The sequence below is a fragment of the Heptranchias perlo genome, chromosome 35, assembly GCF_035084215.1.
Source record: "Heptranchias perlo isolate sHepPer1 chromosome 35, sHepPer1.hap1, whole genome shotgun sequence".
Lineage (NCBI taxonomy): Eukaryota > Metazoa > Chordata > Chondrichthyes > Hexanchiformes > Hexanchidae > Heptranchias > Heptranchias perlo.
In genome coordinates, this window is record NC_090359.1 from 20,355,231 (window position 1) to 20,424,287 (window position 69,057).

Genomic DNA, 69,057 nt, shown 5'->3' on the forward strand with positions numbered 1-69,057 from the left:
AGTTGCATATCTGTACCCCGCGATCCCTCTGTTTCGCTACCCCATTTAGACTCCTGTTTTCCAAGCAGTAAGTGGCCTCTTTATTCCTCCTACCAAAACTCACTTTTATTGAATTTCATTTGCCATTTACACGCCCGTTCTGCAAGCACACGCCCGCTAAGAACAGCAAGTGTGACGCCGCCAGTGAATTCGAAGCCACTTGCTGCGGACGACAGGCGGAGAGGGGAGGCCGCGCTGTCCCTTTAAGCAGCAACGTTCCGCCGAAGGCAAAAAGGGACGGTGCTGCGGTCGTCCACGGCTCCCCTGAAGGACAACCCACCGGAGAGGGGCAGGGGGTGGCGGAGGCGGGGGGGGGGGGGAAAAAGACCCTGGCCCCACACAGTGACCAGGTGGAGAAGCTGACAGGCGGGGGTGGGTGGCTGCCGCTCTGCTGCCACCCTGTGGCCTTGCCAGCGAACAGCAGGCGTCTGTCGATATCCGACGTCGTGGGAGATGGGGTGGAAGGGGAGTTGAGGGGAGGGCGGGGGAGCTTGTAAGGATTTTAGGCGTCTGCCCTCTTGAAAGCGGAGGCTCATATCGGAGGACAACTCCGACTCCCCCCCTCACCACCTCCGTCCAAGGGATCATCCTTCGCGCCAGCCGAGACAGCAAGAGTTTCGACAAGCTATTCAACCAAGGGGAGCATCGCAGTCCAGCCAGATCTTGTTCCGGCCCCACACACACACACACACACACAAAGAACACACGTGCACCCGGGGGTCACTGGATAGGAATCAGGAGCTCACTTGCACCCACCCAACACCCTCCCCCTAATCGTTCTTCCCCACCACCCTGCTCCCAGGGCGAGCTCAGCTAACTCGACACGGCCCAGGGGAATCGAATCTGGGCCTTTTGGGTACGTACGGGCCGCCACAAGAAGAACAACAGCCGTGGCTCAGCGGGCAGCACTCCCGCCTTGGAGTCAGAAGGTCGCGGGTTCGAGCCCCACCTCCAGAGTCTTGAGCACAAAATCCAGGCCGACAACTCCCGGTGCAGTACCGAGGGAGCGCTGCACTGTCGGAAGGTACCGTCTTACAGAGGAGACGTTAAACCGAGGTCCCGTCTGCCCCCTCTCTCAGGTGGACGTGAAAGATTCCCACGGCCACCGTTTCGAGGAAAGGCAGGGGAGCTGTCCTGGGGCTGATATTATCCGGTCATTATCACATTGCTGTTTGTGGGATCTTGCTGTGCGCAAATTGGCTGCAGTGACGACACTTCAGAAGTACTTCATTGGCTGTGAAGCATTTTGGGATGTAGCGGAAGGCGCTATATAAATGAAAGACTTGTTATTTTCTTGTCGGGGGGGGGGCTGTAGGTGAGTGGGGGACAGGCAGATATCGCTGGGCGGGGGGGACCAGTATCCGAGCAACATTTGCTGCCTTCAGGTTAGGTGCGAGAGTTTGTTGGGGGCTGAAAAACGACGCAGGACAGAACTTTTCTGGGAGGGTGAATATTCTTAACACAAACAAACCGCAGCACAAATGCTTCACCGTCAATAGATAAAACACTGCAATCCTGCCCGCCCGATCCAGGTCCATGTAAAAATACAGTGATCAGGTACAAAAAACAATCAAAAAGAACATTAGCTTTCATATCGAGAGGGCTGGAATATAAAGGGAAGTTTTGCTACAGCTGTACAAACCCCTGGTCAGACCACATCTGGAGCACTGTGTACAGTTCTGGGCACCGCACTGTAGAATGGAATATTGGCCTTGGAGAGAGTGCAGTGCAGATTCACCAGAATGATACCAGGGCTCCAAGGGTTAAATTAGGAGGAGAGATTATACAAACGAGGCTTGTATTCCCCGGAATATGGAAGGTTAAGGAGTGATTTGATTGAGGCTTTTAGGATTTTGAAAGGAATTGATTGGGTGGATGGAGAGAAACTTTTTCCCACTGGTGGGGGGAGTCTAGGACAAGGGGACATAATCTTAAAATCAGAGCCAGGCCATTCAGGAGAGAAGTCGGGAAACACTTCTTCACACAAAGGATGGTAGACGTGTGGAACTCTCTCCCACAGAAAGCAGTAGATGCCAGCTCAATTAATAATTTAAAATCTGGGATCGATAGATTTTTGCTAGCCAAGGGAATTAAGGGATATGGAACCAAGGTGGGTAAATGCAGTTAGGTCGAGATCCGCCATGATCTCACTGAATGGCGGAACAGACCGAGGGGCTGAATGGCCTCCCCCTTATATAGGGGTCTTGCCAGCAGGTTACGGGTCTGAGCGCTCAGTGGGAGTCCTGCAGAGAGCATGTGCGCAGCTCACGCCCAGCGATGGCATTTAACCCTCTCACAACCGCTGGTTTCCGATGGCACACGGCCCTCTCTGCCACCTCCGCCCATCCTCAGCTCTTCGGCTGCCGAAGCCCTCGCCCACACCTTCGTCACTTCCCTCGCACTCAATTGCTCCAAAAAACGCACTAAGTCCCCCCCCTCGTCCATCACCCCTCCCTTCACTCCATCCCACACTAAGCCAACCCCCCCCCCTCCTCCCATCAACTCCAACTACGCCTCACCCTCACCGACCTGCACCCCAACATATCGAATTTACAATCCTTATCTGAGGATTGGCCTCACCCCAACCCATCTCTGCAATCTCCCCTAACGCTATATGCCCCCCTGCCCTCCGCAGGCTCGGGGTGGGTGGGGAAGAGAAAGGGGAGGGGTTTGAGGAGTCCTAGCCTCCTGTGCGGCCCCCCAACTCCCCAGTCCTCTTCGTCCCACCATTGGCGGCTGAGCCTTTACCCACCTCAGCCCAATCTCTGGACTCCCTCCCTCTCCCTCTCAAAACCCCTCCGCCCCTCTCCATCTCTATCCCTTCAAAACCCATTTCAAAAACCCAGCTTCCGGTTCCACTCCCCCCCCCTCCCCCATAAAAACAGAATCGCTTCCTCATTTATTTCTATTTTGTGAAACAACGAGGGTTTTTTTATCTTTAATAGGCACTGTTTAAATGTCAGCCGTTGCCATGGGACTGTGTGTGATGCACCCGGCAGCCACCAGAAGGCACCACGTCACCAGGCTCTTCTATAAAATGGGGAAAAATAAATAAATATCAATAATTTATATTAAAGAACTTAAAGAAATAGGAGCAGGAGTAGGCCATTCGGCCCCTCGAGCCTGCTCTGCCGTTCAGTAAGATCATGGCTGATCTTCGACCTCAACTCCACTTTCCCGCCCGATCCCCATATCCCTCGATTCCCTTAGAGTCCAAAAATCTATCGATCTCAATTTTGAATATATTCAACGACTGAGCATCCACAGCCCTCTGGGGTAGAGAATTCCAAAGATTCACAACCCTCTGAGTGAAGAAATTCCTCCTCATCTCAGTCTTAAATGGCCGACCCCTTATCCTGAGACTATGACCCCTAGTTCTAGACTCTCCAGCCAGGGGAAACAGCCTCTCAGCGTCTACCCTGTCAAGCCCCCTCAGAATCTTATCTGTTTCGATGAGATCACCTCTCATTCTTCTAAACTCCAGAGAGTATTGGCCCATTCTACTCAATCTCTCCTCATAGGACAACCCTCTCATCCCAGGAATCATCTAGTGAATCTTCGTTGCACCGCCTCTAAGGCAAGTATATCCTTCCTTAGATAAGGAGACCAAAACTGTAAATTATTAAATATATGTTTATTTATTTAGAGACTCAGTTGTCTATATTTCATTTATTTCTATATGTTTTATATATATCTACTAATGGGGTGCCGTAAGGATCAGTGCTTGGGCCTCAGCTATTGACAATCTATATCAATGACTTAGATGAAGGGACCGAGTGTAATGTATCCAAGTTTGCTGACGATACAAAGCTAGGTGGGAAAGTAAGCTGTAAGGAGGGCACAGAGAGGCTGCAAAGGGATATAGACAGGTTAAGCGAGTGGGCAAGAAGGTGGCAGATGGAGTATAATGTGGGAAACATGAGGTTATTCACTTTGGTACGAAGAATAGAAAAGCAGAATATTTTTTAAAAGGTGAGAGACTAAGAAATGTTGGTTTTCAGAGAGATTTGGGTGTCCTCGTACAAGAAACACAGAGAGTTAACATGCAGGTACAGCAAGCAGTTAGGAAAGCAAATGGTATGTTGGCCTTTATTGCAAGGGGGTTAGAGTACAAGAGTAAGGAAGTCTTGCTGCAATTATATAGGGCTCTGGTGAGACCACACCTGGAGTACACACATAACTTATCATATAAATGAATAGATAAATCATATCAAAATGTAAATAAAATATAAGAATAATCAAATATAATAAGTAAAAATACATTTTATATTATTTCTATAGACTGTTAAGACAAAAATTATATATAAATCTTAAATATTGAAAATACATAATGCTTAATATTTAAATATTCATATATGATTAAGCATAAACATATGAAATTATATAGAAATGATTAACATTTATAAATAAAATGGTTAAATCATAATATTTTTTATATATAAATATATATTAAGTGAAGGACCTGAGGTTTACAATTCCTGTCACTAACGTGGATTTAAACCTGCAGCTCCTTTGAGCAGAGGGCAAGAGAGGGAGAGGGAAGGGGTAGGGTGGGCAGCCTTGCAGGTTACAAACCTCACTGCAATAAAACTGGCCAAGTCTATTCCCCGGGTACACTCCCCCCGTTTTGCCTTCCCTTCCAGGCGATCTCCCGTCTGCTCCCGAGGGCACTGACTCTCACTGGGGGGGGGGGGGGGGGGTAGGGGTTCCACAGACGCCAGCTGCCTTTGCGCACATGTAAAACTAAACAGTAGGCAATTCGACTGTGAAAGGCATCACAGTTTCCCTCTCAACATGCACTTTTCCAGCTTTGGAGGGGTGGTGGTCACTGGATATCAAGCTGGATGGGAACCCTGGCTGATTCCCTCCCCTCCCCTCAACACAGGGACACTGAGGCCGACTGTAGCCCCTGCTATCACTGGCCCAGTTGAGATCAGCAAACACCCCAGACCAGGAATTAATATCATCCTGGTCACAGTGACTCATGACCTCAACAGGTGGCCCCGTCACTGCCCCACCTCCCTCGGGACAATCATCCTCGTGCAAAGTTAAGTGATAAGCCTCTTGAGAGGGAGTTAAGTCAGGGCTTCAGTCAGTGGGAGGTTTGAAACGACTCAGAGCAGTGAGAGATCGAACATCAGGCTCGACACACACACACACAGCTCTCACTCAGTGATTTGGACAGTCAGCGGGGAACAGTGAATCACCCCCACAGTCAACTGAGAGAGGGGTGGGCCGGGGAAAGGAGGAACAGAGAGAGAGAGAGGAGAGAGAGAGAAAAAAAGAGAGAAAAGAGGGGGGAGAGAGAAAAGAGGGGGGGAGAGAAAAGAGGGGGGAGAGAGAGAGAGAAAAAAGAGGGGGGAGAGAGAGAGAGAGAGAAAAAAGAGGGGGGAGAGAGAGAGAGAGAGAAAAAAGAGGGGGGAGAGAGAGAGAGAGAGAAAAAAGAGGGGGGAGAGAGAGAGAGAGAGAAAAAAGAGGGGGGAGAGAGAAAGAGAGAGAGAAAAAAGAGGGGGGAGAGAGAGAGAAAAAAGAGGGGGGAGAGAGAGAGAGAGAGAGAAAAAAGAGGGGGGAGAGAGAGAGAGAGAGAGAAAAAAGAGGGGGGAGAGAGAGAGAGCGAGAAAAAAGAGGGGGGAGAGAGAGCGAGAAAGGAAAGAGAGCGAGAACGGAGAGCGAGCGAGAACGGAGAGCGAGCGAGAACGGAGAGCGAGCGAGAACGGAGAGCGAGCGAGAACGGAGAGCGAGCGAGAACGGAGAGCGAGCGAGAACGGAGAGCGAGCGAGAACGGAGAGCGAGCGAGAACGGAGAGCGAGCGAGAACAGAGAGAGAAAGAGAACACAGAGAGAGAAAGAGAACACAGAGAGAGAAAGAGAACACAGAGAGAGAAAGAGAACAGAGAGAGAGAAAGAGAACAGAGAGAGAGACAGAGAACAGAGAGAGAAGAGAGAGAACAGAGAGAGAAGAGAGAGAACAGAGAGAGAGAGAGAGAGAGAACAGAGAGAGAGAGAGAACAGAGAGAGAGAGAGAGAGAACAGAGAGAGAGAGAGAGAACAGAGAGAGAGAACAGAGAGAGAGAACAGAGAGAGAGAACAGAGAGAGAGAGAGAACAGAGAGAAAGAGGAGAGAGAAAGAGGAGAGAGAGAGAGGAGAGAGAGAGAGAGAAAGAGGAGAGGGAGAGAGAGAGAAAGAGAAAGAGGAGAGGGAGAGAGAGAAAGAAAGAGAGGGAGAGAAAGAGGAGAGGGAAAGAGGAGAGGGAAAGAGGAGAGGGAAAGAGGAGAGGGAAAGAGGAGAGGAGGGAGAGAGAAAGAGGAGAGGGAGAGAGAGAAAGAGGAGAGGGAGAGAGAGAAAGAGGAGGGAGAGAGAGAGAAAGAGGAGGGAGAGAGAGAGAAAGAGGAGGGAGAGAGAGAGAAAGAGGAGGGAGAGAGAGAGAAAGAGGAGGGAGAGAGAGAGAAAGAGGAGGGAGAGAGAGAGAAAGGAGGGAGAGAGAGAGAAAGAGGAGGGAGAGAGAGAGAAAGAGGAGGGAGAGAGAGAGAAAGAGGAGGGAGAGAGAGAGAAAGAGGAGGGAGAGAGAGAGAAAGAGGAGGGAGAGAGAGAGAAAGAGGAGGGAGAGAGAGAGAGAAAGAGGAGGGAGAGAGAGAGAAAGAGGAGGGAGAGAGAGAGAAAGAGGAGGGAGAGAGAGAGAAAGAGGAGGGAGAGAGAGAGAAAGAGGAGGGAGAGAGAGAGAAAGAGGAGGGAGAGAGAGAGAAAGAGGAGGGAGAGAGAGAGAAAGAGGAGGGAGAGAGAGAGAAAGAGGAGGGAGAGAGAGAGAAAGAGGAGGGAGAGAGAGAAAGAGGAGGGAGAGAGAGAAAGAGGAGGGAGAGAGAGAAAGAGGAGGGAGAGAGAGAAAGAGGAGGGAGAGAGAGAAAGAGGAGAGGGAGAGAGAGAGAAAGAGGAGGGAGAGAGAGAGAAAGAGGAGGGAGAGAGAGAGAAAGAGGAGGGAGAGGGAGAGAAAGAGGAGGGAGAGAGAGAGAAAGAGGAGAGAGAGAGAGAAAGAAAGAGGAGAGGGAGAGAGAGAAAGAAAGAGGAGAGGGAGAGAGAGAAAGAAAGAGGAGAGGGAGGGAAAGAGGAGAGGGAAAGAGGAGAGGGAAAGAGGAGAGGGAAAGAGGAGAGGGAAAGAGGAGAGGGAAAGAGGAGAGGGAGAGAGAGAAAGAGGAGAGGGAGAGAGAGAAAGAGGAGAGGGAGAGAGAGAAAGAGGAGAGGGAGAGAGAGAAAGAGGAGAGGGAGAGAGAGAAAGAGGAGAGGGAGAGAGAGAAAGAGGAGAGGGAGAGAGAGAGAAAGAGGAGAGGGAGAGAGAGAAAGAGGAGAGGGAGAGAGAGAAAGAGGAGAGGGAGAGAGAGAAAGAGGAGGGAGAGAGAGAAAGAGGAGGGAGAGAGAGAAAGAGGAGGGAGAGAGAGAAAGAGGAGGAGAGAGAGAAAGAAAGAGGAGGGAGAGAGAGAGAAAGAGGAGGGAGAGAGAGAGAAAGAGGAGGGAGAGAGAGAGAAAGAGGAGAGGGAGAGAGAGAAAGAGGAGAGGTGAGGGAAGGAGAAAAAGGGGGGAGGGAGAAAAAATATACAAGGAAGTGAAAGAGAGAAAAAAAGAGGGAAGAGAGAAAAACAAGTAAAAGAGGGGAGGGAGGACAGAATTAAAAATCAAGGTACAGTTTAGCAACACACAGACAGATACACAGGAACAGGAGGAGGCCATTCAGCCCCTCGAGCCTGCTCGGCCATGCAATCAGATCCTGGCTGATCTGTCTCTCCTCAGTCAGTGATTGACGTTAAACAGGAACAGTACAGGCGGAACTGGAACCGAACCCACGCGAAGCAGGAATCCAGGAACTTCCTGTCAGACTCAGAGTGAAGCGCAGTAACCCCCGACCCTGAGGGACTGACCCCTGACCCCCCGACCCCGAGGGACTGCCCCTTTAAGAGGTGAGGAGAGAAACTTGGAGCCAAGAAATGGGCAGACATTTACACTTGGAGTAAAGTTAACAACTTGAAAACTCAAAGCCCTGGAGCACAACACACCGGAGCGGAGAATTGTATTCACCTGCCCCTCCCCCTCCACACCCCCTCCCCCTCCTCCACTCCCTCCCCTCCCCCTCCCACACCCCCCCAACTCCCAAAGGCACCGACTCTTGCTGGGATTATAGTTCCACAGCAGCCAGTAAGTGGACATTCGCCACACTGAGAGCCCAGTGACGGGCTGGCCGATCGACCAGGAGGGGCATCACCGCCAAGCCCAATCCTGCCCTCGGCCGACATCCAAATGGAAAAGGAGGAGGAGGAGGAGGAACCCCGGCTGATTCCCAACCCTCCCGCCCCACCCAGGGCCGCTGCGGCTAATTGTAGCCCCCCCCCTCCCTCTCTCCCCTCCCACTTTCCGGTCCCTGTTTCTCCCCTCCGAGCCGCGATTTCTGACTGGGTGGCGTTCCGTGGTGTGCGAGGTAAGACAGACTGCCTCTCCCTCAGCTGACTCACTCCAACCTCCTCCGTACTTCAAATTAAACAAAAAAAAAAACCCTCACAACACAAATCAGAACAGAACTTTCTGGAATCTGGTTCCATTTTCAGCACGGTTATTCCAGAAAGCTCCTGCCCCAGAAGTAACCAAATAAGGGAAGGGGGGGGGGAAAGACGTCTCCCCCTTCTACTCAAGAGAAGCATTTCTTCTTAAAAAAAACAATTCACACTCTGGATTTCTTTCCTGAAAGTGCCGCCTCTCGTGGTGGGGGGGGTGGTTACAAGGCCGCAGGCTGCCCTCCGGTCCCTCGCCCAGCTGTTCATGAGTCAGCCCATACCGAGGGTGTGGACAGGGTATTCAAACAAGGGGAGCGTCACAGCCAAACCTGATCCCTCTACACTGTCCCATCAAACACTCCCAGGGCAGGTACAGGGTTAGATACAGAGTAAAGCTCCCTCTACTCTGTCCCATCAAACACTCCCAGGGCAGGTACAGGGTTAGATACAGAGTAAAGTTCCCTCTACACTGTCCCATTAATATGCTTCAGCCCCAAACTCAGTACAGTGCCCCCACGGTACCAGTGAGATACTCCCCACTTCCCACCATTCTGTGACCTCTCCCAGTGAGCAGACAATTGACAGTACTTAACCATCGCCTCGTTCCTGCAGCGTTCCTTTCTGACCCTAGATAAGCGTCACGGCCCTACATTAGTTACACTGAAGGACTTGGCTTCTTGTCTAATCCTGGAGCCTCTCCTTAATCCCCTGGTATAGGCCCGGTGCCCAGCCGCAGGACTGAACGTAATGTCCCTGGGCTTGGATACTGTACTTCACTCTCAGTCTCCACTGCCAAGGATAAGAATGCAGCCAAGCCCCACAGCCAGAGGCCTTCTCATAGGAGGCTACCCCCTCCTAAATTTCACCCCCTCCCGTCCCCATCCTCTCCTGAAGGCACCAACTCTCTCCATCAACCACAGCTTGCATTTATATAGCGCCTGTAACATCCCCAAGGAGCTTCACAGGAGCGATCATCAAGCAAAATTTGACTCCGAGCCACATAAGGAGAAATTAGGACAGGTGACCAAAAGCTCGGTCAAAGAGGTAGGTTTTAAGGAGCGTCTTAAAGGAGGAGAGAGAGAGGCGGAGAGGTTTAGGGAGGGAATTCCAGAGCTTAGGGCCCAGACAGCTGAAGGCACGGCCGCCAATGATTAAAATCGGGGGACGCGCAAGAGGCCAGAATTGGAGGAGCGCAGAGATCTCGGAGGGTTGTGGAGCTGGAGGAGGTTACAGAGATAGGGAGGGGGCCGAAGCCGTGGAGGGATCTGAAAACACGGGCGAGGATTTTAAAATCGAGGTTGCTCCCTCTCGCTGGGGAACAGGTCCCACAAACTCCAGCCGCCCTCTGGTACCTTCCCCCAAGTGGCCCGTGAGCCTAGGTTGTGGGCTAGAGATGGGCAGGGAGGTGGGGGGGGGGCAGGGGAAGGGGCTGGCTGTGACTCCCCCCACAGCCGAATATCCCGCTGACACTCGCAAGATGGCCGCATGGAAGAGACTGGGGAGGGGAGCGTGTAAATGGGTTGGGAGGGACGTGTGTGTGTGTGTGTGTGTGTGTGTGTGCGCGCGCGCGTGCACGCACACACACACAACATGCCAATCACCCGTGGCATTGCTCACAGTTAGAGCATACGCATGAATTGTATCCAGACTCTCGCTGGGTTAGGGGTTCCATAGTCGCCCCCTACCAACTGACCACCCTTCACGTGGGAGATGGCTATTCGACTGCCGAAAACCTCACAGCCGAGGCCCAAACCCAACGGCCATGCATTTACACCCACTCTCTGGCGAGGGCGCTGAATGGTGATCAAGGCCAAGAACCTCAAGCTGATTGTCTTTCCCCCACCCCTAACCTTAACCCCAACCCCCCCCCCCCCCCCACTCTCCTTACCCCCAGGGGCGTACAGGTAATTAAAGCAGCCCCTACTGCTGAGCTAACTCGCCACAGAGCAGGGGAGGGTCGATCCTGGGAACTTCCTGGTCTGTACAAGCCCAGCGCCAGATTTTTAATTAAATATTCTAAAACTCTCATTTAGATACAAAGGCAACAACCCGATTTTGCTTTAAATTACATTTTGATGTACGATTTAAAAATTGAAACGCAAAGAGCAAGGGGGACAGAGGGAGTGGGGATAATCGGCAGTCCAGGACTTGAGCTCATAATCATAGAATCATACAGCACTGTAGGAGGCCACTCGGCCCATCATGCCTGGACTAACTGAATGGCAGAACATTTATAGTAAACCTTTATAAAACACCGGTTCGGCCACAACTGGAGTATTGTGTCCAGTTCTGGGCACCGCACTTTAGGAAAGATGTGAAGGCCTCAGAGAGGGTGCAGAGGAGATTTACTAGAATGATTCCAGGGATGAGGGACTTTACGTGGACAGACTGGAGAAGCTGGGGTTGTTCTCCTTGGAGCAGAGGAGATTTGATAGAGGTATTCAAAATCATGAAGGGTTTAGACAGAGTAGATAGAGAGAAACTGTTCCCATTGGCGGAAGGGTCAAGAGGGCATAGATTTAAGGTGATTGGCAAAATAGCCAAAGGTAACATGAGGAAAAACTTTTTAACACAGCGAGTGGTTAGGATCTGGAATGCACTGCCCGAGGGGGCGGTGGAGGCAGATTCAATCATGGCCTTCAAAAGGGAACTGGATAAGCACTCGAAAAGAAAAAAAATTCGCAGGGCTGCGGGGAAAGGATTGCTCTTGCACAGACTCGACGGGTCGAACGGCCGTAACCTTTCTACGATTCCAGCAGGCAGATGGGGCAGAATGGCCATGTTTCCCTCTACTGCCTGTGGGATCTTGCTGTGTGCCCCAATCGAGTGCCACGTTTGCTCTCCCTCCTCCCCACACACAAAATTAAAAAAAAATAAGTAACCCATTAGCTTTTTTTTGGGGGGGGGAAAGAGGGTACAAGTGTGAACAAACGTGCCCCAGCTTGTCACTTTCACTAGTGCGTGAAAGTGACACACTGCTGCCACGTGGAGCTCTGGCGCCCTCTGCTGTCAAATTTGACTCCCGGGCAAACAACACCCCCCCCACCACCACTCCTCCTCCTCCTCCTCCTCTCTCTCCTCCCTCCCTCCCTCCCTCCACCCAAACCCTGAGCAAAAAAAAAAAATTCTGTAAAATAAACCGCGCCACTCTCAAACCACATGACAGTAGGGAAAAAAAAAAGAGAACAACTGCGACACTCCTAGGCCCTGAATAATTTTTTTCGTGTCTAAATCCATTTCTCTCTCTCCCCCCCCCCCTCTCCCAAAAATAAAGAGGCTGCAATTTTAAACCCTGATGAGAAATATAATGTAACAATTAAAAATTACACACACACACACAGAGAGGATACATTAGAATCGATACAGTAACAAATGCAACAGATACATTTCGAATTTGTCTCAACATTCTAATGCTACGTCTTGAAAGTTACATTGCATTTTTTGTCAATTTCGTTACCTGATTTGCAACATCTCTCCCGTTGATTGGCAGCGCTGCAGCCACGCAATCTTAAAAAATTGTTACAGTTTCAACACAAAAAAAATTGATACACCGATTGCATCCCTGAAGCAGGTCCTTTCCCCCCCCCTCCCTCCTCTCTCTCTCTCTTTCTCTCCCCCTCCTCAACCTTTATGGATATACAGGAGGAGTCAACAAGTCGAGATTGAGAGACTTAAACTAAACCCTCTTGAGCTGGTCCGAGGGGTCGCGGGTCCCCTCTGGAAAGTTTAGCAAGATCCAATTGCGCAGATTCAGATTCAGACACACTCTCTCTCTCTCTCCCTCCCTCTCTCTCTAATAAACAGCCCCTCCTCCCTCCAGCTCCCCAGTGCTGCAGTCGACACCCGTCTCAGCAACAAGCTCCTGGCATACAATTTAAAGCGACACCGTCTATTAGAAATTTTTTTTATTGATTCAATATTAAAAATTCCCCCCCCCCCTCTCTCTCTCCCCCCCCCCCAAAAAAAAACACCTCCTGTCATTTCAAAAAATAATATAATGTCTAGACTCTCAGATTCTCGTCTCGTTTTCGGCAGCGATTTAAATGATAATGCCACTTTTTAACTGGTTATAGTTTAAAATGAAAGGGCCAGTCTCTGAAATATTTTTTAAAAAACCAGAGAGGGGGATGGAACACGAAGGAGTGTAAAAAAAGGCTCAAGGGCTAATGTATAACGCATTGGGAGTACAGTCAAAGGACTAGAGGCACAGATTACAATGGAAGGACATGACCACAAGATACGTACCCGAGGAAGGCCATTCCGAATCCCAGCAAAAACAAAATGAAATGCCTTGCATTTATATAGCGCCTTTCACAACCTCAGGACGTCCCTCCATCCCTGTATTTAATTTTTAGGCGAGGGTTACAGAACCAGGCGGGTAGGTGCAGTTAAAATACAGATCAGCCACGGTTTAATTGAATGGCGGAACAGGCTGGAGGGGCTGAATGGCCTCCTCCTGTTCCTCAATTTCTTCAGTGAATTCCAGGGTTTTCTCCTCCACTCCTCTATCCTGGAGTCCATGTCATGTGTCGATCCCTCTCTGTGTGAAGAACTCCCTGAGATCAGTCCTGAATAAAACGAGTTTGAACCTGTGTCCTACTCTCACTATTTAATTTCATTTTCTAGATTTATCCTTTCCCATTCCCTTAATTATCTTTAGCCCCTCCATAAAATCATCTCTCAGGCCCCCCCCCCCAATCTCTGTAACCTCCTCCACCCCCTACAACCCTCCGAGATCTCTGCGCTCCTCCAATTCTGGCCTCTTGTGCATCCCCCGATTTTCATCGTTCCACCATTGGCGGCCGTGCCTTCAGCTGTCTGGGCCCTACGCTCTGGAATTCCCTCCCTAAACCTCTCCGCCTCTCTCTCCTCCTTTAAGACGCTCCTTAAAACCTACCTCTTTGACCAAGCTTTTGGTCACCTGTCCTAATATCTCCTTATGTGGCTCGGTGTCAAATTTTGTTTGATAATCGCTGCTGTGAAGCACCTTGGGATGTTTTACTATGTTAAAGGCGCTATATAAATGCAGGTTGCTGATGAAAAGCCCAAACCTTCGGCATTTGAATATTCCCCATGTGTCTTGGTGACCAGAACTGACCACAGTGGTCAAGGTACAGTCTGACCAGAGCCCTGTCCAGTGTGACCACTGCCTCCTCTGCCTTGTATCCCACTGTGTTTTGTTTTATTCGTTCATGGGATGTGGGCATCGCTGGCGAGGCCGGCATTTATTGCCCATCCCTAATTGCCCTTGAGAAGGTGGTGGTGAGCCGCCATCTTGAACCGCTGCAGTCCGTGTGGTGACGGTTCTCCCACAGTGCTGTTAGGAAGGGAGTTCCAGGATTTTGACCCAGCGACGATGAATGAATGGCCGATATATTTCCAAGTCGGGATGGTGTGTGACTTGGAGGGGAACGTGCAGGTGGTGTTGTTCCCATGCGCCTGCTGCTCTTGTCCTTCTAGGTGGTAGAGGTCGCGGGTTTGGGAGGTGCTGTCGAAGAAGCCTTGGCGAGTTGCTGCAGTGCATCCTGTGGATGGTACACACTGCAGCCACTGTGCGCCGGTGGTGAAGGGAGTGAATGTTTAGGGTGGTGGATGGGGTGCCAATCAAGCGGGCTGCTTTATCCTGTTAGTGATGGAGTCGACCATGGCTCAGTGGGTCTGACTCTTGCCTCTGAGTCAGAAGGTCGTGGGCTCGAGCCCCACTCCAGAGACTTAAGCACAAAATCTATCCCAGTGGAGTACTGAGGGAGTGCTGCACTGCCAGAGGTGCCATCTTTCAGATAGGACATTAAACCTAGGCCCTGTCTGTCCTCTCAGGTGGACGTAAAAGATCCCACGGCCACTATTGGAAGAAGAGCAGGGGGGTTCTCCCTGGTGTCCTGGGGCCGATACTTATCCCTCAACCAACATCACTAAACAGTACAGATTATCTGGTTATTTCTCTCATTGCTGTTTGTGGGATCTTGCTGTGCGCAAATTGGCTGCTGTGTTTCCTAACATTACAATACTGAGTGACTACACTTCAAAATGTACTTTATTGGCTGTAAAGTGCTTTTGGGGTCGTGAAGGGCGCTATATAAATGCAAGTCTTTCTTTCTAATGACCCTATGACCTAGTGAATTGCTGCATTGGCTGGACACATTGACGTCAAGTATTGCAAGGGCCTGTTCAGCTTCGTCCATGGGTCGTTCGACAATGTTAAGCGGAATATCTGTGTGTTGCCCGTTATTCTGCCCTCTGCCGTGGCCCAGCAAGACACTCGGTTTCTGGGGAGGGGCGACAACCGATACCAGAACTGAGAGGTCATAACCATCAGGAAGGGCCGAACAGGCCGGGGCCTCTTTACTCTAGAAAAGAGAATGCTGAGGGCTGGTGGGTCACCAACTCTGGCTGGACGTATCCCTGGAGGTTTCGTCAAATGACCTCCTGCCTCCAACCGTGGTCGCCCGGCACGTCCGTCCCCGCGAAGCGCCGCCTTCCCTGGACGAATAGCCAGTCACCAGACTCTTCCGTTACCCGATTGGATGATTCTCGGCTGTCAGTCAAGCAGCCTCGTTACCCCGTCGCCAATATTTTTATAACTAATAAACAAAAGTGTTCAAGGAAAAGTTTTCACGCCCCGATGACTTGTCTCTCCCGGGTGTTTTGCTGGCAGCAAACTAAACCTTCAATTCCTGGAGACTCCAGGGACAATCCTGGAGAGTTGGCAACCCCCTACTGAAGGGTGACCTGATAGAGGTCTTTAAAATAATGAAAGGGTTCGATAGGGTAGACGTAGAGAAAATGTTTCCACTTGTGGGGGAGACCAAAACTAGAGGTCATAAATATAAGATAGTCACTAATAAATCCAATCGGGAATTCAGGAGAAACTTCTTTACCCAGAGAGCGGTGAGAATGTGGAACTCGCTCCCACAAGGAGTAGTTGAGGCGAATAACATAGATGCATTTAAGGGGAAGCGGGATAAACACGAGGGAACATAGGAAGATAGGATCAGCAGGAGGCCATTCAGCCCCTCGTGCCTGTTCCGTCATTCAATGAGATCATGGCTGATCTGTGACCCAACTGAATATATCCGCCTTAGCCCCATATCCCTTAACACCCTTTGGTTTAAAAAAAAATCTCTCAATCTCAGATTTAAAATTAAGAATTGAGCTAGCATCAACTGCCGTTTGCGGAAGAGAGTTCCAAACTTCTACCACCCTTTGCGTGTAGAAATGTTTTCTAATTTCACTCCTGAAAGTCCTGGCTCTAATTTTTAGGCTAAGTCTCTTAGTCCTAGACTCCCCAACCAGCGGAAATAGTTTCTCTCTATCTCTCTATCTATCTATCTCTCTAGCAGTTCCCCCTTGATATCTTGAGAACCTCGATCAAATCACCTCTTAATCTTCTAAATTCCAGGGAATACCATCTTAGTGCGTGTAATCTCTCCTCGTAATTTAAGGAGGGAGAAAGGAGTAGAAGGAAACGGGGATGAGATGAAGTAGGGGAGGGAGGAGGCTCGTGTGGAGCATAAACACCGGGATAGACCAGTTGGGCCGAATGGCCTGTTTCTGTGCTGTAAATTTCCGTGTAATTCTCGGTAAAAAAGCAAGCCAGTGACACCCACATCCCCCGAATGAATATTTAAGGAATAAAGTACTTCACCTTGTTCACATTAAAGTCCACCAGCCATTGCTAGGCCCAGTCCAACATGAATGTTCTAATCCCCAACGAAAACTTGCCTTCAGCCGAGGCAAGGCTGGGGAGATGAATATTCCCGGCTACAGAATTTTCCAGGAGAGATCCTGAAAGAATAAAGGGAGTGGGGAGACAAACAAGGAGGCGATTACCACATAGAAAGGAATGTTCTCATTAATACTCAGACACAATCTGTCTGGGTTGAGAGCTGTTAATGTACTGTGAGTACATTATGTTGCATTGAATCTTACAGCCTAGAAGGGGGCCATTCGGCCCATCGGGCCTGTGCCGCCTCTTTGAAAGAGCTGTCCAATTAGTCCCACTCCCCCCCCCGCTCTTTCCCCACAGCCCTGCAAATTTTTCCTTTTCAAGTATTTATCCAATTCCCCTTTTGAAAGTTACTATTGAATCTGCTTCCACCGTCCTCTCAGGCAGCGAATTCCAGATCAGAACAACTCGCTGCGTCAAAAAAATTCTCCTCATCTCCCCTCTGGTTCTTTTTGCCAATTATCTTAAATCTGTGTCCTCTGGTTACCGACCCTCCTGCCTCTGGAAACAGTTTCTCCTTATTTACTCAATCAAAACCCCTCATGATTTTGAACACCTCGATTAAATCTCCCCTCAACCTTCTCTGTTCTGAGGAGAACAATCCCAGCTTCTCCAGTCTCTCCACATAACTGAAGTCCCTCATCCCTGGTACCATTCTAGTAAATCTCCTCTGCACCCTCTCCAAGGCCTTGATATATAGCATCTTATGACATCCACAGGATGTGCTAAAGTGTTTCACAGATAATGGGTTACTTTTGAAGTATAATCACTTTCGATTTTGCACACAGCAAGGTCTCACAAACTGCAAGTGAATAAATAACTAGATAAACTGTTTTTTAGTGATGTTGGTTGAGGGATAAATGTTTCCCCCAGGACACCAGGACAAACTCCCCTGCTCTTCTTCAAATAACGCCATGCGATCTTCTACATCCATCTGAGAGGGCAGACGGGGCCTTGGTTTAACGTCTCATCTGAAAGACGGCACTTCTCTGACAGTGCAGCACTCCCTCAGCACTGGCACCGGGAGTGTCGGCCTGGATTACGTGCCCGACTCTCTCAAGTGGGGCTTGGGCCCGTGACCTCCGAACTTCAGAGGCGAGGGTGCTGCCCACTGAGCCAAGGTGGCGCAGAGATAAGTGTCAAGATAACGGGAGGCAGTAACTATAGTACAGTGAACTGGGTAAAGACAAGCGATTGTGATCAAATTGAGGAGGGGCTTTTAGTATGGGGAGGGGGTTCTTAGAATGAGGAGGGGGTTATTATAATGAGGAGGGGGTTATTATAATGAGGAGGGGGGTTATTATAATGAGGAGGGGGTTATTAGAATGAGGGGGGGTTATTATAATGAGGAGGGGGTTATTATAATGAAGAGGGGGGTTATTATAATGAGGAGGGGGTTATTATAATGAAGAGGGGGGTTATTATAATGAGGAGGGGGTTATTAGAATGAGGGGGGGTTATTATAATGAGGAGGGGAGTTATTATAATGAGGAGGGGATTATTAGAATGAGGAGGGGGTTATTAGAATGAGGAGGGGAGTTATTATAATGAGGGGGGGGTTATTATAATGAGGGGGGGTTATTATAATGAGGAGGGGATTATTATAATGAGGAGGGGAGTTATTATAATGAGGGGGGGTTACTATAATGAGGAGGGGGTTATTAGAATGAGGGGGGTTATTATAATGAGGAGGGGAGTTATTATAACGAGGAGGGGATTATTATAATGAGGGGGGGTTATTATAATGAGGGGGGGTTATTATAATGAGGAGGGGAGTTATTATAATGAGGGGGGTTATTATAATGAGGAGGGGGTTATTAGAATGAGGGGGAGTTATTACAATGAGGAGGGGAGTTATTATAATGAGGAGGGGATTATTAGAATGAGGAGGGGGTTATTAGAATGAGGAGGGGAGTTATTATAATGAGGAGGGGGTTATTATAATGAGGAGGGAGTTATTATAATGAGGAGGGGGTTATTATAATGAGGAGGGGTTATTATAATGAGGGGGTTATTATAATGAGGAGGGGAGTTATTATAATGAGGAGGGGGGTTATTAGAATGAGGAGGGGAGTTATTATAATGAGGAGGGGGGTTATTATAATGAAGAGGGTGGTTATTATAATGAGGGGGGGTTAGTTTAATGAGGAGGGGGTTATTATAATGAGGGGGTTATTATAATGAGGAGGGGAGTTATTATAATGAGGAGGGGGGTTATTAGAATGAGGAGGAGGTTATTATAATGAGGAGGGGTTTATTATAATGAGGAGGGGAGTTATTATAATGAGGAGGGGGGTTATTAGAATGAGGAGGAGGTTATTATAATGAGGAGGGGGTTATTATAATGAGGGGGGGTTATTATAATGAGGAGGGGGGTTATTAGAATGAGGAGGGGGTTATTATAATGAGGGGGGGTTATTATAATGAGGGGGAGTTATTATAATGAGGAGGGGGTTATTATAATGAGGAGGGGGTTATTATAATGAGGAGGGGGGTTATTATAATGAGGAGGGGGTTATTAGAATGAGGGGGGGTTATTATAATGAGGAGGGGGTTATTATAATGAGGGGGGTTATTATAATGAGGAGGGGGATTATTATAATGAAGAGGGTGGTTATTATAATGAGGAGGGGGTTATTAGAATGAGGAGGGGGTTATTAGAATGAGGAGGGGAGTTATTATAATGAGGGTGGTTATTATAATGAGGAGGGGGATTATTATAATGAAGAGGGTGGTTATTATAATGAGGAGGGGGTTATTATAATGAGGAGGGGGGTTATTATAATGAGGAGGGGGTTATTATAATGAGGGGGGGTTATTAGAATGAGGAGGGGTTATTATAATGAGGAGGGGAGTTATTATAATGAGGAGGGGGTTATTATAATGAGGAGGGGATTATTATAATGAAGAGGGTGGTTATTATAATGAGGGGGGGGTTATTAGAATGAGGGGGGTTATTATAATGAGGTGGGGAGTTATTATAATGAAGAGGGGGGTTATGGTAATGAGGAGGGGCTTATTATAATGAGGAGGGGGTTATTATAATGAGGAGGGGTTATTATAATGAGGAGGGGAGTTATTAGAATGAGGAGGGGTTTATTATAATGAGGAGGGGGTTATTATAATGTGGAGGGGGGTTATTATAATGAGGAGGGGGATTATTAGAATGAGGAGGGGGATTATTAGAATGAGGAGGGGGTTATTATAATGAAGAGGGGGTTATGGTAATGAGGAGGGGAGTTATTATAATCAGGAGGGGGGTTATTATAATGAGGAGGGGCATTGTTAGAATGAGGAGGGGGTTATTATAATTAAGAGGGGGGTTATTATAATGAGGAGGGGGGTTATTATAATGAGTAGGGGAGTTACTATAATGAGGAGGGGATTATTATAATGAGGAGGGGGTTATTATAATGAGGAGGGGTTATTATAATGAGGAGGGGAGTTATTAGAATGAGGAGGGGTTTATTATAATGAGGAGGGGGTTATTATAATGTGGAGGGGGGTTATTATAATGAGGAGGGGGATTATTATAATGAGGACGGGGGTTATTCGAATGAGGAGGGGGTTATTAGAATGAGGAGGTTATTATAATGAGGAGGGGGTTATTTTAATGAGGATGGGATTATTATAATGAGGAGGGGATTATTATAATGAGGAGGGGATTATTATAATGAGGAGGGGGTTATTATAATGTGGAGGGGAGTTATTATAATGAGGAGGGGGATTATTATAATGAGGAGGGGGATTATTATAATGAGGACGGGGGTTATTCGAATGAGGAGGGGGTTATTAGAATGAGGAGGTTATTATAATGAGGAGGAGGTTATTATAATGAGGAAGGGAGTTATTATAATGAGGAGGGGAGTTATTATAATGAGGAGGGGGTTATTAGAATGGGGAGGGAGGTTATCATAATGAGGAGGGGAGTTACTATAATGAGGAGGGGATTATTATAATGAGGAGGGGGTTATTATAATGAGGAGGGGAGTTATTATAATGAGGAGGGGATTATTATCATGAGGAGGGGGTTATTATAATGAGGAGGGGAGTTATTATAATGAGGAGGGGAGTTACTATAATGAGGAGGGGATTATTATAATGAGGAGGGGGGTTATTAGAATGAGGAGGGGGTTATTATAATGAGGAGGGGAGTTATTATAATGAGGAGGGGGGTTATTAGAATGAAGAGGGGGTTATTATAATGAGGAGGGGGGTTAATAGAATGAGGAGGGGTTATTATAATGAGGAGAGGGTTATTAGAATGAAGAGGGGGTTATTATAATGAGGAGGGGGTTATTATATTGAGGAGGGGGGTTATTAGAATGAAGAGGGGGTTATTATAATGAGGAGGGGGGTTAATAGAATGTATCCAGGACTGTCTCATTAATCAGTATGTTGAATATCGAACAAGATAGGATGTGATTCTGGGCAGAAAACCAGAACAAGGGATTAAACTGAAAGTAGAACAATTGGGAAACAGTAAGTTTGAGGGAACGAGGAGCCCAGGAGAAGGAACTTACTTCAGGGTGACAAAAGGTTTGGATAAAATGGCAGGTCAGCCAGCGGAGAAGTAGTGGGAGATACTCAAATATAAGATATAGGAGTGAAATACATCCTGACTGGCAGTGAAGGAAGTGAGTCAAAGGACGGGGTTACTTCGGATAAATAGAGAGGTTAGAACAGCAAGAGGAATTTTAAAACAAATATAATCCAAAAAAGATGACAAATATACATCACTGGTTAGGCCTCAGCTGGAGTATTGTGTCCAATTCTGGGCACCGCACTTTAGGAAGGACGTCAAGGCCTTGGAGAGGGTGCGGAGGAGATTTACCAGAATGGTGCCAGGGATGAGGGACTTCAGTTCATGTGGAGAGACTGGAGAAGCTGGGATTGTTCTCCTCAGAACAGAGAAGGTTAAGGGGAGATTTAATAGAGGCGTTCAAAATCATGAAGGGTTTTGATGGAGTAAATAAGGAGAAACTGTTTCCAGTGGCAGGAGGGTCGGTAACCAGAGGACACAGATTTAAGATAATTGGCAAAAGAACCAGAGGTGGAGATGAGGAGACTTTTTTTGACGCAGCGAGTTGTTCTGATCTGGAATTCGCTGCCTGAAAGGGCGGTGGAAGCAGATTCAATAGTAACTTTCAAAAGGGGAATTGGATAAATACTTGAAAAAGAAAAATTTACAGGGCCGTGGGGAAAGAACAAGGGGAGTGAGACTAATTGGCCTCCTTCTGTGCTGTAAGATTCTACCGTTTAGATAAAGAAATAAATGAGAAACTATTTTATTTCCAGGTGCCAACAGCTGTTTTCCCACTCTCCCCCGCCCCTCCCTCCCCCATTCCCGCCCCCCCCCCCCCCAGGCTCAACAGCTGGCAACAGAAATACAGACGTGAGCCTGCCAAAGGACCCTGACCTCGGGAGATCGAGCGGGGTCAGCGCAAAGTCGGGGGGGGTGGTTGCTGAAATCACACCCGACCAGAAGGTCTAGGCACTCGGGACGGTTTCCAAACCCCAAACCCCTTCCCCCCCCCAACAGTGCCACTGCGGGACAGGGCACGTAGCGGGTACAGGGGGTAGAGGGAGTGCGTTCTATGGGATAGGCCCGCAGCAGACCGTAGGCCGACCGATATCACAGGGGGCCAGAGGGTAACTGCGCTGCCCGGGACAAGGTGGAGTCAGGCAGAACGTAAGAGGACTCCTAGTTCGACTCCTGGTCGGGTGGGGGGCTATTGGGGGGGTGGTGGGCGCAGGGACAGAGCCTTGTGGTGCTGCAATCGGGCCTGGGCAATCTCCTGGGCTACAGAAGGGAGAAGAGTTTGCTGCCTCCTGATCAACTGTCCAGTCAGGGGGTTGCCAACCCTCCAGGATTGTCCCTGGGGTCTCCAGGAATTGACGATTAATCTTCAGGACAATGCCCCGGGGAGAGAAATCGCAGTGGTTTCTTGCTTTCTTTGAACACTTATTCATTAGTTGTAAAAACATCAAAAGATGACGCGGCGAAAGGCTGTTCGACCGGGTGGGGCGGTTGGAGCGCAGGAGGTCATGTGACTAAACCTCCAGGGACGTGTCCAACCGGAGTTGGCAACCCTACCGTTGGGAAGAGTGAGCACTGGGTGGAGGTAGGATGGGGCCGAGTTGCGATCCACCTCCTCGCTAGCACGGACGACCCCCTGCCAACACTCGCTGTACGGGCACGCCCGGCGCCCTTCGACCTACGACCCCAGGGAGAGGCACCGCCTTCAGGGAGGGGAGAGGCGGCGCCTCACCCCCCCCCACCCCCCTCTCCCCCCTCCCCCCTCCCTCCAAAGCGACGACAATTAATAGAACAATGAATAAACCAGGCCCACCTCGCCCCCTCCGATTATTACCTCAGGGTATCAAGAACCATTGCAGTGAAACCAGCTTTAATTTTTTTTTTCTGAGTGAAGTGCGCAGTTGCTGAGAGTGGCTATGAGTTTCCTGTGGGTGCTCTGGGGAGTGCGGTGACTGAGATGAGCCGGTGACTGCAGGAGGAAAAAGATGAGTCATTTGGAGGTAAACAGCAGACTGGGCTGAGCACAGCTTAGGCCGAGAAGGGAAAAAAAATAAAACGGTGCCCTCTCATTAACCTGCAGTGGATCCTGCAAGAACAGCGAGCTCAGACTCTCATGGGAGAAAGAACTTGCATTTACGTGGCGCCTCTCACCACCTCAGGACGTCCCAAAGCGCCTCACAGCTTTTGACGTGCGGTCACTGTTGTAACGTAGGGAAACGCGGCGGCCAATTTGCGCACAGCAAGATCCCACAAACAGCAATGAGATAAATGAGCCAGATAATCTGTTTTTAGGTGTTGGTTGAGGATAAATATTGGCCCCCAGGACGCCCCCCCCCCTCCTTGCTCTTCTTCGAAATAGCGGCCGTGGGATCTTTTACGTCCACCTGAGAGGGGCAGACGGGGCCCTCGGTTTAACGTCTCACCCGAAAGACGGCACCTCCGACAGCGCGGCGCTCCCTCAGTACCGGCACTGGGAGTGTCGGCCTGGGATTTTAATGCTCAAGTCTCAGGAGTGGGGACACGAACCTTCTGACATCAGAGGCGAGAGAGAGAGAGACCCACTGAGCGACCTTTGCTCTCTGACTCAGCTTGTCCTTCTCCCCCCCCCATCTAATATCCTGCCCTTCCTCTCCCCCCGGGTGCTGAGCCTTGCTTGGGGTCAGGTCCCAGAGTTTGTGGGGTGGGGGGTAGGGGTGCGAGTTGCCCTGTGGGGCCTCAACGTCTGAAGCCAGACGGTGAATTTCCTCCCTCGAGACCACCGTGGGAGCAGCAGCAACGTAAGGGCCGCCAGAGGAGTCGGCTCACCACCACCTTCCCGGGGCAGTAAATGACGTCTTGTTACATCCTGAAAACAAATAAGTCATTTAAGAAGATTAAAATGCAACCATCGAGCCAAAGGCTCACTCCCCACACTTCCATTATCAGCAACACTTTGTTGCCTCGTTGCCGGAGAGAAAGAAAGGAAAGAGGGAAGGGGGGAAGGGAGAGAGGGAGGGAGGGAGAGAGAGAGAGGACGGGAGGGAGAGAGAGAGGGAGGGAGGGAGAGAGAGGAAGGGAGGAAGAGAGAGGAAGGGAGGGAGAGAGAGGAAGGGAGGAAGAGAGAGGGAGGAAGAGAGAAAGGAAGGGAGGGAGAGAGAGAGGGAGGGAGAGAGAGGGAGGGAGGAAGAGAGAGGAGGGAGAGAGAAAGGAAGGGAGGGAGAGAGAGAGGGAGGAGAGAGAGGAAGGGAGGAAGAGAGAGGAAGGGAGGGAGAGAGAGGAAGGGAGGAAGAGAGAGGGAGAAGAGAGAAAGGAAGGGAGGGAGAGAGAGAGGGAGGGAGAGAGAGGGAGGAGGAAGAGAGAGGGAGGGAGAGAGAAAGGAAGGGAGGGAGAGAGAGAGAAGGGAGGGACAGAGAGAGAGGAAGGGAGGGACAGAGAGAGAGGAATAGAGGGGAGAGAGAGAGGAATAGAGGAGAGAGAGAGAGGAATGGAGGGACAGAGAGAGAGGAAGGGAGGGAGGGAGAGAGAGGAAGGGAGGAAGGAAGGGAGGGAGAGGGAGAGAGGAAGGGAGGGAGGGAGAGGGAGAGTGAAGGGAGGGAGGGAGAGAGAGAGAGGAAGGAGGGACAGAGAGAGAGAGGAAGGGAGGGACAGAGAGAGAGAGGAAGGGAGGGAGGGAGAGAGAGAGAGAGGAAGGGAGCGAGGGAGAGAGAGAGAGGAAGGGAGGGAGGGACAGAGAGAGAGAGGAAGGGAGGGAGGGAGAGAGAGAGGAAGGGAGGGAGGAGAGAGGAGAGAGGAAGGGAGGAGAGAGAGGGAGGGAGAGAGAGAGAGAGAGGAAAGGAGGGAGAGAGAGGAAGGGAGAGAGAGAGGAAGGGAGAGAGGGAGAGCGGAATGGAGGGAGGGAGAGCGGGAAAGGAAGGGAGGGAGAGAGAGGTAGGCAGGGAAGAAGAGAGAGGGAGGGAGGGAGATAGGGAGAGGGAGGGAGGGAGGGAGAGGGAGGGAGGGAGAGAGGGAGAGGGAGGGAGAGGAAAGGAAGGGAGGAGGGAGGGAGATGGAGGGAGGGAAGGAAAGGAAGGGAGGAAGGGAGGGAGGGAGAGAGGGGAGAGAGAGAAAGTAAGAAACAATAGCAGAAAGAAAGAATTTAGCGTCTTTATCTCATCTCTCAGGAATGTCCCAAAGCTCATCACGTGCGGAGAATTTCTTTGGAATGCAGGCTCTGTTGTGACAGCCTTCTTGCGCACAGCAAGATCCCACAAATAGAAAAAAAATGAGGTGACTAACCGGCTAATCTGTTTTTTTTTTGGGCGTGGGTTGAGGGAGAATTACTGGCCCCAGCTCACCAGGGGGAGAACGCCCCCCCCTGCTCTCCCTCCAATAGTAATGTGGGATCATTCACGACCGCCTGACGGGGCAGGCGGGTTCTCGGTTTACCTCCTCATCCGAAAGGGAGTGTTTCCCGTGCTGTGGGAAACACTCCCTGTCGGAGCAGACGTGTTTCAGCCAGCAGCCAGTGGGAGATGCAAAGGATTATTTGGGGGGGGGGAACCTCATTTATTGCAGCAGGGCACTCTGTCACTTCAGACAAAGTTTTGGCTGCAACACCTTTGTCTTTCCACTCAAAATTATTAATTTATACCCTAAACTCTGCTGTGCAAACACATTGACCTACTTTGCGGACCCCCTCAAACTCACACCGTCAGGATGGGGGGGGCGCCATGACTGTATTCGTCACTTCATCCGAGGACGAGCAACATCACCGGCCTCGCCAGGCATGGCGTCCACCTCCGCCACGTGGAGCTCCACAACACAGTGCTGCGTCACAGGCACCTGCACAAAATAGTCGTGCAACTACACATACACCCACTGTAGGGTGACCCAATGGGTGGCATCAAGTGTGGGTGTTCATGGTGAACCTCATGAAAGGGACTTATTACACAAGCCAGTCAAGAATGGCCAAGACGTGGCAGTAGTGGTAACAATAATAATATTTAACGTGCCATTAACAATATAAATAAAAAACATGACAAACCGTCAAACGCCCTTGTGCATCCCCTTTGTGCTCACAAAACCTTTGCCTTCTGCTTCCGACTACTCCTACATGGTGCTTCCCCTGTGGATGCAGCAGAGGTAGTGGCAGGTTGCTCTTGTTCATGCCCTGACCGATTAGATGCTTTGGGCCTACGCCCTCTGGGTTTCGGTGCCCATGAGGGCCCCTCCAAAGACTGCTCCACCTGCACCTGTGCAGGGGCAGACTCGGCCACCTGGAGAGGAGGCAGCATTGAGGGTACTGGTTGAGAGGGGGGCTACGGGTGAGACGTGGGAGTGCTTTGAGTGGCGTCCCCACTTCCATGTCCTCTTTCGCCATCATCCCTCTCCTGGGCCAGGCCCACATCACTCCTACCACCCTGCTGGACGACAGTTTGGAGGACATGTGTGAAGCCTTGTGAGGCCAGTGCGAGTGTATCTACCTGCCTGTTTAAGGTGGCAGAAAGTTGCTCACCCTGAGTCCGAAGGGCCGTTGTCAGGGCCTCAGTGGACTCATTGGTGAGCCGTGCTTGAAGCTCGATGGAGGCTAGCCTTCCCTCCATCTCAGACATTCCCGTACTTACCCGCGACACTATCTCAGAGATGCCCTCACGTCCCTGTGATACTATCTCAGAGATGCCCTCACGTCCCTGTGACACTATCTCAGAGATGCCCTCACGTCCCTGTGACACTATCTCAGAGATGCCCTCACGTCCCTGTGACACTATCTCAGAGATTCCCTCCTGTACCTGTGACACTATCTCAGAGATGCCCTCACGTCCCTGTGACACTATCTCAGAGATTCCCTCCCGTACCTGTGCCATCATTCCACTCATGCAGGAGTTGGACTCCTCCATCCTCTGCGCGATTGTGGAGAGTGCGTGAGGCACCTGTTCCAGCACCTCGCAGATGTGCTGCTGCCCCTCGATCATTCTCCTTTTAAAGGATGGCCCCCAGGGTTCAGCTGAGCAGAGCCTGGAGAGGAGTGCTCCCACCGAGGCGGACTCTCCACAGCTGCCCCTGCCACCAGTGTCTGCTCGTGCTCACATGTGTGTGGTGACTCACCATGTGCGACCCCAACTAAGTGAGGACGGGGACCCACCGAGGTGTGTGTATCTGCGCTGGTGGATGGCTCGCTCAGATGTGACGGGGCCCCCTCAGAGGCCGGCAGGTCCTCTGAGGAATCGCCCTCCGCCATCACGGCGGTCGCTGAAGGCCCTGTAAGAGAACAGAAGGCAATATTAAGCATGATGACAGATGTTGAGGTGCTGAAGATGGCGAGGCATGTTAACATCATTTTCTATTGTGTGTGCTGAATGTTAAAGTTCTGTCACCAGCCGTTTGTCGGGTGGCAGTCGCGCGTCCCCGACGGACAGGCACTCGAGGGTATGGCTTAGTTCCAGAGCCTCCTGCTCCGAGTCCGTGAGGACGACCTGATGTTGTGGCCCCCCCCTCCGGTCTTCGCCCTCTCCCGTGCATTCTGGGCTCTCTTCTCCTATAAGGGGAGAAAGTAGAGAGGCGTGAGTGAGGGGTGGTGACGTGGTCAACCGTTGAATGCATTGGTTTGGGTGAGGCTGACCGTGAAAGAGATGCATCAGAGGGTGAGTATGAGACAGAGCCATGAGATTGTATGAGGATTGGGTTGAGTGGTAGTGGTGGGATGAGTACTGGGGAGGTGAGTAAGTGCAGGTAAGATGAGGATGAGGTTTGAGTGGGTGTGAGGAGTGATGTGATAGAGTAGTGTTGGCAGTGCAGGAGTTGTGGGGTGGGGGCGGTGATGTGGAAGACGGAGTGTAGGAGAATGAGTAAGTGTGCTCACTTTGACTGACCTGGTTAGGTCATTGAAGCGCTTCCTGCACTGGATCCAGGTGCAGGAGACGTTGCTGCTGCTGGTGACCTCCTCTGCCACCTCGAGCCAGGCCTTCTTGGTGGCAGAGGCAGGCCACTTCCTCCCGTCCACTGGGTAGAAAACCTCCCTCCTCCTCCTCCTCACCCCATCCAGAAGGACCTGGAATTAGGCATCGTTAAATCTGGGAGCAGCCTTTCCCCTGGGCTGCTCCATTCTGTACTTTTGGTTCTTTGCTGCAGGAGCAGCATTGGAGGACTGCCCCTTTAAATAGGGCTCCTCCAGCTGACAGCCTGTGATGCGGGTGCACGGTCCGCCCGCTGCGCAGGTTGACGACAGGAAACGCGGAAGCCACGGTAAGCGCCTTCAATTTACCCGCGATCGCGTGGGGAACGGACCGATTTCACTGGGCGGGTTACCCACGCGCCCAGTCGCCTCCCGACTGCTATCCCGGCTCCCTGGTAGCATCAGGTTGGTTGATACCGGGGCTAAAAGGGTTAAATTACGAGGACAGGTTGCACAGACTCGGCTTGTATTCCCTCGAGTGTAGAAGATTAAGGGATGATCTAATCGAGGCGTTTAAGATGATTACAGGATTTGATAGGGTCGATAGAGAGAAACTATTTCCTCTGGTGGGGGGAGTCCAGAACAAGGGGGGGCATAACCTTAAAATTAGAGCCAGGCCGTTCAGGGGTGATGTCAGGAAGCACTTCTTCACACAAAGGGGAGTGGAAATCTGGAACTCTCTCCCCCCAAAAAGCTGTTGAGGCCGGGGGTCAATTGAAAATGTCAAAGATTTTTGTTAGGTCAGGGTTTTAAGGGTTAGGGAACTAAGGCAGTAAGATACAGATCAACCATGATCTAATTGAGTGACAGAACAGGCTCGAGGGGCTGAATGGCCTCCTCCTGTTCCTAGGTGGCTTTCTAGAAGACTCCTACCCTGTCAAATTAGTGCAAGGTCACACAGCCTTCGTGTAGGCCCCATCTTGTCAGTCCTGGTGACTGCTACTGTGACTTGGCTTCTTGCACAGCGGAAGGCCAGAAGTATCAGTATACAAGTTGAAGGTTTCCTCCAGGCCGGTTGACATGACAACAGGCTGTGGGATTTCTATCTCCAGCTCAATGAGAGACGATCGAGGTGAAGCAGACACAATTAACTAATGGTGTAAGAGAGAGAGAGAGACAGATGGGGGGGAACGAGAGAGACCGAGGGTGGGAGTAAAGACAGAGAGGAGATACACACACACACACAGATAGAGGGGAGAGAGAGACCGAGGTAGGGACTGGATAGGAACAGTGAGACATAGACAGAGACAGAGTGTGTGAGGGAGACAAAGAGAGCGAGAGAGAGAGAGAGTAAGAGTGTGTGAGAGAGAAAGAGAAAGAGTGAGATAGAGAGAAAGAGAGAGAGTGAGTGTGTGAGAGAGACAGTGAGGGTGTGTGTGAGAGGGAGAGAGAGAATGTGTGAGAGGGAGGGTGTGAAAGGGAGAGAGTGAGTGTGAGAGAGGGAGGCTGAGAGGGAGGGTGAAAGAGAGTGAGAGAGGGAGAGAGTGTGAGAGGGAGAGTGTGAGAGAGGGAGAGTGTGAGAGAGGGAGAGAGAGTGTGAGAGAGGGAGAGTGTGAGAGAGGGAGAGTGTGAGAGAGGGAGAGTGTGCGAGAGGGAGAGTGTGTGAGAGAGAGTGTGCGAGAGGGAGAGTGTGCGAGAGGGAGAGTGTGCGAGAGGGAGAGTGTGAAAGAAAATGTGAGAGAGGGAGAGTGTGAGAGAGACTGTGAGAGAGGGAGAGTGTGAGAGAGGGAGAGGGAGAGTGTGAGAGAGGGAGAGTGTGAGAGAGGGAGAGGGAGAGTGTGAGAGAGGGAGAGAGAGAGTGTGAGAGAGGGAGAGGGAGAGTGTGAGAGAGGGAGAGGGAGAGTGTGAGAGAGGGAGAGGGAGAGTGTGAGAGAGGGAGAGAGAGTGTGATTGTGAGAGAGGGAGAGTGTGAGAGAGGGAGAGAGAGAGTGTGAGAGAGGGAGAGGGAGAGTGTGAGAGAGGGAGAGTGTGAGAGAGGGAGAGAGAGAGTGTGAGAGAGGGAGAGGGAGAGTGTGAGAGAGGGAGCGTGAGAGAGTGTGAGAGAGAGTGAGAGAGAGAGTGTGAGAGAGAGGGAGAGAGAGAGGGAGAGAGAGAGTGTGAGAGAGAGTGAGAGAGAGAGTGTGAGAGAGAGGGAGAGTGTGAGAGAGGGAGAGTGTGAGAGAGGGAGCGTGAGAGAGTGAGAGAGAGAGTGTGAGAGAGAGGGAGAGAGAGAGTGTGAGAGAGGGAGAGTGTGAGAGAGGGAGAGTGTGAGAGAGGGAGCGTGAGAGAGTGAGAGAGGGAGCGTGAGAGTGTGAGAGAGAGGGAGAGAGAGAGTGTGAGAGAGAGGGAGAGAGAGAGTGTGAGAGAGGGAGAGGGAGAGTGTGAGAGAGGGAGAGTGTGAGAGAGGGAGAGTGTGAAAGAAAATGTGAAAGAGGGAGAGAGAGAGTGTGAGAGAGAGGGAGAGAGAGAGTGTGAGAGAGGGAGAGGGGGAGGGAGAGTGTGAGAGAGGGAGAGTGTGAGAGAGGGAGAGTGTGAAAGAAAATGTGAAAGAGGGAGAGAGAGAGTGTGAGAGAGAGGGAGAGAGAGAGTGTGAGAGAGGGAGAGTGTGAGAGAGGGAGAGAGAGGGCAAACGATGACAGACAGCCTGAGTAAAAGGTGAAAAGGGGACCCAGACTGGGGAATTCTGTGAAGTGTAACCAATACACGATGAGTTTGCTGACCGTACAGTTTTTGTTCAGCCCTCTCCAGCTGCCTTTCCCCAGCTGCGGCCCAGGCTGGTTTTCTCCATCTTTTCCCTAAACAAGCCCCCAGTCATTGCTGGAGCTCCGCGACTGAGGGAACAAGAGCCAATCACGTCTGGTGCATCTATCACCTCGGTCTGATTTTTGCCCCTATTTTCCCCCTCACTCTTCCCGAGAGCATTAACTGGCGCTGGGGGTACGGGCCCAACAACCCAGCCGGAGTGGCCCTTCCATCCCGCGCGGGCCTGGAGAGTCAGTGCTGGCGGGCTATTCGACCACATGTGGCATCACGACCGAGCCCGAGTTTGTCCTCACCCCACAATTCATACGCAGGCGCAGCAATGGATGCCGATTGGGAGCAAGAACCCAGGCAGATATCCCCCCCTGCCACCCCACCACTACCACCCTCCTTAACCCAGAGCAGTTCTCAGCCCCTGCAGTGGGAACACGGAACACAAGGGAATTGACTCGAACTCATCCACAAGTCTTCTGCCCCGTATCCTAACTCGCACCAAGTCCCGTCAACCGTCACCCGTCTCCCCCTCCCCCTGTGCTCGCTGACCCACATTGGCTCCCGGTCCGGGAACGCCTCGATTTTAAAATTATCATCCTTGTTTTCAAATCCCTCCATGGCCTCGCCTCCTCCCCTATCTCTGTAACCTCCTCCAACCCTCCGAGATCTCTGCGCTCCTCCAATTCCGGCCTCTTGCGCATCCCCCGATTTTAATCGCTCTGCCATTGGCGGCCGTGCCTTCAGCTGCCTAGGGCCCTAATCTCTGGAATTCCCTCCCTAAACCTCTCCGCCTCTCTCTCCTCCTTTTAAGACGCTCCTTAAAACCTACCTCTTTGACCAAGCTTTCGGTCACCTGTCCTAATATCTCCTGATGCGGCTCGGTGTCAAATTTTGTTTGATAATCGCACCTGTGAAGCGCCTTGGGGACGTTTTACTACATGAAAGGCGCTATATAAATGCAAGTTGCTGTCTTTAGCGGATAAAAGCTTGAGGCGTTTTGCAAAAATCTGAGTGGGGACTGGGTGCCAACCAGCGGAGCCATTTGCAAAGGCTGGTTGGTGATCTCCACTCCCTGTCGGAGGTACCTTTCGAACGAGATGTTAAATCTGAGGACCAATCTGCCTCTTCAAGAGAACGGCCAAGCTCCCATTTGAAAAGGAGCAGAGAATTCGCCTCAGGGTCGGGGGGGCCCTGAGACCAACATCCCTCCCGCAACCAATGTCACCAAAAAAACAGATTAACGGGTCGTTCCTCTCATTTTGCCGATTACGGGACAATGCTGTGCGCAAAATGGCTGCCACGTTTGCCCCTATGACAGTGACCACCCTTCAAATGGGCACTGACGCGCTTTGGGACGTCCCAAGGATGGCACAAGGAGTTACGTAAATACGAGCTCTTCTCTTGAATTTAACTTCGAAACCAATTTCCAGTTGCATCCGCCAATTCCCTGGTTTTTTTTTTAGTACAACAACAACAACTTGCATTTATATAGCGCCTTTAACGTCCCCGAGGCGCTTCACAGGAGCGATTATCAAACACAATTTGACACCGAGCCACATCAGGAGATATTCGGACAGGTGGCCAAAAGCTTGGTCAAAGAGGTGGGTTTTAAGGAGCGTCTTAAAGGAGGAGAGAGAGAGGCGGAGAGGTTCAGGGAGGGAATTCCAGAGCTTAGGGGCCTGGGCGGCTGAAGGCACGGCCGCCCAATGCTGGAGCGATGGAAATCGGGGGATGCGCAGGGATCTGGGAGGGTTGTAAGGGGCAACACAGGCAGGTTCCTTCTTCCTCTGCGTAGCCGAGACGATCTTCGGGGCTGCTTGGGGGACCTCCATCTCCGCTGCGGGACCCTGAGCCATCGAGGAGATCCTTTCAGAGAGTTTGATTGCTTAGGTCTGGCCGGCTCAAGATCTGGGACAGCAGCCAAGTCGAGTCAGGCACAGGTAAGCGATGATCTAAGGAAACCCAGTGGCTCCATACAAGTACATAAAATTCAGCTGTTCCCGCGAGTTAATTGGATCTGACGCTACAAAACGACCTTTCATGGTGGCGCTCTTGGGTTTTAGCAGACACTCGACATCCTACTGTTGGGAGCACAGTGCTTGGGGGCCTAGACACTTCCTTAGCACTTCCTTAACTCTGAATGAATCTCGTCCCAGGGGCTGCTCAACAGGAGTTAATTAGGATCAGCAATTAGCTCGAAGACACAGTCCCATCAAGTGGCTCGCACTCTCTCTCTCTCTCTCTCTCTCGCCTCTGCGTCAGAAAGGTCGTGGGATCGAGTCCCCACTCCAGAGGTTTGAGCCCCGTAATCCCAGGCCGACGCTCCCAGTGCCGGTACCGAGGGAGCGCTGCATTGTCGGAGGGATGAGACGTTGAACCGAAGGCCCCGTCTGCCCCCTCTCGGGTGGACGTAAACGATCCCACGGCCACTATTTCGAAGAAGAGCAGGGGGGGGAGTTCTCCCCCAGTGTCCTGGGCCAATCCCTCAACCAACATCACTAAAAAAAACAGATTATCTGGTCATTATCTCATTTGCTGTTTGTGGGATCTTGCTGTGCGCAAATTGGCTGGCACATTTCCCGACATTACAACAGTGACTGCACGTCAAAAGTACTTAATTGGCCGTAAAGTGCTTTGAGACGTCCTGAGGATGTGAAAGGTTCTATATGAATGCAAGTCCTTTCTTTCTCACTCTCTTCTTTGACCACAACTTGAATGTCTATAGACTCAAAATGGAGGATCAAACTCTTGGCTCAAAATGGAGGATAGAACTTCTCGACTCAAAATGGAGGATAGAACTTCTCGACTCAAAATGGAGGATAGACCTTCTCGACTCAAAATGGAGGATAGAACTTCTCAACTCAAAATGGAGGATAGATCTTCTCGACTCAAAATGGAGGATAGATCTTCTCGACTCAAAATGGAGGATAGAACTTCTCAACTCAAAATGGAGGATAGAACTTCTCAACTCAAAATGGAGGATAGATCTTCTCAACTCAAAATGGAGGATAGATCTTCTCAACTCAAAATGGAGGACAAAACTTCTCAACTCAAAATGGAGGACAGAACGTCTCGACTCAAAATGGAGGATAGATCTTCTCAACTCAAAATGGAGGATAGATCTTCTCAACTCAAAATGGAGGACAAAACTTCTCAACTCAAAATGGAGGATCAAACCTCTTGGCTCAAAATGGAGGATAGAACTTCTTGGCTCCCTGAACTTCACCCTTGGCCTCTGTTTTATTTCCTCATCGATATAAACACAGCATCTTACATTTGTGCTGCACCAACCACATACGAAGAGGCGTCTCAGAGCGCTTGGCAGGATAGCGAGCCGATAGGGGGAGGGGGGGAAGATGGGTAGGAGGAGAGTCAAGGGGGAAGAAGCACGGGCTCAGAGGAGGGTCTTTCTGAAAGCAGGGAAGGAGGTGACGAGGCAGAGGTGCTGAGGGAGGGAGTCAGAGGACAGGGCAAGTGGCCACCGATGGGGGATTGGGGAACGAGAAGTAGGCTGGTGTTGATGGAGTGGTGGGGGGGCACACTCAATGAAAGAGGACTTGGAGGTCACAGAGCTAGGGAGGGTCAAGGCCCTGGAGGGATCAGTCGGCAAAGCGAGAATTTCAAAGTCGCTTTCCTGGGACGCAGTGGAGCTTGGGGCAGACCAGGACCACGGAGATCAGAGACTGTCCCCCTTCTCTTCCAAATCCCGGCCTTCCCTCCAATCCGGCTCCAGGCTCTGGCCATCCTACACAGCAGGCCCCAGACGCCTTGTGCCCCAATGGGGAGAAACCTGAGGCCCACAAGGCCCGTGTACCTGAAATCTCGTTTCCAATGACGTTGGATTGTAGAAGAAGATTTTTCTCATTGCTGTTGACCACTTCAACAACTTGCATTTATATAGCGCCTTTAACGTAGTAAAACGTCCCAAGGCACTTCACAGGAGCGATTATCAAACAAAATTGGACACCGAGACGCATAAGGAGATACTAGGACAGGTGACCAAAAGCTTGGTCAAAGAGGTAGGTTTTAAGGAGCGTCCCAAAGGAGGAGAGAGAGGCGGAGAGGTTTAGGGAGGGAATTCCAGAGCTTAGGGCCTGGGCGGCTGAAGGCACGGCCGCCAATGGCAGAGCGATTAAAATCAGGGATCGCAAGAGGCTAGAATTGGAGGAGAGCAAAGATCTCGGAGGGTTGTAGGGCTGGAGGAGGTTACAGAGATAGGGGAGGGGTGAGGCCATGGAGGGATTTGAAAACAAGGATGAGAATTTTAAAATCGAGGCGTTCCCGGACCGGGAGCCAATGTAGGTCAGAGAGCACAGGGAGGGTGATGGGAGAACGGGACTCGGTGCGAGTTAGGATACGGGGGCAGCAGGAGTTTTAAATGAGCTGAAGTTTATGGAGGGTGGGAGATGGGAGGCCGGCCAGGAGAGCATTGGAATAGGGGGTGATCTAATCGAGGTGTTTAAGATGATTAAAGGATTTGAGAGGGTCGATAGAGAGAAACTATTTCCTCTGGTGGGGGGAGTCCAGAACAAGGGGGCATAACCTTAAAATTAGAGCTAGGCCGTTCAGGGGTGACGTCAGGAAGCACTTCTTCACACAAAGGGGAGTGGAAATCTGGAACTCTCTCCCCCCAAAAAGGCAGTGGATGCTGGGGGGTCAATCGGAGATTTCAAGACTGAGATCGATGGATCTTTGTTGGGTGAGGGTATCGGGGGATAGGGAGCAAATGGAGTTAAGATACAGATCGGCCATGAACTGATTGAATGGCGGAACAGGCTCGAGGGGCTGAACGGCCTCCTCCTGTTGTTGCAATCTGTCTCTTGCAGGTTGGGGCTCCTCTGCCCCGGATCCAGTCTGCGTTACCTGTTTTGGTCGCTCGTCCGAAGGTTGGAATGGGAGGGGGAAGAGGCCCACAGCTCCAGGGGGAGTGTGGCCCTGGCCCCTGGCCCCTGGCAGGGCTTCTCTCCCCTGTCTCAGCGAGTCTGAGGAGCGACAGTCTTCGAACGTGGTGTCTGACCATGATGTGGTGCGTCTTTAGACTGGTGCTCTGTCTCCCTCAGCTGGCGTTGAAGGGAAATGCACAAGGGGCTCACCGTCCTCCACCAGGCCTCTGTGGCACAGTCCAACAAGAAAGGAGAAGGAGCAAGCATTTATAGCCTCTGAGTCAGAAGATTATGGGTTCGAGCCCCACTCCGGAGGCTCCAGCGCATAATCCCAGGCTGACACTCCCGGCGCCAGTACTGAGGGAGCGCTGCACTGTCGGAGGTGCCGTCTTTCCGATGAGGCGTTAAACCCGGGCCTCGTCTGCCCCTCTCGGGGTGGGGGCGTAAAAGATCCCATGGCCTCTATTTCGAGCAGGGGTGGTGTCCTGGGGCCAATACTTATCCCTCAGCCAACATCACTAAAACAGAACATTAACCTCATTGCTGTTTGCGGGATCTTGCTGTGCGCAAACTGGCCAGAGTCGGGGGGGGCGGGGGGTGCAAGGGGCCGGAGTAGGAGGCACGGGAGTTGCTGCAAGATTCTCCAACGATAACCCAGTCCTTCGGAGGGAAGGAAAATTCTGAAAGAACTGGACCTCTGACCCAAGGCCTGGCGAAGACGGCCTTGGAATGGGCACGTCCGTGGGAGGGGGTAGAGCGGGGGAGGAGGGGAGAGCGGTCGCTCCGACTATCTGCCTCCCGTTCCACGGTCTTGTCCGTGCCCGGGTGGCCCTGGTAGAGGCAGCACACCCAAGGCCGCCCGCGATCGGTGGGCACCGCAGGAGATAGAGTACCTTATCGACACGAGTAATAACATTCTGATTGAAATGATGAGTTTATGTTTAATTATACTTGTGGTACCTCCTCAGTTTTGAGGGGCACGTGTGCTGTTGTCTCTCTGTCATTGGCACTGGGGACCCCAGCATCGCCCCTATTGGTTTAGTTTAAATAGGCCAAGACTTGACCAACTCTCCTCATCCAATCAGCTTCCCTACCTCAACAGATCACTGCAGATTGCATCAGGCGAGTGGACCCCGTTCAGACCTGGATCCAATCACACGCCGAACTTGTCTCGGCCTGTCCAGGGTGGCTATCCACAGGTCCAGGCTAGACGGGGCCCGCGGGGGGGCGGTCGCTCAGACCGTCTGCCTCTCTTCCGCGGCGTCTGCCGGCACGCTCGAGGCTTCCCGCGGCCGGTGGGCAGCGCAGGGACCGGAGTGCGTCCTGGACCGATATAATAAAATCTTAATTTGACACTGGTTTAGGTTCTCTTTGGGTTTTTGGAAAAAAACCACACCCAAACGCCCCCTTCTTATAAAAGGGGGGCCGAAAACACACAAAACCAGCCAAAAAAAAACTTGTCTCGTTCTCAAAGGCCCAGATTGTCTCCAACCTGGAGTAATTCCATTGCATCATGAATTTAGTCTATGTGTGTGTTTAGGCCCCCTTTTATTTGTGTTTTAGGCCCCCCTGTTATAAGAAGGGGGGGTGAGGGGGTGTTTTCCCTTTTTACAATGAGAGTTCTCTCTGTCGTTCAGCCTCATCTGGTCCAATTGATGTCAGGTGACTACAGGTTGTGTATAAAAGCAATCAGGAGGCTCCTCTCAGTTCCCAGTTGAGCTGTAATAGTTTGTATTATGGGGCAACTAGTGAAGGGTTTGGTTTCTCTGTTGGTTTTGGTCGGAGCTGTTTGTTGCTCTGATACTTGGCAGCGGTTTAGAAACAGGGACTTCCCATGGAGCATTGAGAAGGCCACGCCTGCCCCTCCCTTTGGTTCCCATTTCAGCCTGTCTGAGGGGAGAAGTCTGTCCCCACTGCAGACTGTGATGGTGCAGTGTGGAGAGCAGAACCTGCTGGTGAGGGTAGACATGGATTTATTTGGAACCAGGCACCTGATTAAAGCTGCTGACCTGACCCTGGGGACAGCAGGTTGTCGGCCAACTGGGGTCGACTCTCAGAACCACACCGTCCTCTTTGACTACGGGCTCCATGAATGTGGCAGCAGATTGCAGGTAATGTGATTCCTCAACTCTTGCTCCAATTTCCCTGTGTAGATTACTCCTCACTCTGAGCTCATTAACATTGGGTGAAACTCCAGCCACTTAGTTTGAGGAGATCCCTGAACTCTTCCTCCAATCCCTGTACAGGTTCTTGACATGTTAACTCACACCCAGTGTGAAACTACTTTGTTGACATGTTTCATCTTTTTCTTTTAACAAAGATTCTAATTTGTCTCCAAGACACTACAACTTTCTTTAACTGGTCTTTCCTATTCTCTAACTTTGATTTTCAATTCTATTGGCCTTGCACCTTCACCTACATTTCCCCAAACAAGTCCTTCCTTTTGTTCCTCTGTAGATTTATCCTTTTCCTTCTCATGGATATTCTGGTCTGTTGCCTCAACTTCAGGTCAATGGATGTTCAGGGTTGTCGAACCTGTTGGGACTTCTCTTGAAAGACTAAACTCGTGGGATAATTGGGCTACAATGTATTAAAGGGGAACTCCACGTTTGGTTCTTAGACCTGCCGACCCCCTCCGTGATTCCACGGACACAGATGAGGTTTAAAAGTGATGTTGTGTTTAGTGCTCCATCCCAGGGGTCAATTGAAGCCCCTTACGGTGGAAGCTCTATTCTATATAGGGTAGAATTCTCATGTAACCTGGCCGAGCCAAATCATTTCAGGGTTTGTGACTGCAGGCCTGAAGTCCCCTGTAATAGAAGGTGGACTGAGCAGAGTAACAGAGGCTGCTCCAGGCAACTTCACTCAATGGTGGAGCTGCTTCAATCACGTGTCATTGGGGAGCAACTGAAACTCCTCAAACTGCTGCTTAACAGGGCAGGAAAATGACCAGAAATAGCTTTTGTCCAATGAGACCAGCTCTTCATTCCTTCACCTGATGTCTTTCAGATGGCTGGAGATTTCCTGGTCTACACCACCCACCTGAACCACACCCCAAATGCTGGTGGATCAGTCATTGTGAGAACTAATGGAGCTGTCATTCCCATCCAGTGCCACTATTTGAGGTAAGAATCTTTACTCTATTGCAAATCTGATCTACGGCTGCTGTAGTTCTTTGAACTTGTCCTAAAATGACTCCACTGTCCTTTCCAGGAAGGGCAATGTGAGCAGTAACCCCATCAAGCCCACCTGGATCCCATTCAGCTCGACCAAGTCTGGAGAAGGGCTTCTGTCATTCTCTCTGCGTCTAATGAATGGTATGTGATGGGTGGACGGGGAGGGCTTTCCTGTCGTTGCCCAATGGGAGTTACACCCACTGTCTCCAACTCTTGTTCTTCAGATGACTGGCTTACAGAGCGCACCTCGACTGTCTACTACCTGGGTGACCTCATTCACATTGAGGCCTCTGTTTCAATGACCAACCACATGCCCCTGAAGCTCTACATTGACAGCTGTGCAGCTACATTGAGCCCAGACAAGGATTCCACCCCAAGATACAACATCATTGACTACCATGGGTAAGGAGCTCTCTGCTTTCTCCAGCTGCTCTCCTCTCAATGGCTTCACTTGATTCACTTCATGGCCCTTTTTTTGACTCTTCAGTTGCCTCCTGGACAGCAAAGCCGAGGACTCCTTTTCAACCTTTGTGTTGCCCAGAGATGAACGTGAGCTGGACAAACTCCAGTTTGACCTGGATGCGTTCCGTTTCTTTGGAGATGACCGTTCCCTGGTAAGAGGAAGCCGATCATTGGGCTCCCCATGTTGGGAGGGGAGTCACTGAATAACAACTTGTATTGAATGTGTCCCTCAGATTTTCATCACCTGTCACCTGAAAGTTGCTGCAGTGGATCGGAGAGATTCCATGAACAAAGCTTGTACTTTCCACAAGATGCAGAATGTGTAAGTTCCCTTTCTCCCACGGGGATGTGTTGTGTGAAGTGATGCACAACCTGGTTGATAAACTGATTCTCTGGTTTAGCTGGATCCCATTGGAAGAATCGACCAATGATGTATGTGCCTGTTGTCGTCTGGGCAACTGTGGTGCCACGAGGGAATTCCGACTTGATTCCAGAGGAAGGAGGGATCTTGTATCTGGACCTGGTAGGACATTGATCCTCTCTATGTTGGAGGTCCCCCTTTACCCTCTCTAACTGGAATGTTTGATATTGCAGAGAGTGATGCTGAATTGAAGTGGGAGGGTGAGGCCTCACTTGGACCCCTGGTCATTCTGGATCCTGATGTGACAGACCTGGCAACTGAGCCCCTGAATGAGGTTGAGCAAAGGATGCAGGAGAGGTCTCCAGGTGGTGAGTTGGCCGACTGCTAGTTTCCATTTTCCCCTCAGTATTTCCTTCTCTAACCATTGGTTTCTTGTTGCTTTTTAGGTGTGGAGTCTGAGGTGGTCCTGATCTTGGCCCTGAGTGTGAGCGCTGTCTCTCTAATCTCTGCTTCTTTGATCGCCTTGTTCCTGTACAGGAAACACAAGCAAACCCAGTTCAACTAGTTATCAAATGACCAATAAAGCAGTGACTACTTGCTTCTAATGGCTGGTTGCTCATTTGTCACTGCATGTTGAGGGCAAGTTCGTGAACACTCGGCCATCCTCCATTGGTTCCTTCTGTTGAAATGGGGTTTAATGGGTCCACGTACCTATTGGATCCTGGGCTTTATAAATAGAGGAGGCAGAGAGTACAGAAGGAAGGAAGTCATGATGAACCGTTTATAAAACACTGGTTCAGCCACAAGTGGAGTGTTGTCCAATTCTGGGCACCGCACTTTAGGAAGGATGTGAAGACGTTGCAGATAGGATTTGCTGGAATGGTTCTGGGGATGAGGGACTTCAGTTATGTGGGTAGACTGGAGAAGTTGGGGTGGTTCTCTTCTCCTTCTCTGCTGTAAGTAGAATTGATGGAAGTGTTACATGATGGGTTTTGATAAAGTCCATGGAGAAACTGTCACCAATGGTGGAAGGGTTGAGATCCCCAGGACCGATTTATAGCGATTGGCAAAAAAAGACCAAATGCGACGTGAGGTGAAACTTTTTTATGCAGCGAGTAGTTACAATGTGGAATGTGCTGCCTGACAGTGTGATGGGAGCGGATTCAATCATGGCTTTCAAAAAGGAATTGAATAAATATTTGCAGGGCTACAGGGAAAGAGTGGGGGAATGGGACTAACTGGATTGGTCTTACAAAGAGCTGGGATGGGCCAAATGGCTGCCTTCTGTATTTCTATTGTACGTAATTAGTGGCACAATGGCTGGTGTATTCAGGCCGAGTTCAGGGATGGGTGGTGGGTGTAACTACTGCCCTGACCTCATTTCTGGGGGAAGGTGCCAATGAGTTGCAGAGCAGTGGTACTGGCCTGAGATACTGGTGTGTGCTGGCTGTTGGGCCGAAGTTATTTCATTGTCTCCTTTTGGTGCTCTGTGGCCAATAATAATAAAACCCCACATGGGCTCAGAGTTCCAGTGTGGAGCTACTTGTCCAAAGACTACTCGGGTTTAAGGATGGTGGACTTGGAACTTTTCCCAAGATTGAAGACCTCTGCCCTTTATCTGAAGACTCTTGGACAGTGGGGCTTTCGGTCAATCTGTGTCCTCTGCACTTTTTTCCTTGAGTCTCATTGCCCAGAGCACCTGCTGTTTAGTCTGGAATCAAACCCCTTCCTGTTACAGGGTGAGTTTGAGAGTGCTCTCCATAAACTCTCAAATGACCCCTGGTTTTGCTGGCTAGAATCTTCTCACCCTGTTTGTGTTGAGGGAGAGCTGGGAGCTTTTTGCTAATGGATGCACCAAAACCCTTTGTATGGTGGGATCTTGACTCTCTTCCATTGGGTCCAGTATCTATGAGCTTGCTTTACAGACTGGGCCAGGAGTGGGTTTGTACCATTTCTGGCCTGGATACACTTTGCTCTTGTTGCTGTACTTTCCCTATTGTCTAATTCACCCTGCTGTGTAAATGGGGTGACTGGGAACCAATGGGAGCTGGCACTGTTACACACCATTATACAACTGTTATACTGCATCTTCCCCTGGGTGAAGGGCAGGACCTGACCTTAGCCAGGATCCAAATAATTGCAGAGGTTAGGGGGTTTTGAACTAGTTGGCATCTCTCCGTGAATAGAGAAGAAAAGGAGCAGCTAATTGAGAACTTTCACAATTCCATCTTTTGCTTTCTTCCTTCCCAAGTGATGAGACCATCTCCTGCACTCAGTTGATTTCAGGTATGGAAGGGTTGACTTATGAGGAAAGATTGAACAGGTTGGGTCTATACTCATTTGAGTTTAGAAGAATGAGAGGAGATCTTATTGAAACATACAAGATTCTGAGGGGACTCGATAGGGTAGATGCTGAGAGGATGTTACCCCTCATGGGGGGAATCTAAAACTAGGGGGCATAGTCTCAGAATAAGGGGTCGCCCGTTTAAGATGGAAATGAGGAGGAATTTCTTCTCCCAGAGTGTCATGAATCTTTGGAATTCTTTACCCCAAAAAGCTGTGGAGGCCGAGTCATTAAATACATTCAAGGCTGAGTTAGACACATTTTTGATCAGCGAGGGAGTCAAAGGATATGGGGGAAGGGCGGGAAAGTGGAGTTGAGGTAAAAATCAGATCAGCCGTGATCTCATTAAAGGGCGGAGCAGGTTCGAGGGGCCGAATGGCCGACTCCTGCTCCTATCTCTTATGGTCTCTTTGCATCTCCACTGTCAGCTTGTTCAATCCCCTGCTCCTGTTTGGGTTTGGACTGAGCACAAGGTGGGCTCCCTAATGGAGCCTCCAGTGTCACTGCCCCCTATTGGGTGTTGAGTCCTCAAAGCCACGGCCCACAACAATCATCCAAGAAGAGTTGAAGATGCAGTCATATCAGTGGGGGGAGGGGCTGAACTTTGTGCACCCAATCATTGACCTGAGTGGCCCCAGTCTGGGCCTTGCCATCGATTTCACTCTTGTTTTTGCCCCTCTGAATTCCCTGTGGATGTTGATTGCTCTATTATGGGCTGTCTCCCTGGTTACGGCATTGCACGAAAGCAGCCTCCCACCACAATCACACAAACTCAAAAGTTACAGACCACAACTGAACCCGACAGCTCACAACAGAGCCCAGGACAAGTCACATTAAAATTCTAAATAGGGGAATCTCGAATGTTTTAATTAAATAAAACTCATCACTGCTCTAATCCCACGAGTTTATTGCCAAACCCTCGCTAACCAGTGTAGTGAGAGAAATGGTCAAATAAAACCAGCTGATTGCACTCACACCAAAGATCAGCCGTCTCCTCTCAAAGTTGCTGCATCGACATTTGAAGGATGTAAATCTTCACATAAGACAACAGTCGGGCAAGGCCCAGAAAGTTCCTTTGCAGTGGGGAGGAACACCCTCACCAGTCCGTGTGCTGCTTTTCTGGGGTGACACGGCGGAGGCCCGGGTGAGCTGGTGTAACTCCGTCAGCAGGGAATGGGCCCCATTGACCCAGGAAGAAGGAGGTCTCTGATTCCACCCCGAGCTGTGCTCGGCCTCACTCGGAGATGTTTGATTCTGTCCTGGAAAATAACGGGCAAATGAAGAATCGATCAGAGTGATAAATGTGTTCGAGGATTCATTAAAACAGGAGCACTCTCGGATTGAGAGTTTATTCTCGGTGTAAATGTTATGGTCATTGAGGTGAGGGATGTTATTGCTGGAAAATGGGACAGGTTTGATTTGAAGACTGTCAAGGCGGACAAATTCAAGGTCAACCACAGAACGGGTTAGATAGAGAGTAAAGCTCCCTCTACACTGTCCCATCAAACACCCCCAGGGCAGGTACAGCACGGGTTAGATACAGAGTAAAGCTCCCTCAACACTGTCCCATCAAACACTCCCAGGGCAGGTACAGCACGGGTTAGATACAGAGTAAAGCTCCCTCAACACTGTCCCATCAAACACTCCCAGGGCAGGTACAGCACGGGTTAGATACAGAGTAAAGCTCCCTCAACACTGTCCCATCAAACACTCCCAGGGCAGGTACAGCACGGGTTAGATACAGAGTAAAGCTCCCTCTACACTGTCCCATCAAACACTCCCAGGGCAGGTACAGCACGGGTTGGAACTAGCTGCGTCTCTAGTCAAGCTGTTCCAGTACAGCTACAACACTGGCATCTACTCGACAATGTGGAAAGTTGCCCAGATATGTCCTGTCCACAAAAAGCAGGACAAATCAAATCCGGCCAATTACCGCCCTATCAGTCTACTCTCAATCATCAGCAAAGTGATGGAAGGTGTTATCGACAGTGCTATCAAGCGGCACTTACTCTCCAATAACCTGCTCACCAATGCTCGGTGGCCCAAACATGGACAAAATTCCAGAGGTGAGGTGAGAGTGACTGCCCTTGACATCAAGGCAGCATTTGACCGAGTGTGGCACCAAGGAGCCCTTGTAAAATTGAAGTCAATGGGAATCAGGGGGAAAACTCTCCAGTGGCTGAAGTCATATCTAGCACAAAGGAAGATGGTAGTGGTTGTTGGAGGCCAATCAGCTCAGCCCCAGGACATTGCTGCAGGAGTTCCTCAGGGCAGTGTCCGAGGCCCAACCATTTTCAGCTGCTTCACCAATGACCTTCCCTCCATCATAAGGTCAGAAATGGGGATGATTGCACAGTGTTCAGTTCCATTCGCAACCCCTCAGATAATGAAGCAGTCTGTGCCCGCATGCAGCAAGACCTGGACAACATCCAGACTTGGGCTGATAAGTGGCAAGTAACATTCGCGCCAGATAAGTGCCAGGCAATGACCATCTCCAAGAAGAGAGAGTCTAACCACCTCCCCTTGACATTCAACGGCATTACCATCGCCAAATCCCCCACAATCAACATCCTGGGGGTCACCATTGACCAGAAACTTAACTGGACCAGCCATATAAATACTGTGGCTACAAGAGCAGGTCAGAGGCTGGGTATTCTGCGACGAGTGACTCACCTCCTGACTCCCCAAAGCCTTTCCACCATCTACAAGGCTCAAGTCAGGAGTGTGATGGAATACTCTCCACTTGCCTGGATAAGTGCAGCTCCAACAACACTCAAGAAGCTCGACACCATCCAGGATAAAGCAGCCCGCTTGATTGGCACCCCATCCACCACCCTGAACATTCACTCCCTTCACCACCGGCACACTGTGGCTGCAGTGTGTACCATCCACAGGATGCACTGCAGCAACTCGCCAAGGCTTCTTCGACAGCACCTCCCAAACCCACGACCTCTACCACCTAGAAGGACAAGAGCAGCAGGTACATGGGAACAACACCACCTGCACGTTCCCCTCCAAGTCACACACCATCCCGACTTGGAAATATATCGCCGTTCCTTCATCGTCGCTGGGTCAAAATCCTGGAACTCCCTTCCTAACAGCACTGTGGGAGAACCGTCACCACACGGACTGCAGCGGTTCAAGAAGGCGGCTCACCACCACCTTCTCCAGGGCAATAAATGCTGGCCTCGCCAGTGACGGCACATCCCATGAATTAATAAAAATAAATACAGATCGGGTGAGATACAGAGTAAAGCTCCCTCTACACTGTCCCATCAAACACTCCCAGGGTGGGTACAGCACGGGTGAGATACAGAGTAAAGCTCCCTCTACACTGTCCCATCAAACACTCCCAGGGTGGGTACAGCACGGGTCAGGTGCAGTGTAACTCTCCCTCTGATCTACGTAAACAGGATACTCAAATCGCACCCTCAGAGGAGCGCTCCCTATTACCGCCCCCTCCCTCCCACAAACTCTGCATTTCTTCAAGTCCAGCCTCTTCTCCATCCCCCACTCCCTTTTCCCCATCATTTCCTGTCCTGCCTTCAGCCGTTTAAATCCCACACTCTGGAATGTCCTCCCTAATCCCCTCCACCCTCCCCAATATCTCCTTTGGTTCGCTGTCGATTTCTCTCTGATTACACCTCTGTGAAGGACCTTGGGATGTTTCGCTCCGTTAAAGGGGTGATATAATCACAAGTTATTGTTCCCCCAGTGTGACAGGCCCCATTCCCCATCACCCCATTTATCAGACTGGACCAAACAGGACAATTGGAATGAGAGTTACTTTGCCTCTACTTTGGAGTTTGAGTTTGGACAGTCTGATTCCTCTCCATGATGTCCTTTTAGTTACCAGCAGGGGGTGGGCGAGGGGGCCCTTGTCCTGTTTTGCAGGCCACGGGTCAGGGGCAATGGGCAAAGCTCAGTCCCACAGTGATCATCTATAAGGGCCCCCTCCCCACAAGGGACAGGACCCCACCAACAAGAACAAACAGTCTGCCTGAACCAACATCCCAAAGTACATGAAAACTGACCAAAGCCCCAACTTTCAGATCCGGTTCAACGAGGCGACGATCCCGCCCGGCTCCGGCCAGTTGTAGAAGCTGCCGGAAAACCCATCCGACGCTGAGTGCCCGCGCGCCAGGCTCCCTGGGCAGGAGCGTGCGGTGCCCACCGATAGGCTCGAGGCCTTCCACGACCGGTGGGCACCGCAAGGAATGGAGCGAATTATTGAGAGGAGCAGCAATATTAGGATTTAGCTTTAGTTATAAGTCTCCTTTTGTTTTGTTGAAAGTACATTTTCCGTTTGACTTCCTTCATTAGTGGCGCCCCTTAAAATGGTCGGGGGAGGGGCGGGGGGGCGGGGTGGTCGGGGGGATGGGCGGGGTGGGGGGAGGTGTAAATTTGTGCAACTCAGTGTCGTCCTTATGGCCTGTTTAATAAAAAGAGGCTCCCTGGGTCGGAGCCACAGACTGTCACCCTCCCAGACAACAATCCCATTCGATCAACGATAATTAATTCATCAGTCTCTAAGGGTAAAGGACTCCCCACCCCCGGCAATAAATCCATTCGTTCTGTCTTTTTTTTGTTTAAGCCCCTTATAAAGTGGAGGGAGGGGGTTTAGAGATAAACGTGTCCCAGTTTTTTTATTGATGATGGGAGACCCGTGTCATCCCGACAGATCAATTAGAAAAAAGAACCAAATTCAATCATAATTTTATTGTCTGTAACCACGATGCACTCCGGTCCCTGCGGTACCCACCGGTCGGGGAAAGCCTCGAGGGTACCGGCAGACACCGCGTGCTCCCTCTCCAGGGCCACCCGGGCGCGGAGAATGCCGCGGAAGAGAGGCAGAGAGTCGGAGCGACCGCCCCCACGGGCCACAACCAACCTGGACCTGTGGATAGCCACCTTGGACAGGCCCAGGAGCAGGCCCACGAGGACGTCCACCGACCTGCCCGCCCCTCCCTCCTCACCGGGCGGCCAAAGATCAGGAGCGTGGGACTCAAGTGCAGCCAGAACTTGAGGAGCTGCCCCTTTAAATACGAAACTTTTAATAAGAAATTTTTTTTTTTTTCTTTTTTTTTGTGTATTAGGCCCCCCTTTTATAAGAAGGAGGGGGTGTGGGGTGTGGTTAAATACTAAAAACCAAATAAACCAAAACCAAGTGTTCAAATTAAAATTTTATTCTCCTCGTCCAGGATGCACTCCAGCCCCTGCGGTGCCCACCGGCCGCGGAAAGCCTCGAGGGTACCGGCAGACACCGCGTGCTCCATCTCCAGGGCCACCCGGGCGCGAAGCATTCCGCGGAAGAGAGGCAGACAGGCCGAGTGACCGCCCCCACGGACCACGATCCTCCTAGACCTGTGGATGGCCACCTTGGACAGGCCCAGGAGCAGGCCCACGAGAACGTCCACCGACCTGCCCGCCCCCCTCCTCACCGGGCGGCCAAAGATCAGGAGCGTGGGACTGAAGTGCAGCCAGAACTTGAGGAGCTGCCCCTTTAAATACGAAACTTTTAATAAGAAATTGTTGTCACGAGGTTAGTCTATCGATCTCGTTGAGCCTCATCTGGTCCAATTGGAGTCAGGTGAGTGCAGGTTGTGTATAAAAGGTGCTGGTTGGTCAGTAAAGTGATAGTTGAGTTGTTTGGTATCATGGGGGATTGTGTGGTGAGGGGTTTAGTCCCAGTGCTGGTGTTAGTCGGATCTGTTTGTTGCTCTGATATTTGGCAACAGTTTAGAGACCAGAGATTTCCATGGAGAAGAGTAAAACCCACCCCTGTACCCCAGAGAGTCCCTCCCCCTGGGCCTCCCTTTGGTTCCCATTTCAGCCTGTCTGAGGGGAGAAGTCTGTCCCCACTGCAGACTGTGATGGTGCAGTGTGGAGAGCAGAACCTCCTGGTGAGGGTAAACATGGATTTATTTGGAACCAGGCACCTGATTAAAGCTGCTGACCTGACCCTGGGGTCAGCAGGTTGTCGGCCAACTGGGGTCTACTCTCAGAACCACACCGTCCTCTTTGACTATGGGCTCCATGAATGTGGCAGCAGATTGCAGGTAATGTGATTCCTCAACTCTTGCTCCAATTTCCCTGTGTAGATTACTCCTCACTCTGAGCTCATTAACATTGGGTGAAACTCCAGCCACTTAGTTTGAGGAGATCCCTGAACTCTTCCTCCAATCCCTGTACAGGTTCTTGACATGTTAACTCACACCCAGTGTGAAACTACTTTGTTGACATGTCTCTTATCTTTTATTTAAATAAGATTCTAATTTGTCTCCTAGACTCTACAACTTTCTTCAACTGGTCTTTCCTATTCTCTAACTTTGATTTTCAATTCTATTGGCCTTGCACCTTCACCTACATTTCCCCAAACAAGTCCTTCCTTTTGTTCCTCTGTAGATTTATCCTTTTCCTTCACATGGATATTCTGGTCTGTTGCCTCAACTTCAGGTCAATGGATGTTCAGTGTTGTCGAACCTGTTGGGACTTCTCTTGAAAGACTAAACTCGTGGGATAATTGGGCGACAATGTATTAAAGGGGAACTCCACTTTTGGTTCTTAGACCTGCCGACCCCCTCCATGATTCCACGGACACAGATGAGGTTTAAAAGTGATGTGGTGTTTAGTGCTCCATCCCAGGGGTCAATTGAAGCCCCTTACGGTGGAAGCTCTATTCTATATCGGGTAGAATTCTCATCTAACCTGGCCGAGCCAAATCATTTCAGGGTTTCTGACTGCAGGCCTGAAGTCCCCTGTAATAGAAGGTGGACTGAGCAGAGTAACAGAGGCTGCTCCAGGCAACTTCGCTCAATGGTGGAGCTGCTTCAATCATGTGTCATTGGGGAGCAACTGAAACCCCTCAAACTGCTGCTTAACAGGGTAGGAAAATGACCAGAAATAGCTTTTGTCCAATGAGACCAGCTCTTCATTCCTTCACCTGATGTCTTTCAGATGGCTGGAGATTTCCTGGTCTACACCACCCACCTGAACCACACCCCAAATGCTGGTGGATCAGTTATTGTGAGAACTAATGGAGCTGTCATTCCCATCCAGTGCCACTATTTGAGGTAAGAATCTTTACTCTGTTGCAAATCTGATCTGCTGCTGCTGTAGTGCTCTGAACTTGTCCTGAAATGAGTCCACTGTCCTTTCCAGGAAGGGCAATGTGAGCAGTAACCCCATCAAGCCCACCTGGATCCCATTCAGCTCGACCAAGTCTGGAGAAGGGCTTCTGTCATTCTCACTGCGTCTAATGAATGGTATGTGATGGGTGGACGGGGAGGGCTTTCCTGTCGTTGCCCAATGGGAGTTACACCCACTGTCTCCAACTCTTGTTCTTCAGATGATTGGCTTACAGAGCGCACCTCGACTGTCTACTACCTGGGTGACCTCATTCACATTGAGGCCTCTGTTTCAATGACCAACCACATGCCCCTGAAGCTCTACATTGACAGCTGTGCAGCTACATTGAGCCCAGACAAGGATTCCACCCCAAGATACAACATCATTGAGTACCATGGGTAAGGAGCTCTCTGCTTTCTCCAGCTGCTCTCCTCCCAATGGCTTCACTTGATTCACTTCATGGCCCTTTTTTTGAATCTTCAGTTGCCTCCTGGACAGCAAAGCCGAGGACTCCTTTTCAACCTTTGTGTTGCCCAGAGATGAACATGAGCTGGACAAACTCCAGTTTGACCTGGATGCGTTCCGTTTCTTTGGAGATGACCGTTCCCTGGTAAGAGGAAGCCGATCATTGGGTTCCCCATGTTGGGAGGGGAGTCACTGAATAACAACTTGTATTGAATGTGTCCCTCAGATTTTCATCACCTGTCACCTGAAAGTTGCTGCAGTGGATCGGAGAGATTCCATGAACAAAGCTTGTACTTTCCACAAGATGCAGAATGTGTAAGTTCCCTTTCTCCCACGGGGATGTGTTGTGTGAAGTGATGCACAACCTGGTTGATAAACTGATTCTCTGGTTTAGCTGGACCCCATTGGAAGAATCGACCAATGACGTATGTGCCTGTTGTCATCTGGGCAACTGCAGTGTCACGAGGGAATTCCGATTTGATTCCAGAGGAAGGAGGGATCTTGTATCTGGACCTGGTAGGACATTGATCCTCTCTATGTTGGAGGTCACCCTTTACCCTCTCTAACTGGAATGTTTGATATTGCAGAGAGTGATGCTGAATTGAAGTGGGAGGGTGAGGCCTCACTTGGACCCCTGGTCATTCTGGATCCTGATGTGACAGACCTGGCAACTGAGCCCCTGAATGAGGTTGAGCAAAGGATGCAGGAGAGGTCTCCAGGTGGTGAGTTGGCCGACTGCTAGTTCCCATTTTCCCCTCAGTATTTCCTTCTCTCACCATTGGTTTCTTGTTGCTTTTTAGGTGTGGAGTCTGAGGTGGTCCTGATCTTGGCCCTGAGTGTGAGCGCTGTCTCTCTGATCTCTGCTTCTTTGATCGCCTTGTTCCTGTACAGGAAACACAAGCCAACCCAGTTCAACTCGTTATCAAATGACCAATAAAGCAGTGACTACTTGTATCTTCTAATGGCTGGTTGCTCATTTGTCACTGGATGTTGTGTGGGCTGGAGACAGACAATAAGTGCCAGTCATCAAATAATCAATAAAGTGATTGAATGAGGAACAAATCTCATTGCAGTGAATTTCATTTGGTTACTGACTGAAGACTAGTGTAATAACTAGCTATACAAATGTTCCATGTTCATTGTTGATGAAATGTCTATTGGTCTTGAGGGGTTCTCCTGGTCTTGAGTATCTGTGGTGTGAGTTTGACCAGCCTGACTGTAGTCTCCCTGATCGTCTGACCGTGGGGATATTGAGTCCCACTGAACTGTGCCAAGTTCTCAGTGATTGGGAGCATTTTGTAAATTGATTTGCTGGTCTTGTCATAGGATCATGTTCTACCATTCAATTAGATCATGGCTAATCTCTTAACCCCCATCGACTCACCTTGGTTCCATAAACCCTCAATACCCTTACCTAACACACACCTATTGATCAGTTTTGAAATTCTCAATTAATCCCCTTCACCAGCTTTTGGGAGAAAATTCGAGATTTCCACTCCCCTTTGTGTGAATTGCTTCCTAGTTCTAATTTTAAGGTTATGCGCCTTTGTTCTGGACTCTACTGACGAGTCGGAATAGTTTCTCTCTCTCATCCCCATCAAATCCTTCAATCATCTTAAACATCTCAATTAAATCACCCCTTTACCTTCTGCACACAGGGAATACAAGCCCAGTGTGTGCAACCTGTCCTCATAACTTAACCCTTTTAGCTCCAGTATCCTTCCTGAGCTTCGCTACCCAGAACTGAACGCAGTATTTAAATGGGGTCTGACCAGAGCTTTATATAACTGTAGCATAATTTCCATCCCTCGTGAGATAAAGACCAACATTCCTTTAGCCTGCTAAATTATTTTTGGTACCTGTCCACTAGCTTTCAGTGATTCCTGTACAGGGACCCCTCCATCTCTCTGCTCCTCCACAGTTCCGAGCTTCTCCCCATTTTGAAAATACTCTGATCTTTCTTGGGTGTAAAGTGGGTGATCTCACCCTCCCCCCATGGTGAACTCCACCAGCCACGGTTTTGCCCACTCACTTAATCTATCAATGTCCCTTTGAAACGTTCTACACTATTTATTGTGTCACCTCACTTTGTGTCATCAGTAAACTTGGATATACAGCTCTCTATTCCTTCATCCAAGTCTGTTATAGATAGAGTGAAAAGCTGAGGCCCCAGTACAGATCCCTGGGGGACACCACTGGTCACATCCTGCCAATTTGAGTACAGACCCATTATCCCCACCCTGTCTCCTAACCAATTCTCTACCCTCATCAATAGGTTGCCTCAAATTCCAGATATTTCTCATTTTTGTGACTAGTCTCTTATGTGGAACGCTATCGAATGCCTCCTGGAATTCCACATAAATAACATCCATGAACATTCCCTCATCTACCCCGTTAGTGACCTCAACAAATTTAACTGGGTTTGTTAAACATGACTTATCCTTTACAATCCATGCTGGCTCCATCTTGATCCAAGTGCTCAGTCACTGCCCCTGACAACAGATTCCAGTCGATTAATGTCTCTCATTATCTCTCCTCCCAATAATGGAGTGACATTGGCAATTTTCCAATCCAAGGGGACAATTCCTGAGGAATCTTATCTCCAATAAAAAGTGCCCCTGGGAAGGAGGCACCCCCTTGAGTTGCTGAACATCTCGATGTGACATCAGTGTAGAATCTACATCTTTTATCTAAAAAGAGCAAACTACCCACTAAACAGCCGGGGCCCAATTGTGATTCAGTTACAGTACTGGGTCACCAACAGCAGGTGGCACAGCACCCACACCAATTATAATGAGCACATCCTTGTCCCCCGAGTGGCACTGCCCGGTCACTACAGGAGCCGGGCACCGCCCGGTCACTGCAGGAGCCGGGCACTGCCCGGTCACAACAGGAGCTGGGCACTGCCCGGTCACAACAGGAGCTGGGCACTGCCCGGTCACTACAGGAGCTGGGCACTGCCCGGTCACAACAGGAGCTGGGCACTGCCCGGTCACAACAGGAGCTGGGCACTGCCCGGTCACTACAGGAGCTGGGCACTGCCCGGTCACCACAGGAGCTGGGCACTGCCCGGTCACCACTGGAGCCGGGCACTGCCCGGTCACTACAGGAGCCGGGCACTGCCGGTCACCACAGGAGCCGGGCACTGCCCGGTCACCACAGGAGCCGGGCACTGCCCGGTCACCACTGGAGCCGGGCACTGCCCGGTCACTACAGGAGCCGGGCACTGCCCGGTCACCACAGGAGCCGGGCACTGCCCAGTCACCACAAGAGCTGGGCACTGCCCGGTCAATACAGGAGCTGGGCACTGCCCGGTCATTACACAAGCTGGGCACTGTCTGGTCACTACTGGAGCTGGGCACTGCCCGGTCACTGTCCCCTGTGTGAAAACTCTTGTGAATATTAACTTATTACTGTGAATACAGAGAGACGCCGGGACAACAAAGGAAAAGTCTGACAGTCTCACCCGGGTTTACTGAGAGTTTGCACAAAGTCTCGAGCACAACATACAAACGATGGCTGTGCATTTATAACCTGCCTTCTCCAGCCTCCCAATACATGCGCAGAATTATAGAAGCTGTTATCTGGGCCGAATGGCCTACTCCTGCTCCTATTTTCCATGTAAACCAATCCACATTGTATTTTCTCACAGCAAGACCCCCTGCAGACACTATTTCGAAGGAGAGCGGGGGAGTTCTCCCCGGTGTCCAGATTATCTGGTGATTATCTCATTGCTGTTTGTGGGATCTTGCTGTGCGCAAATTGGCTGCTGCGTTTCCTACATTACAACAGTGACTACACTTAACAAAATACTAAGGGTGTGGGGGGATATACAGACTGGGACAAGCCTTCTGACACTTGCTGTCTCCGATCGCACAGGAGGAGCAGTCACTTGATCGAACAACAGGACGTCCCAAAGCGTTTTACAGCCAATGAAGTACTTTTTGAAGTGCAGTCACTGTTGTAATGTGGGAAACGCAGCAGCCAACTTGCACACAGCAAGATCCCACAAACAGCAGTGAGATAAATGACCAGATTATCTGTTTTAGTGATAATGGTTGAGGGATAAATATTGGCCAGGACACGGGGAGAACTCCTCTCTCTTCTTCGAAATAGAGGGCGTGGGATCTTTTACGTCCACCTGAGAGGGGCCTCCGTTTAACATCTCAACGGAAAGACGGCCCCTCCGACGGTGCAGCACTCCCTCAGTACGGGCACTGGGGGTGTCGGCCTGGATAATGTGCTCAAGTCTCTGGATTGGGGCCACCCAGTGAGGAAGGGGGGGGGCGGGCAGGTCGAAGGATCTCCTCGTGGGCCTGCTCCTGGGCCTGGCCAAGGTGACCATCCACAGGTCCAGGTTGGACACGGCCTGTGGGGTGCAGTCTCTCCGACTGTCTGCCTCTTTTCCGCGGCGTTCTCCGCGCCCGGGTGACCCCTGGAGAGGGAGCACGCGGTGTTTGCCGGTACGCTCGAGGCTTTCCGCGGCCGGTGGGCACCGCAGGGACCGGAGCGCCTATCGTTCAGTATTATGATTGAATTTGATAAGTTTCCTTTGCTTTTTTATGATTTGGGTGATTATCGTTTGTGCCCCTCTCAGGAGGGGGCACTTTAGTTGAGATTGGTTGTTAGGGGGGTTTTTATGATGGTGACACAAGAAGAGGAGACCCAGATTGTCTGCAACCTGGACTAATTCCATTGGATCATCTCCCAATCACTAACCCAGTCTCTCCGTGTGAAGATCTTTTGCGAGACCAACCAATGAGTGAGATTGTTGGAAGATGTCATGAGATTAGTCTATTGGTCGTTTATCCAATTGGTGTCAGGTGACTGACTACAGGCTGTGTATAAAAGGGATCAGTGACTCCCTTCAGTTCCCAGTTGAGCTGTAATAGTTTGTATTATGGGGCAACTAGTGAAGGGTTTGGTTTCTCTGTTGGTTTTGGTCGGAGCTGTTTGTTGCTCTGATACTTGGCAGTGGTTTAGAAACAGGGACTTCCCATGGAACATTGAGAAGGCCACTCCTGCCCCTCCCTTTGGTTCCCATTTCAGCCTGTCTGAGGGGAGAAGTCTGTCCCCACTGCAGACTGTGATGGTGCAGTGTGGAGAGCAGAACCTCCTGGTGAGGGTAGACATGGATTTATTTGGAACCAGGCACCTGATTAAAGCTGCTGACCTGACCCTGGGGTCTGCAGGTTGTCGGCCAACTGGGGTCTACTCTCAGAACCACACTGTCCTCTTTGACTATGGGCTCCATGAATGTGGCAGCAGATTGCAGGTAATGTGATTCCTCAACTCTTGCTCCAATTTCCCTGTGTAGATTACTCCTCACTCTGAACTCATTCACATTGGGTGAAACTCCAGCCACTTAGTTTGAGGAGATCCCTGAACTCTTCCTCCAATCCCTGTACAGGTTCTTGACATGTTCACTCACACCCAGTGTGGAACTACTTTGTTGACATGTTTCATCTTTTTCTTTTAACAAAGATTCTAATTTGTCTCCTAGACACTACAACTTTCTTTAACTGGTCTTTTCTATTCTCTAACTTTGATTTTCAATTCTATTGGCCTTGCACCTTCACCTACATTTCCCCAAACAAGTCCTTCCTTTTGTGCCTCTGTAGATTTATCCTTTTCGTTCTCATGGATATTCTGGTCTGTTGCCTCAACTTCAGGTCAATGGATGTTCAGGGTTGTCGAACCTGTTGGGACTTCTCTTGAAAGACTAAACTCGTGGGATAATTGGGCTACAATGTATTAAAGGGGAACTCCACTTTTGGTTCTTAGACCTGCCGACCCCCTCCATGATTCCATGGACACAGATGAGGTTTAAAAGTGATGTTGTGTTTAGTGCTCCATCCCAGGGGTCAACTGAAGCCCCTTACGGTGGAAGCTCTATTCTATATCGGGTAGAATTCTCATCTAACCTGGCCGAGCCAAATCATTTCAGGGTTTGTGACTGCAGGCCTGAAGTCCCCTGTAATAGAAGGTGGACTGAGCAGAGTAACAGAGGCTGCTCCAGGCAACTTTGCTCAATGGTGGAGCTGCTTCAATCATGTGTCACTGGGGAGCAACTGAAACCCCTCAAACTGCTGCTTAACAGGGTAGGAAAATGACCAGAAAAAGCTTTTGTCCAATGAGACCAGCTCTTCATTCCTTCACCTGATGTCTTTCAGATGGCTGGAGATTTCCTGGTCTACACCACCCACCTGAACCACACCCCAAATGCTGGTGGATCAGTCATTGTGAGAACTAATGGAGCTGTCATTCCCATCCAGTGCCACTATTTGAGGTAAGAATCTTTACTCTGTTGCAAATCTGATCTACGGCTGCTGTAGTTCTCTGAACTTGTCCTAAAATGACTCCACTGTCCTTTCCAGGAAGGGCAATGTGAGCAGTGACCCCATCAAGCCCACCTGGATCCCATTCAGCTCGACCAAGTCTGGAGAAGGGCTTCTGTCATTCTCACTGCGTCTAATGAATGGTATGTGATGGGTGGACGGGGAGGGCTTTCCTCTCGTTGCCCAATGGGAGTTACACCCACTGTCTCCAACTCTTGTTCTTCAGATGACTGGCTTACAGAGCGCACCTCGACTGTCTACTACCTGGGTGACCTCATTCACATTGAGGCCTCTGTTTCAATGACCAACCACATGCCCCTGAAGCTCTACATTGACAGCTGTGCAGCTACATTGAGCCCAGACAAGGATTCCACCCCAAGATACAACATCATTGACTATCATGGGTAAGGAGCTCTCTGCTTTCTCCAGCTGCTCTCCTCTCAATGGCTTCACTTGATTCACTTCATGGCCCTTTTTTTTGAATCTTCAGTTGCCTCCTGGACAGCAAAGCCGAGGACTCCTTTTCAACCTTTGTATTGCCCAGAGATGAACGTGAGCTGGACAAACTCCAGTTTGACCTGGATGCGTTCCGTTTCTTTGGAGATGACCGTTCCCTGGTAAGAGGAAGCCGATCATTGGGTTCCCCATGTTGGGAGGGGAGTCACTGAATAACAACTTGTATTGAATGTGTCCCTCAGATTTTCATCACCTGTCACCTGAAAGTTGCTGCAGTGGATCGGAGAGATTCCATGAACAAAGCTTGTACTTTCCACAAGATGCAGAATGTGTAAGTTCCCTTTCTCCCACGGGGATGTGTTGTGTGAAGTGATGCACAACCTGGTTGATGAACTGATTCTCTGGTTTAGCTGGACCCCATTGGAAGAATCGACCAATGATGTGTGCGCCTGTTGTCATCTGGGCAACTGCGGTGTCACGAGGGAATTCCGACTTGATTCCAGAGGAAGGAGGGATCTTGTATCTGGACCTGGTAGGACATTGATCCTCTCTATGTTGGAGGTCCCCCTTTACCCTCTCTAACTGGAATGTTTGATATTGCAGAGAGTGATGCTGAATTGAAGTGGGAGGGTGAGGCCTCACTTGGACCCCTGGTCATTCTGGATCCTGATGTGACAGACCTGGCAACTGAGCCCCTTAATGTGGTTGAGCAAAGGATGCAGGAGAGGTCTCCAGGTGGTGAGTTGGCCGACTGCTAGTTCCCATTTTCCCCTCAGTATTTCCTTCTCTCACCATTGGTTTCTTGTTGCTTTTTAGGTGTGGAGTCTGAGGTGGTCCTGATTTTGGCCCTGAGTATGAGCGCTGTCTTTCTGATCTCTGCTTCTTTGATCGCCTTGTTCCTGCACAGGAAACACAAGCAAACCCAGTTCAACTAGTTATCAAATGACCAATAAAGCAGTGACTACTTGTATCTTCTAATGGCTGGTTGCTCATTTGTCACTGCATGTTGAGGGCAAGTTAGTTAACACTCAGCCATCCTCCATTGGTTCCTTCTGTTGAAATGGGGTTTGATGGGTCCACGTACCTATTGGATCCAGGGCTTTATAAATAGAGGAGGCAGAGAGTACAGAAGGAAGGAAGTCATGATGAACCTTTTATAAAACACTGGTTCAGCCACAAGTGGAGTGTTGTCCAATTCTGGGCACCGCACTTTAGGAAGGATGTGCAGACGTTGCAGATAGGATTTGCTGGAATGGTTCTGGGGATGAGGGACTTCAGTTATGTGGGTGGACTGGAGAAGTTGGGCTTGTTCTCTTAACCTTCTCTGCTGTAAGTAGAATTGATGGAAGTGTTACATGATGGGTTTTGATAAAGTCCATAGAGAAACTGTTACCAATGGTGGAAGGGTTGAGATCCAGAGGACAGATTTATAGCGATTGGTTTAAAAAAAACCAAATGCGATGTGAGGTGAAACTTTTTTATGCAGCGAGTCGTTACAATGTGGCATGTGCTGCCTGACAGTGTGATGGGAGCGGATTCAGTCACTGCTTTCAAAAAGGAATTGGATAAATATTTGCAGGGCTGCAGGGAAAGAGTGGGGGAATCGGACGAACTGGATTGGTCTTACAAAGAGCTGGGATGGGCCAAATGGCTGCCTTCTGTGTTTCTATTGTATGTAATTAGTGGCACAATGGCTGGTGTATTCAGGCCGAGTTCAGGGATGGGTGGTGGGTATAATTAATGCCCAGACCTCTCTTTTGGGGGAAGGTGCCAATGAGTTGCAGAGCAGTGGTACTGGCCTGAGGTACTGGTGTGTGCTGGCTGTTGGGCCGAAGTTATTTCATTGTCTCCTTTTGGTGCTCTGTGGCCAATAATAATAAAACCCCACATGGGCTCAGAGTTCCAGTGTGGAGCTACTTGTCCAAAGACTACTAGGGTTTAAGGATGGTGGACTTGGAACTTTTCCCAAGATTGAAGACCTCTGCCCTTTCTCTGAAGACTCTTGGACAGTGGGGCTTTCGGTCAATCTGTGTCCTCTGCACTTTTTTCCCTGAGTCTCATTGCCCAGAGCACCTGCTGTTTAGTCTGGAATCAAACCCCTTCCTGTTACAGGGTGAGTTTGAGAGTGCTCTCCATCAACTCTCAAATGACCTCTAGTTTAGCTGGCTAGGATCGACTAACCCTGTTTGTGTTTAAGGAGATCTGGGAGCTTTCGCTAGTGGAGGCACCAAAACCCTTTGTAGGGTGGGATCTTGACTCTTCCATTGGGTCCAGTATCTATGAGCTTGCTTTACAGACTGGGCCAGGAGTGGGTTTGTACCATTTCTGGCCTGGATACACTTTGCTCTTGTTGCTGTACTTTCCCTATTGTCTAATTCACCCTGCCGTGTAAATGGGGTGACTGGCTCCCAATGGGAGCTGGCACTGTTACACACTATTATACAACTGTTATACTGCATCTTCCCCTGGGTGAAGGGTAGGACCTGACCTTAGCCAGGATCCAAATAATTGCAGAGGTTAGGGGGTTTTGAACTAGTTGGCATCTCTGTGAATAGAGAAGAAAAGGAGCTGCTAATTGAGAACTTTCACAATTCCATCTTTTGCTTTCTTCCTTCCCAAGTGCTGAGACCATCTCCTGCATGAGGTTGATTTTGGGTATGGAAGAGTTGCCTTATGAGGAAAGATTGAACAAGTTGGGTCGATACTCATTGGAGTTTAGCAGAATGAGAGGAGATCTTATTGAAACATACAAGATTCAGAGGGGACTCGATAGGGTAGATGCTGAGAGGATGTTACCCCTCATGGGGGAATCTAAAACTAGGGGGCATAGTCTCAGAATAAAGGGGTCGCCCGTTTAAGATGGAAATGAGGAGGAATTTCTTCTCCCAGAGGGTCGTGAATCTTTGGAATTCTTTACCCCAAAAAGCTGTGGAGGCCGAGTCATTAAATACATTCAAGGCTGAGTTAGACACATTTTTGGTCAGCAAGGGAGTCAAAGGATATGGGGAAAGGGTGGGAAAGTGGAGTTGAGGCCAGAATCAGATCAGCCATGATCTCATTAAATGGCAGAGCAGTCTCGAGGGGCCGAACGGCCGACTCCTGCTCCTATCTCTTATGGTCACTTTGCATCTCCACTGTCAGCTTGTTCAATCCCTTGCTCCTGTCTGGGTTTGGACTGAGCACAAGGTGGGCTCCCTAATGGAGCCTCCAGTGTCACTGCCCCCTATTGGGTGTTGAGTCCTCAAAGCCACGGCCCACAACAATCATCCAAGAAGAGTTGAAGATGCAGTAATATCAGTGGGGGGAGGGGCTGAACTTTGTGAACCCAATCATTGACCTGAGTGGCCCCAGTCTGGGCCTTGCCATCGATTTCACTCTTGTTTTTGCCCCTCTGAATTCCCTGTGGATGTTGATTGCTCTATTATGGGCTGTCTCCCTGGTTACGGCATTGCACGAAAGCAGCCTCCCACCACAATCACACAAACTCAAAAGTTACAGACCACAACTGAACCCGACAGCTCACAACAGAGCCCAGGACAAGTCACATTAAAATTCTAAACAGGGGAATCTCGAATGTTTTAATTAAATAAAACTCATCACTGCTCTAATCCCACGAGTTTATTGCCAAACCCTCGCTAACCAGTGTAGTGAGAGAGATGGTCAAATAAAACCAGCTGATTGCATTCACACCAAAGATCAGCCGTCTCCTCTCAAAGTTGCTGCATCGACATTTGAAGGATGTAAATCTTCACATAAGACAACAGTCGGGCAAGGCCCAGAAAGTTCCTTTGCAGTGGGGAGGAACACCCTCACCAGTCCGTGTGATGCTTTTCTGGGGTGACACGGCGGAGGCCCGGGTGAGCTGGTGTAACTCCGTCAGCAGGGAATGGGCCCCATTGACCCAGGAAGAAGGAGGTCTCTGATTCCCCCCCCCCCGAGCTGTGCTCGGCCTCACTCGGAGATGTTTGATTCTGTCCTGGAAAATAACGGGCAAATGAAGAATCGATCAGAGTGATAAATGTGTTCGAGGATTCATTAAAACAGGAGCACTCTCGGATTGAGAGTTTATTCTCGGTGTAAATGTTATGGTCATTGAGGTGAGGGATGTTATTGCTGGAAAATGGGACAGGTTTGATTTGAAGACTGTCATGGCGGACAAATTCAAGGTCAACCACAGAACGGGTTAGATACAGAGTAAAGCTCCCTCTGCACTGTCCCATCAAACACTCCCAGGGAAGGTACAGCACGGGTTAGATACAGAGTGAAGCTCCCTCAACACTGTCCCATCAAACACTCCCAGGGCAGGTACAGCACGGGTTAGATACAGAGTAAAGCTCCCTCTACACTGTCCCATCAAACACTCCCAGGGCAGGTACACCACGGGTTAGATACAGAGTAAAGCTCCCTCTACACTGTCCCATCAAACACTCCCAGGGCAGGTACAGCATGGGTTAGATACAGAGTAAAGCTCCCTCTACACTGTCCCATCAAACACTCCCAGGACAGGTACAACATGGGTTGGAACTAGCTGCGTCTCTAGTCAAGCTGTTCCAGTACAGCTACAACACTGGCATCTACTCGACAATGTGGAAAATTGCCCAGATATGTCCTGTCCACAAAAAGCAGGACAAATCAAATCCGGCCAATTACCGCCCTATCAGTCTACTCTCAATCATCAGCAAAGTGATGGAAGGTGTTATCGACAGTGCTATCAAGCGGCACTTACTCTCCAATAACCTGCTCACCAATGCTCGGTGGCCCAAACATGGACAAAATTCCAGAGGTGAGGTGAAAGTGACTGCCCTTGACATCAAGGCAGCATTTGACCGAGTGTAGCACCAAGGAGCCCTAGTAAAATTCAAGTCAATGGGAATCAGGGGGAAAACTCTCCAGTGGCTGAAGTCATATCTAGCACAAAGGAAGATGGTGGTGGTTGTTGGAGGCCAATCATCTCAGCCCCAGGACATTGCTGCAGGAGTTCCTCAGGGCAGTGTCCTAGGCCCAACCATTTTCAGCTGCTTCAACAATGACCTTCCCTCCATCATAAGGTCAGAAATGGGGATGATTGCACAGTGTTCAGTTCCATTCGCAACCCCTCAGATAATGAAGCAGTCTGTGCCCGCATGCAGCAAGACCTGGACAACATCCAGACTTGGGCTGATAAGTGGCAAGTAACATTCGCGCCAGATAAGTGCCAGGCAATGACCATCTCCAAGAAGAGAGAGTCTAACCACCTCCCCTTGACATTCAACGGCATTACCATCGCCAAATCCCCCACAATCAACATCCTGGGGGTCACCATTGACCAGAAACTTAACTGGACCAGCCATATAAATACTGTGGCTACAAGAGCAGGTCAGAGGCTGGGTATTCTGCGACGAGTGACTCACCTCCTGACTCCCCAAAGCCTTTCCACCATCTACAAGGCACAAGTCAGGAGTGTGATGGAATACTCTCCACTTGCCTGGATAAGTGCAGCTCCAACAACACTCAAGAAGCTCGACACCATCCAGGATAAAGCAGCCCGCTTGATTGGCACCCCATCCACCACCCTAAACATTCACTCCCTTCACCACCGGCACACTGTGGCTGCAGTGTGTACCACCCACAGGATGCACTGCAGCAACTCGCCAAGGCTTCTTCGACAGCACATCCCAAATCCACGACCTCTACCACCTAGAAGGACAAGAGCAGCAGGCACATGGGAACAACACCACCTGCACGTTCCCCTCCAAGTCACACACCATCCCGACTTGGAAATATATCGGCCGTTCCTTCATCGTCGCTGGGTCAAAATCCTGGAACTCCCTTCCTAACAGCACTGTGGGAGAACCGTCACCACACGGACTGCAGCGGTTCAAGAAGGCGGCTCACCACCACCTTCTCAAGGGCAATAAATGCTGGCCTCGCCAGTGACGGCACATCCCATGAATTAATAAAAATAAATACAGATCGGGTGAGATACAGAGTAAAGCTCCCTCTGCACTGTCCCATCAAACACTCCCAGGGTGGGTACAGCACGGGTCAGGTGCAGTGTAACTCTCCCTCTGATCTACGTAAACAGGATACTCAAATCGCACCCTCAGAGGAGCGCTCCCTATTACCGCCCCCTCCCTCCCACAAACTCTGCATTTCTTCAAGTCCAGCCTCTTCTCCATCCCCCACTCCCTTTTCCCCACCATTTCCTGTCCTGCCTTCAGCCGTTTAAATCCCACACTCTGGAATGTCCTCCCTAATCCCCTCCACCCTCCCCAATATCTCCTTTGGTTCGCTGTCCATTTCTCTCTGATTACACCTCTGTGAAGGACCTTGGGATGTTTCGCTCCGTTAAAGGGGTGATATAATCACAAGTTATTGTTCCCCCAGTGTGACAGGCCCCATTCCCCATCACCCCATTTATCAGACTGGACCAAACAGGACAATTGGAATGAGAGTTACTTTGCCTCTACTTTGGAGTTTGAGTTTGGACAGTCTGATTCCTCTCCATGATGTCCTTTTAGTTACCAGCAGGGGGTGGGCGAGGGGGCCCTTGTCCTGTTTTGCAGGCCACGGGTCAGGGGCAATGGGCAAAGCTCAGTCCCACAGTGATCATCTATAAGGGCCCCCTCCCCACAAGGGACAGGACCCCACCAACAAGAACAAACAGTCTGCCTGAACCAACATCCCAAAGTACATGAAAACTGACCAAAGCCCCAACTTTCAGATCCGGTTCAACGAGGCGACGATCCCGCCCGGCTCCCGCCAGTTGTAGAAGCTGCCGGAAAACCCATCCGACGCTGAGTGCCCGCGCGCCAGGCTCCCTGGGCAGGAGCGTGCGGTGCCCACCGATAGGCTCGAGGCCTTCCACGACCGGTGGGCACCGCAAGGAATGGAGCGAATTATTGAGAGGAGCAGCAATATTAGGATTTAGCTTTAGTTATAAGTCTCCTTTTGTTTTGTTGAAAGTACATTTTACGTTTGACTTCCTTCATTAGTGGCGCCCCTTAAAATGGTCGGGGGAGGGGCGGGGGGCGGGGTGGTGGGGCGGGGTGGTGGGGGTAGGGGCGGGGTGGTGGGGGAGGGGCGGGGTGGGGGGGAGGGGCGGGGTGGTCGGGGGGATGGGCGGGGTGGGGGGAGGTGTAAATTTGTGCAACTCAGTGTCGTCCTTATGGACTGTTTAATAAAAAGAGGCTCCCTGGGTCGGAGCCACAGACTGTCACCCTCCCAGACAACAATCCCATTCAATCAACGCTAATTAATTCATCAGTCTCTAAGGGTAAAGGACCCCCCGCCCCCGGCAATAAATCCATTCGTTCTGTCTTTTTTTTGTTTAAGCCCCTTATAAAGTGGAGGGAGGGGGTTTAGAGATTAACGTGTCCCAGTTTTTCTATTGATGATGGGAGACCCGTGTCATCCCGACAGATCAATTAGAAAAAAGAACCAAATTCAATCATAATTTTATTGTCTGTAACCACGATGCACTCCGGTCCCTGCGGTGCCCACCGGTCGGGGAAAGCCTCGAGGGTACCGGCAGACACCGCGTGCTCCCTCTCCAGGGCCACCCGGGTGCGGAGAATGCCGCGGAAGAGAGGCAGAGAGTCGGAGCGACCGCCCCCACGGGCCACAACCAACCTGGACCTGTGGATAGCCACCTTGGACAGGCCCAGGAGCAGGCCCACGAGGACGTCCACCGACCTGCCCGCCCCTCCCTCCTCACCGGGCGGCCAAAGATCAGGAGCGTGGGACTCAAGTGCAGCCAGAACTTGAGGAGCTGCCCCTTTAAATACGAAACTTTTAATAAGAAATTTTTTTTTTTTTCTTTTTTTTTGTGTATTAGGCCCCCCTTTTATAAGAAGTGGGGGTGTGGGGTGTGGTTAAATACTAAAAACCAAATAAACCAAAACCAAGTGTTCAAATTAAAATTTTATTCTCCTCGTCCAGGATGCACTCCAGCCCCTGCGGTGCCCACCGGTCGCGGAAAGCCTCGAGGGTACCGGCAGACACCGCGTGCTCCATCTCCAGGGCCACCCGGGCGCGGAGCATTCCGCGGAAGAGAGGCAGACAGGCCGAGTGACCGCCCCCACGGACCACGATCATCCTAGACCTGTGGATGGCCACCTTGGACAGGCCCAGGAGCAGGCCCACGAGAACGTCCACCGACCTGCCCGCCCCCCTCCTCACCGGGCGGCCAAAGATCAGGAGCGTGGGACTCAAGTGCAGCCAGAACTTGAGGAGCTGCCCCTTTAAATACGAAACTTTTAATAAGAAATTGTTGTCACGAGGTTAGTCTATCGATCTCGTTGAGCCTCATCTGGTCCAATTGGAGTCAGGTGAGTGCAGGTTGTGTATAAAAGGTGCTGGTTGGTCAGTAAAGTGATAGTTGAGTTGTTTGGTATCATGGGGGATTGTGTGGTGAGGGGTTTTGTCCCAGTGCTGTTGTTAGTCGGATCTGTTTGTTGCTCTGATATTTGGCAACAGTTTAGAGGTCACAGATTTCCATGGAGAAGAGTAAAACCCACCCCTGTACCTCAGAGAGTCCCTCCCCCTGGGCCTCCCTTTGGTTCCCATTTCAGCCTGTCTGAGGGGAGAAGTCTGTCCCCACTGCAGACTGTGATGGTGCAGTGTGGAGAGCAGAACCTCCTGGTGAGGGTAGACATGGATTTATTTAGAACCAGGCACCTGATTAAAGCTGCTGACCTGACCCTGGGGACAGCAGGTTGTCAGCCAACTGGGATCTACTCTCAGAACCACACCGTCCTCTTTGACTACGGGCTCCATGAATGTGGCAGCAGATTGCAGGTAATGTGATTCCTCAACTCTTGCTCCAATTTCCCTGTGTAGATTACTCCTCACTCTGAGCTCATTCACATTGGGTGAAACTCCAGCCACTTAGTTTGAGGAGATCCCTGAACTCTTCCTCCAATCCCTGTACAGGTTCTTGACATGTTAACTATCACCCAGTGTGAAACTACTTTGTTGATATGTCTCTTATCTTTTATTTAACAAAGATTCTAATTTGTCTCCAAGACACTACAACTTTCTTCAACTGGTCTTTCCTATTCTCTAACTTTGATTTTCAATTCTATTGGCCTTGCACCTTCACCTACATTTCCCCAAACAAGTCCTTCCTTTTGTTCCTCTGTAGATTTATCCTTTTCCTTCTCATGGATATTCTGGTCTGTTGCCTCAACTTCAGGTCAATGGATGTTCAGTGTTGTCGAACCTGTTGGGACTTCTCTTGAAAGACTAAACTTGTGGGATAATTGGTCTACAATGTATTAAAGGGAACTCTACTTTTGGTTCTTAGACCTGCCGACCCCCTCCATGATTCCACGGACACAGATGAGGTTTAAAAGTGATGTTGTGTTTAGTGCTCCATCCCAGGGGTCAATTGAAGCCCCTTACGGTGGAAGCTCTATTCTATATAGGGTAGAATTCTCATCTAACCTGGCTGAGCCAAATCATTTCTAGGTTTGTGACTGCAGGCCTGAAGTCCCCTGTAATAGAAGGTGGACTGAGCAGAGTAACAGAGGCTGCTCCAGGCAACTTCGCTCAATGGTGGAGCTGCTTCAATCATGTGTCATTGGGGAGCAACTGAAACCCCTCAAACTGCTGCTTAACAGGGTAGGAAAATGACCAGAAATAGCTTTTGTCCAATGAGACCAGCTCTTCATTCCTTCACCTGATGTCTTTCAGATGGCTGGAGATTTCCTGGTCTACACTACCCACCTGAACCACACCCCAAATGCTGGTGGATCAGTCATTGTGAGAACGAATGGAGCTGTCATTCCCATCCAGTGCCACTATTTGAGGTAAGAATCTTTACTCTATTGCAAATCTGATCTACGGCTGCTGTAGTTCTCTGAACTTGTCCTAAAATGACTCCACTGTCCTTTCCAGGAAGGGCAATGTGAGCAGTGACCCCATCGAGCCCACCTGGATCCCATTCAGCTCGACCAAGTCTGGAGAAGGGCTTCTGTCATTCTCTCTGCGTCTAATGAATGGTATGTGATGGGTGGACGGGGAGGGCTTTCCTGTCGTTGGCAATGGGAGTTACACCCACTGTCTCCAACTCTTGTTCTTCAGATGACTGGCTTACAGAGCGCACCTCGACTGTCTACTACCTGGGTGACCTCATTCACATTGAGGCCTCTGTTTCAATGACCAACCACATGCCCCTGAAGCTCTACATTGACAGCTGTGCAGCTACATTGAGCCCAGACAAGGATTCCACCCCAAGATACAACATCATTGACTACCATGGGTAAGGAGCTCTCTGCTTTCTCCAGCTGCTCTCCTCTCAATGGCTTCACTTGATTCACTTCATGGCCCTTTTTTTTGACTCTTCAGTTGCCTCCTGGACAGCAAAGCCGAGGACTCCTTTTCAACCTTTGTGTTGCCCAGAGATGAACGTGAGCTGGACAAACTCCAGTTTGACCTGGATGCGTTCCGTTTCTTTGGAGATGACCGTTCCCTGGTAAGAGGAAGCCGATCATTGGGTTCCCCATGTTGGGAGGGGAGTCACTGAATAACAACTTGTATTGAATGTGTCCCTCAGATTTTCATCACCTGTCACCTGAAAGTTGCTGCAGTGGATCGGAGAGATTCCATGAACAAAGCTTGTACTTTCCACAAGATGCAGAATGTGTAAGTTCCCTTTCTCCCACGGGGATGTGTTGTGTGAAGTGATGCACAACCTGGTTGATAAACTGATTCTCTGGTTTAGCTGGACCCCATTGGAAGAATCGACCAATGATGTGTGCGCCTGTTGTCATCTGGGCAACTGCGGTGTCACGAGGGAATTCCGACTTGATTCCAGAGGAAGGAGGGATCTTGTATCTGGACCTGGTAGGACATTGATCCTCTCTATGTTGGAGGTCCCCCTTTACCCTCTCTAACTGGAATGTTTGATATTGCAGAGAGTGATGCTGAATTGAAGTGGGAGGGTGAGGCCTCACTTGGACCCCTGGTCATTCTGGATCCTGATGTGACAGACCTGGCAACTGAGCCCCTTAATGTGGTTGAGCAAAGGATGCAGGAGAGGTCTCCAGGTGGTGAGTTGGCCGACTGCTAGTTCCCATTTTCCCCTCAGTATTTCTTTCTCTCACCATTGGTTTCTTGTTGCTTTTTAGGTGTGGAGTCTGAGGTGGTCCTGATCTTGGCCCTGAGTATGAGCGCTGTCTTTCTGATCTCTGCTTCTTTGATCGCCTTGTTCCTGTACAGGAAACACAAGCAAACCCAGTTCAACTAGTTATCAAATGACCAATAAAGCAGTGACTACTTGTATCTTCTAATGGCTGGTTGCTCATTTGTCACTGCATGTTGAGGGCAAGTTAGTTAACACTCAGCCATCCTCCATTGGTTCCTTCTGTTGAAATGGGGTTTAATGGGTCCACGTACCTATTGGATCCAGGGCTTTATAAATAGAGGAGGCAGAGAGTACAGAAGGAAGGAAGTCATGATGAACCTTTTATAAAACACTGGTTCAGCCACAAGTGGAGTGTTGTCCAATTCTGGGCACCGCACTTTAGGAAGGATGTGAAGACGTTGCAGATAGGATTTGCTGGAATGGTTCTGGGGATGAGGGACTTCAGTTATGTGGGTGGACTGGAGAAGTTGGGCTTGTTCTCTTAACCTTCTCTGCTGTAAGTAGAATTGATGGAAGTGTTACATGATGGGTTTTGATAAAGTCCATAGAGAAACTGTTACCAATGGTGGAAGGGTTGAGATCCAGAGGACAGATTTATAGCGATTGGTTAAAAAAAACCAAATGCGATGTGAGGTGAAACTTTTTTATGCAGCGAGTAGTTACAATGTGGAATGTGCTGCCTGACAGTGTGATGGGAGCGGATTCAGTCACTGCTTTCAAAAAGGAATTGGATAAATATTTGCAGGGCTGCAGGGAAAGAGTGGGGGAATGGGACGAACTGGATTGGTCTTACAAAGAGCTGGGATGGGCCAAATGGCCGCCTTCTGTGTTTCTATTGTATGTAATTAGTGGCACAATGGCTGGTGTATTCAGGCCGAGTTCAGGGATGGGTGGTGGGTATAATTAATGCCCAGACCCCTCTTTTGGGGGAAGGTGCCAATGAGTTGCAGAGCAGTGGTACTGGCCTGAGGTACTGGTGTGTGCTGGCTGTTGGGCCGAAGTTATTTCATTGTCTCCTTTTGGTGCTCTGTGGCCAATAATAATAAAACCCCAAATGGGCTCAGAGTTCCAGTGTGGAGCTACTTGTCCAAAGACTACTGGGGTTTAAGGATGGTGGACTTGGAACTTTTCCCAAGATTGAAGACCTCTGCCCTTTCTCTGAAGACTCTTGGACAGTGGGGCTTTCGGTCAATCTGTGTCCTCTGCACTTTTTTCCCTGAGTCTCATTGCCCAGAGCACCTGCTGTTTAGTCTGGAATCAAACCCCTTCCTGTTACAGGGTGAGTTTGAGTGCTCTCCATCAACTCTCAAATGACCTCTAGTTTAGCTGGCTAGGATCGACTAACCCTGTTTGTGTTTAAGGAGATCTGGGAGCTTTTGCTAGTGGAGGCACCAAAACCCTTTGTAGGGTGGGATCTTGACTCTTCCATTGGGTCCAGTATCTATGAGCTTGCTTTACAGACTGGGCCAGGAGTGGGTTTGTACCATTTCTGGCCTGGATACACTTTGCTCTTGTTGCTGTACTTTCCCTATTGTCTAATTCACCCTGCCGTGTAAATGGGGTGACTGGCTCCCAATGGGAGCTGGCACTGTTACACACTATTATACAACTGTTATACTGCATCTTCCCCTGGGTGAAGGGTAGGACCTGACCTTAGCCAGGATCCAAATAATTGCAGAGGTTAGGGGGTTTTGAACTAGTTGGCATCTCTGTGTAGAGAAGAAAAGGAGCTGCTAATTGAGAACTTTCACAATTCCATCTTTTGTTTTCTTCCTTCCCAAGTGCTGAGACCATCTCCCTGCATGAGGTTGATTTTGGGTATGGAAGAGTTTCC

At 50.1% G+C, this 69,057-nt stretch overlaps 4 protein-coding genes across 6 annotated transcripts; all 4 read left to right on the forward strand.

Annotated features, from left to right (window-relative positions):
- Window positions 1-22,659: 22,659 nt before the first annotated feature.
- LOC137302397 (zona pellucida sperm-binding protein 3-like) lies at window positions 22,660-39,951 on the forward strand. Of its 3 annotated transcripts, none has more exons than XM_067972040.1 (9): window positions 22,660-22,839; window positions 38,375-38,490; window positions 38,579-38,682; window positions 38,766-38,943; window positions 39,029-39,155; window positions 39,237-39,325; window positions 39,405-39,526; window positions 39,598-39,732; window positions 39,811-39,951. In XM_067972040.1, the coding sequence occupies exons 1-9, from the start codon at window positions 22,825-22,827 to the stop codon at window positions 39,927-39,929; spliced, it is 1,005 nt and encodes a 334-aa protein (XP_067828141.1). In that variant the 5' UTR covers window positions 22,660-22,824; the 3' UTR covers window positions 39,930-39,951. The 3 variants fall into 3 exon arrangements, with proteins under 3 accessions (XP_067828141.1, XP_067828142.1, XP_067828140.1); XM_067972041.1 differs by lacking the exon at window positions 22,660-22,839 and adding an exon at window positions 34,027-34,501; XM_067972039.1 differs by lacking the exon at window positions 22,660-22,839 and adding an exon at window positions 36,961-37,476.
- Window positions 39,952-47,366: 7,415 nt separating this feature from the next.
- On the forward strand, window positions 47,367-50,805 carry LOC137302400 (zona pellucida sperm-binding protein 3-like). The gene is made up of 9 exons (XM_067972043.1): window positions 47,367-47,767; window positions 48,666-48,781; window positions 48,870-48,973; window positions 49,057-49,234; window positions 49,320-49,446; window positions 49,528-49,616; window positions 49,696-49,817; window positions 49,889-50,023; window positions 50,102-50,805. Exons 1-9 carry the CDS (start codon window positions 47,582-47,584, stop codon window positions 50,236-50,238), a joined length of 1,194 nt encoding a protein of 397 aa, XP_067828144.1. The 5' UTR covers window positions 47,367-47,581; the 3' UTR covers window positions 50,239-50,805.
- Window positions 50,806-54,189: 3,384 nt separating this feature from the next.
- LOC137302399 (zona pellucida sperm-binding protein 3-like) lies at window positions 54,190-57,052 on the forward strand. Its single transcript, XM_067972042.1, has 9 exons — window positions 54,190-54,576; window positions 55,475-55,590; window positions 55,679-55,782; window positions 55,866-56,043; window positions 56,130-56,256; window positions 56,338-56,426; window positions 56,506-56,627; window positions 56,699-56,833; window positions 56,912-57,052. Exons 1-9 carry the CDS (start codon window positions 54,202-54,204, stop codon window positions 57,028-57,030), a joined length of 1,365 nt encoding a protein of 454 aa, XP_067828143.1. The 5' UTR covers window positions 54,190-54,201; the 3' UTR covers window positions 57,031-57,052.
- A 7,420-nt stretch (window positions 57,053-64,472) lies between these two features.
- Window positions 64,473-67,368, forward strand: LOC137302401 (zona pellucida sperm-binding protein 3-like). The gene is made up of 9 exons (XM_067972044.1): window positions 64,473-64,873; window positions 65,771-65,886; window positions 65,975-66,078; window positions 66,161-66,338; window positions 66,425-66,551; window positions 66,633-66,721; window positions 66,801-66,922; window positions 66,994-67,128; window positions 67,207-67,368. The coding sequence occupies exons 1-9, from the start codon at window positions 64,688-64,690 to the stop codon at window positions 67,323-67,325; spliced, it is 1,176 nt and encodes a 391-aa protein (XP_067828145.1). The 5' UTR covers window positions 64,473-64,687; the 3' UTR covers window positions 67,326-67,368.
- The last annotated feature ends 1,689 nt before the right edge of the window (window positions 67,369-69,057 follow it).

Coding starts and splice junctions, on each gene's coding strand:
- LOC137302397 (XM_067972039.1), top strand. CDS start 37,102: ATGGGGCAACTAGTGAAGGGTTTGGTTTCTCTGTTGGTTTTGGTCGGA. Junction 38,491..38,578: donor ATCCAGTGCCACTATTTGAG/GTAAGAATCTTT, acceptor TGTCCTTTCCAG/GAAGGGCAATGTGAGCAGTA. Junction 39,326..39,404: donor TTCCACAAGATGCAGAATGT/GTAAGTTCCCTT, acceptor TCTCTGGTTTAG/CTGGATCCCATTGGAAGAAT.
- LOC137302400 (XM_067972043.1), top strand. CDS start 47,582: ATGGTGCAGTGTGGAGAGCAGAACCTCCTGGTGAGGGTAAACATGGAT. Junction 48,782..48,869: donor ATCCAGTGCCACTATTTGAG/GTAAGAATCTTT, acceptor TGTCCTTTCCAG/GAAGGGCAATGTGAGCAGTA. Junction 49,447..49,527: donor TTGGAGATGACCGTTCCCTG/GTAAGAGGAAGC, acceptor TGTGTCCCTCAG/ATTTTCATCACCTGTCACCT.
- LOC137302399 (XM_067972042.1), top strand. CDS start 54,202: ATGGGGCAACTAGTGAAGGGTTTGGTTTCTCTGTTGGTTTTGGTCGGA. Junction 54,577..55,474: donor AATGTGGCAGCAGATTGCAG/GTAATGTGATTC, acceptor GATGTCTTTCAG/ATGGCTGGAGATTTCCTGGT. Junction 56,427..56,505: donor TTCCACAAGATGCAGAATGT/GTAAGTTCCCTT, acceptor TCTCTGGTTTAG/CTGGACCCCATTGGAAGAAT.
- LOC137302401 (XM_067972044.1), top strand. CDS start 64,688: ATGGTGCAGTGTGGAGAGCAGAACCTCCTGGTGAGGGTAGACATGGAT. Junction 66,339..66,424: donor AACATCATTGACTACCATGG/GTAAGGAGCTCT, acceptor TTGACTCTTCAG/TTGCCTCCTGGACAGCAAAG. Junction 67,129..67,206: donor GCAGGAGAGGTCTCCAGGTG/GTGAGTTGGCCG, acceptor GTTGCTTTTTAG/GTGTGGAGTCTGAGGTGGTC.